We start from the raw sequence: 72,089 nt of genomic DNA, 5'->3' as shown, positions 1-72,089 counted from the left end.
ATGTGGTTATTGGTTGCAAAGAACGTTATACATAAACATATAGCTACAGGGAATATATAAGTTCTAGACAGGTAAATTAAAAAGAAAGAATATAATATGATCAATTTGGATTCACCTATACCATTTGGAGAAAAGCTACATAATATACTTAGTCAGACCACACATTCTGGCCAATAATTCTGGCACTGAGGATGGTGTCTACTTGAAAATAAATGGCCCAGAATGGTGATCCATACTCTGAGCATTTGTGGTACTAAATCAGGGTCAATAAATGAGGATTTTATTAATTCTTTCCTAGGAAGAAAAAGATCATTGTACATATGAAGAGACAAACATATTTTCCATGGAACAGGGTTTATTCTTATATATACTATCTGTTACATTTGAGAATCTACAAAATTTTCTATTAGTTATTAATTATAGCTGAAGACAATTTCTAGAGTAGGCTTGATGGTTAAAAAAATAGAAAGTAAATTTAAAAATTAAAGGCAATGTAAGAAATCTCAAGCATTTGGAGAACAAGCTGGCATTTGCCCTTAAAGTACCTTTTTTAACATATGAAGTGATTCTGAAAATACTATTGACTATTTCCTAAGTTAACAAAATACTCTCATCTTCATTTACATTGAGAGCTCCACATACTTACATAAAATAATAAATGGAATATAAATGTATCCTAAACCTCTGTTCTGTTCCACAATTAGAATGTTCCTGTAGTTAATATTAGCAAAAGGCCCATCTCCCTTCAGCTTACAATTCCCTCTATCACTGTTTTTCACACCTGCCTTCCAATTAAAATTCTGATTATCTTCCTGAGTCTCCTGAGGTCACTGTTTCTTTCTTCATAGTTGCTAGGTGAGCTCTATGCAAGTGCTTTAAAACACCAGAGCAATCCAATGATGGAGAATCTTCTCCTAGTGTGCACCATGGAAATTTAAATTTAAATCTCCACACATCACAGCTTCTAAATTTGTTAAGTCTTCTCTGTATCCACAAAACCAAGAGAGTCTGCCTACTTTTATTTCCCAAAGCAACCATGTTCAAGACCCTGGGACACACACCACAAGCTTCACAACGTTTACCGGCTCTCATCGCCTTATGTATTCTTTCTTGTGCCAGTGGTGACTTAACCATTAGTTTTGCCTCAGAAATTGTATTTCTGCTACAGATGTTGTCTTCAGTTTTTTCAAGTTTTCATAAATGTTGATTATAAAAACAATTTAAGCCTCATCAAGAAATCAAGTGTACCAGTTAGTATATTAATCTTTTGCTCCCATATAATCTCAATTTTCCAAACCACAGGTGAAGCCTTCCTAAGGTTTTGTTCATTATCAGTCAACCAGAAAGTATTGAATATGTTCTGTATACTCAGCCCTATAGAAGAAGGCATGAGAGGGAGGCAAAACATAGCCAAGATTATCAGATATGCACAAAGATGGCTTAATCCTGTTATCTGGAATTACAGAATGTCTCACTAAGATAGGTTATATAAATAATTATTTTACAACGATATTTTTCTCAAGGAAAATAAATTCTATTCCCTTCACATTAAGGGTAAATGAGTGAAGCCCTAATCGTACGCTAAATTGACTATAGCATATGCTGCAAGTGCAGAAATCTTTTGTTGTACATACATCTGACTAGGAATTGCCACACTAATCTGTCAGTTTTTACTTCACCACAGCACCTGCTGGGATGCTATTGCCCATTAAGATTGTTCTGATATTAAAGAAAGCAATGGCTCACACGCGGCCTATCTGAAGGAGAACAACGATATTCTTTCCTTTGTACCTTCCTTCTTTCCTTCTCTCTTGCCTGCATAACTGCCTTCCTTCTTCCTCTCTTTCTTTCCTTCTTTATTCCTGTATTTTCTCTTTCTCCTTCCTTTTCTTTCTTTTCTCTTTGTTTCTTTCATTTCCTGAAAACATCTTACAGTGGTGAAATGGAAAAATATACTATAATTCCTCCAATGCATCTTTTTTATAAAGTACTTGTCCCTAACTATCTTTCCTCCAACAGCTTTATTTATAATTTTCCCTAATTGATGAATTTATCTTACAAGTGTAGAGGGTTGAACTATGTGCTTACAAATATGTGACACAGGAAATTCTTCAGTGATCATTATTAATGGAGATACTGCCAGTCTACATAAATGGGGGATACACAGGCACTCACATGCATGTTTAAAAAGGCAAGATATGGGGATTTCTTTCCCACAATTATATAAAGTAGCAGAGATACTAAGGGCCTTACTTTTTAAGCAGACACCTCTAGCTTGTTAATGAAGAATTATGTCTTTCCAAGGAAAGTTTATGTTTGAATAAATGGCTCTCTTCTATTTATTAAATAGCTTTGAAAATAAGGGCCTCTTTCTATTCACCATACACAATGCCTTGCAAACAGTCGACAAAAAAGATTTGTTTAATAAATTATGGTATCCCTGTACCCAGCATCATCCCAGTTTAAATTGAGCTCAAATAACACCAGACTAAATATATGCCATTGCTTTTCTCTTGATAAAAAAAAAAAATAGAGCAATACACTAATCAGAATCTCACTTTCTGCCTACTATGCAAAAGAATGGGGAATGAAGATATTAAGATCCTGTTATGGTATTTCATCAGGAATCATTACAAAATCCTTGTCATCTGAACTATTGACACATTTGAAATTGTCCAGTCAGTAGAAAGTTCAGACCATGCAAAGAAAAAACCTTTATCTTACTAATCATCTCAAATTTTCTTCCATTCCAATTCCCATTTTAAAATAAGAGTCAAGACGTAATTTATTTTAAGCAATGAGAAACTTGTGACCACCTTTAAAATGAATCCACATGTGTCAGATGACCACAAAATCAATATACAATTCCCAGTGATTTTGTTACTATGCTGTAGCATAGAAATTCTGCATTCTGTCCATCTGCTCCTTTAAGATGGAGAACACAAAGTTTAGTCTGGCTTTTCAGTTAAAAGAGAACAGATTTTTTCCTCTCCATCAAATGTGTGCTTTTTAAAAATAAAACCTGATTTACAAATATCTAAATGTATCAAATAATTGTGACAACTCTGTCTCCAAAAGAATTTTGCATTTTGTAAGAGAAGGCACCATGAATTTTTTTTTTAAACCTAGTTAGGTATCATTAATTTTACATGAATTAGATTGACAACTTTTCATTTAGATCCACTTTTCTTTAGAGATTATAATATGGCAGTTACTCATAAATGCTTTATTTCAGGTAGATTTTTACCTTAATGTACATTCTCACATGAAAATATTGTTAATAATCAGGTACTAAATCTGGTCAGATTCCAATTTCCATTAAGACATTTAAGAGAACAATCCCACTGATGCTTCTAAGAGAGCTTAATATTCTTTCTTAAGAGAGTTAAAGATAGAAAACATGCAACATATTCTGGAGTTTTTTGTTGAGCCCAGGTAAATGCATTTGAAGAAAAAAATAAAAAACAGAATTTCCAGTTTTAAATTTTAGTTTTAAGAGCTGAGTACACAGTTAGATGTACTTCTCATTAAACAACTGAGATAAGAATCCATCGTGAAGTCAGTGAAGGGAGAGAAAAACTCTGTGATTTTCACATCCTTCCTATTCTCTTAAAAAATTATGAAGCATTTTAATATAACTACAATTTATTATATACACAGACACAGATGCACATATATATGCATGTAAGTGAGTGTGCTGTAATGTGTAAGTGTACATATGTATGATGTAATGTACCTGTTTGATATGTTTCATTTCAGTGAAAGACATTACAGTTTTGGGGACTATATGAATGGAAAATATTAGTTAATATAGAAAACACAGAAAAATAATGCACTGTCATAAAATAGAGTTCGTCATGTTTACTGATCATTTGTACAGGTCTCTGCCTTCAAACTTGGCAGATAAAATTCTTTGAGAGCTTGTCACACAATAGACACTCAATTATGTTTTTTTTTAATAATGATAAATTTCAAACTGATGTGTGTTTTTTTTTTTGTTTTTTATTTTTGCGGTACGCGGGCCTCTCACTGTTGTGGCCTCTCCCGTTGCGGAGCACAGGCTCCGGACGCGCAGGCTCAGCGGCCATGGCTCACGGGCCCAGCCGCTCCGCGGCATGTGGGATCTTCCCGGACCGGGGCACGAACCCGTGTCCCCTGCATCGGCAGGCGGACTCTCAACCACTGCGCCACCAGGGAAGCCCGAAACTGATGTTTTTAATTGACTTATATTATTAAAACTTAAATATTTCAAAAGTGACTTTGAATGAATATCTTATGGCCCAGATTACACTTATTTTTACCTGGAGGTTTAAAAAGTTTTGCTTTCTCTAGGATTTTATGTACTTGTAAAATCTTTTGTGCATTTGTTTGATGTCATGTCAGATCACTGGCTAGATAAAACCTATGGCTTTCAATGCTGACAATAAATTAGCAGATCTTAGTAACTTTTATGCATGAATAACTGCAATAACATAGTCAAAGTAAATAAAAGATTGTACTTTTTAAGAAAAACCTTAAAATTTTATATAAGAATGCAATTTTCTAGTTAAAATGGACCTCAGTATTTATGCTAGTTTTAGGCTTTTTACACAAACATACAAAGTTTTAGTTTTATATATTTATATGGAACTTTTCATGAGGCCAGTAAAGAACCCACCATCACTTTTCCCTATCATGTTTTCTCTCCCACAGAATGATGATTTTCAATTCTTTAAAGTTACACCTACTAAAAAATGGAGATTTTTAAAATACAAGAGACATGATACATCATCAGCTTTTGTATATTGTTTCTTAATAGCAATGAACAAAAAACTCACCTAATATTTTTAATTTTCTTTAAATTGCCCAGTTATTCTGAACACTTCCTTTCCAGTATTTTTTGAAAATTAAGACTGCACTTCAAAATCATGAAACTCTAAAGCACTTATGCATTTTATTCAAATGGGAGGTAATTACATATATGTATGTGTGTATATATGATTCTTTGCTGTTATGAAATGTCTGGTGCTGGAAATTCTTAACAGAGCTGCCTGTAAGTCAATTAAATCCTCTACACGGCGCCACCTCAGCTTTTCCCCCAATCCCAATAGAGATTTTCTAAAAAAAACAAAAAACTAATAACATCTACAATGAACAGCATTCCTGTAGCCTGTAGGTCTAGGCTGCTACTTTAGTTTTCCCCTGACAATAATGGAGGGCCTTATTATTTTGTTTCCCCTGGGCATTTATGAGGCATGATGAGGAAAAGGGTTATCTCTTCTCTGGAAAAGAGCACAGTTTTCAAATCTCTTTGGCCATATAAACGTCTTAATGGGCATTACATTAGAAAGGCATCCTGTGCTATTATGTTACTTCTTCCCAATTAGAATCTCTATTTTAATGTGATTGCCAAAAAATTTAGTGCCTGTCATTTGATGAGACTGAGAGTAGGATTTGCTAGACAACAGTTAATAAAAACTGTGAGGCAAATGCTGCATGAGTACACTGGCTGCCAGTGGGTAGAAATGAATGGGCAGTAATGGAAATTAATGGATGGGGAAAATCTACTTCAATTTCCTTGGAAAATGTACTGTAACTGCAATGCATTAATAAATCAAACTTATTTCTATTGTTTAAAAAGTGAATAATATATTTTGATTTAACAGGATAACACCTCCTCCTAAACTGCATAACCATATTAGCTATTACCCTTTTGGATATATTTAAACTATATGTTTTGCTTTGGTAAATCATCTTTTATGATGCTTGGCACTAAATCGAAACAACCTGTCAACAACTAAGAAAAAAAGTTATTACAACGTCATCTTCCAATTTATTGCTTTAAATAATAAAAACTGTTTTAAATAAATCAGTTTCTTTCAACATCTATTTTTAAAAATTTCTCCTCCATTTAAATCCCACATTAGGTTCTGACCTTTTGTTGATGCTAATTCAGATACATGACTTAAATTTCTGATAATCAAAGGGAGACATAAGACACTTGAACTTAAAAGACAATATAGGTTTATATGGACTCAATATTTGACAAATATATTTATTTAGCACAAATACATTCAAAATTATTTCAAATCTTTAATGTGCTTCCTCTAACATTTTCTTTTGGAGAAAATCTAGTTAAATCTATCATCTCACCTGAATACTACAATTACTTTTAGCTACTTAAATTAAATCCATCCCCCACACAGTGCAGGTAAACTCCCAACATAATATTTAGTTAAAAATTTGGTGCCAGCCAAGTTTTTTAAAGGAAGATGTCTGCTGATGATATTCTGGAAAACTGGAATAGGTCCACTAATCATGAAGAGTCCAAAATGCAGAAAAGGAAATGTGCATGTATAGAGCTATTATGATGTCAAACAAATTATTGACCCTCAACTAAGTGCAAAATGATAAGAGAGTGTAAAGGGCTGGAATGGAGATACCTTCTTCTCCTCCTAGTATTGCAATTAAAGGGGTTGATGTTGGGTAAGTCATTTCACCCCCTGGGCTTTTTCCTCTTTAGCAAAAGGAGATAACTTGCATCATTTCTAAGGTCTTTTCTAGCTCTAGAAATTTGATGAGTCCATATTATTGCAGTTGGTTTTTCTGCTCATTTATCTCACAGTAGGCTAAAATTATGGAGTGAAAAAATCGAAGGCTAAACTTAGCATGGCGATAATAGCAATGCATGGAGCCCATGAGTAATGATTACACCTCTCAATGAAATCATTAAGGAACTCCCTGGGGGACAACTTCCTACCTAGGAAACTGAAGAGTTCTAAAAGGAGGGATTCGCTTAGAGATTTAAAATAAAAATAAAATAACATTAATACTACTAAGAAATTCTTCTGAATAAGTGAACACGGAGTTCTAGAAAGAATGATGGCAAAGTTTATCAAAAAGGTTGTCCCTACCCATTCTCTTTCACCGTTTCTCTGCACAAGGCTTCTGTGCATATTCTTTTCATTCTGTATATGATCCAGTCAAAAGAATGAGATCCACATTTCAAAGTTTCACATAATGCCTGAAACAATTCGTTATAAACTGATATACTTAGTGACAATGCTGAAACCTTTTTACCCATCTTTTCCACTCTTCTCAAACCTGCTATACCCAGTCCACTCACTTATTTGCAGTCATTATTCACTGAGAAAATGGAAGTGACCTATCTGCCTTCTGACCACCAATTCCACAACCCTACTCCCATCCGTACCCCTGCTCTCTACATTCCCTCCTGTTATGGTGGAATTTTATTTATTATTTTTTTTTTTGTGGTACACGGGCCTCTCATTGTTGCGGCCTCTCCCGTTGCGGAGCACAGGCTCCAGACGTGCAGGCTCAGCGGCCATGGCTCACGGCCCCAGCCGCTCCACGGCATGTGGGATCCTCCTGGACCGGGGCACGGACCCGTGTCCCCTTGCATCGGCAGGCGGACTCTCAACCACTGCGCCACCAGGGAAGCCCAACACATTCTTTACATTCAACATTTCTTGTTTCTTCAGTAACTAATCGTATATCAAGATTTTATAGTCTCATACTACAAAGCTACAGTAATCAAGACAATATGGTACTGGCACAAAAACAGAAATATAGATCAATGGAACAGGATAGAAAGCCCAGAGATAAACCCACGCACCTATGGTCAACTAATCTATGACAAAGGAGGCAAGGATATACAACGGAAAAAAGACAGTCTCTTCAATAAGTGGTTCTGGGAAAACTGGACAGCTACATGTAAAAGAATGAAATTGGAACACTCCCTAACACCATACACAAAAATAAATTCAAAATGGATTCGAGACCTAAATGTAAGACCAAACACTATAAAACTCTTAGAAGAAAACATAGGAAGAACACTCTTTGACATTAATCACAGCAAGATCTTTTTTGATCCACCTCCTAGAATAATGGAAATAGAAACAAAAATAAACAAATGGGACCTAATGAAATTCAAAAGCTTTTGCAAAGCAAACTGCAAACAAGACGAAAAAACAACCCTCAGAATGGAATAAAATATCTGCAAACGAATCAACGGACAAAGGATTAATCTCCAAAATATATAAACAGCTCATGCAGCTCAATATTAAAAAAAAACAAACAACCCAATCCAAAATTGGGCAGAATACCTAAACAGACATTTCTCCAAAGAAGACATACAGATGGCCAAGAAGCACATGAAAAGCTGCTCAACATCACTAATTATTAGGAAAATGCAAATCTAAACTACAATGAGGTATCATCTCACACCAGTTAGAATGGGCATCATCAGAAAATCTACAAACAAATGCTGGAGAGGGTGTGTAGAAAAGGGAACCCTCTTGCAGTGTTGGTGGGAATGTAAATTGATACAGCCACTATGGGGGACAGTATGGAGGTTCCTTAAGAAACTAAAAATAGAATTACCCTATGACTCAGCAATCCCACAACTGGGCATATACCCAGAGAAAACCATAGTTCTAAAAGATACATGCACCCCAATGTTCATTGCAGCACTATTTCCAATAGCCAGGTCATGGAAGCAACCTAAATGCCCATTGACAGACGAATGGATAAAGAAGATGTGGTACATATATACAATGGAATACTACTCAGCCATAAAAAGGAACGAAATTGGGTCATTTGTAGAGACATGGATGGATCTAGAGATCCATCTGTATGTTCATCTGTCACACATAGTGAAGTAAGTCAGAAAGAGAAAAACAAATATCTTATATTAATGCGTATATGTGGAACCTAGAAAAACGGTACAGATGAACCGGTTTGCAGGGCAGAAATAGAGACACAGATGTAGAGAACAAACATATGGACACCAAGGGGGGAAAGTGGCGGAGGGGGGTGGTGGTGGGATGAATTGGGAGATTGGGATTGACATGTATACACTAATATGTATAAAATGGATAACTAATAAGAACCTGCTGTATTAAAAAATAAATAAATATTTTTTTAAAGATTTTATAGTCTCTTCATCATTTTGCCTGTTTGGCTCTAAATACTTCTTAGAGCTCCTGTTAAAGAGAGTACTAAAAAAAAGACAGAATGTAATGCTCTATGTGAAGTGAAACTAACCCAAAGTAGAGCAAAACCATCATCTCCTTCAACATCTCTTTAAGTTCTGCTAACGCAGGAAAAGAATTTAAGTACAGAAGAATTTGCATTCAAGCTGTAACTATAAACAGTGTGCTGTCTTTGGTGATTTATAAGGCCTTTGAAGTTCTCCAAGTATCCTAGGGGCAATATAAGGAACAATTATCTTTCTTCATCTCTAAATAAGCAGAAAATTTTGGTTTAACTAAATCTTTATATACCACATAAGTATTATGATGTTAGCTTCATAGTTTTTGTTATTTATCTCAATCATTATTTGTGGATTTCAAGGCAGAAAAACACGGTTATTGAGGTTCTTTGGTTTCTCATATTGAACAAATTGATTAACATATGTTAACCTAGCCCTGTATACTCAAAACTATGGAATGTGATGTAAAAGTAGAAAAAGAATCAATTATGAGGTCCTTGCACCCATGAGGTAACCCATCTGGTATAGAGAGATACTATCACTCATGAGATGATTTGCAGAACATTACAGAACAGGCTGAGAAGTGCCCTCCGCTCCGAGTGATTCAGGTTACCCAAACAGAGAGTGAGGGAAAGTCGTGCAAAACTCCTTCAGTGACATTCACTCAATTATTCAAATTGCCATTTTTTCTCATGATGTGAATACAGCTTGACTATTTCAATAAAGATTGTGGTGAATAATAAGGACTTTTTGTACAAAATGCCAGACAAGAGACAGGAAATAAGCTTCTATTACATATTATTCTCATTTTGACTATGATTCACTCACATTTATCGGACATATGCCTGACAGATCTTCAGGCTTGAAGAGCAAAATAAGGCCTGCACCTGGGGATTGTGCTTTTCCAGCTTACGCAGCAGGATGTGAAGAAAAGAGGTCAGGATTTGTGCTAAAGGAACTGCAAAGAATAGCGTATTTGTCAGAATATGAGACACAGTTACATTTAAGGAAAAGTTGACCTAAAATTGCTGACCATCTTATTGTCTGTTAGTGGAGCTTTTGCTTCATTCTAAGCACTCAGACTTTATTCTTATCACAGATATCCAAGAGCTCTTCCTTTTTTGAACAAATTGGCTATTCATGTTCATGGCATTTTCTAAATCAGTCCCTTGATGTCATGCCTATGTAACTGGTCTCCCCACTTCTGTTTTTTTCCCACCTGAAATCTAACCTTCACACCGATACTGAATAATCTATCATAAATGTAACTTTAAAAGGTGATTTTCAAAGTTTTAAAACTAAAACTCCTAATAAGAAAAATATTTTGCATTATGACAAAATTTGATCACATACACACACAAATTGATGAAATTTCACAAAAATTGTATCCTTCATATATTCAATGTATTCGTATTTTCCAATGCTTTTCATTCTGTTTCATTTTATTTAATTCCACTCCACAAATACTGATTATGAGCCACTGAATTAATATCATGATCCTCCAAAGTATGGTTCCTAAATGTGGTCCAGGGGTCCCTTGGTGTACCCATGACAATCTCAGAGATCCACACGGTCAACCTTCTTTCATAATAATACTAAAACATCACTTGCCTTATTCACTCTCATTCTCTGATGAGTGTACTGTAGAATTTTCTAGAAGTTATATGATATGATGATGTCACACCCTGACAGACAGTGGAAGTTATGCTTGCGTGTTCTTTTGTTTAAATTTTTTCTCAGCTTTAACTTACAATACAGTAAATATCAATAAATAAAACCACATAAACAAAAGCTCTTTGGGTTTCTCAGTAATTTTTAAGAATTTAAAGGGATCGTGAGACCAAAAACTTTGAGAACTACTCATCTCAAGCAAGTTACAGTTTGAAAAACACTGATTTAAATTGGATAACTGCGCACAAGCGCGCACGCACATACACACACACCTCTTTCTATAACCCTCTATTGCCTGCAAAGCAAATGCAACCTGGCACCAAAGGCTTCAACAAGTTCACTATGATTCTACTGCTCCCTAAAAACAACTCTGTCTCAACCAGGAACACCATTCTAAGTCCCCTAAACATACCTTGTTCACTTCTGCCTTTGAGCCTTATTTCACATACTGTTCCTGAAATATCCTTAAGCCTATTTTTTGACGAGATAAATCCTATCTATGTGGACATCTGCAATTATTGGCTCTGCCTTATGTCCTTTTCTGTTTGTTTGCTTGTTTGTTTGTTTGTTTAGAACTGACCCTACAGGACTGCTGGGATTCATATGGGAATGCAATTATGTGACCCTAACTTTTTCCATAGACATGAATCCACACTAATCAATCAGAGTACCCCAGTCTTTAGGATAACCGTTACTGCAGTGTGCGGATTGCACCAGAAGGGCCAACCAGAGAGTTACTCAGAAAGCAACATCAATGCTAGGGGAAGAAGAAATCATGTTCTTTTCTTTGAGACTGCTCACTGTCACACAGGCAATGAGAAGACCAGCCTACTGCAGCAATGACTTAGGGCCACTATGGAAAGAACCACATTTACATTATTAAAAAAGTTTATCCAGGTCTTCCCTTGACTAGACATCTGTGTGTAATCTCGGTCCCCTGTGTGGCACTGCTCCCAGTAAGGCCTGTATCACCTCTATGCTCTGACGAAAACCTACACCATCACCTAATACCTCTCTATTCTCTTTTAAGATGCACTATATTATTTTACATTGTGATTAGTTCTTTTACGTTTTTCTTTTTTTCTTGCAAAATCAATAAATATATACAGGGGAACTGATTCTACTTCTGCATCTAAAGGGATATTTTTTTGGTCTTTCTTAGAACTCAAGGAAGACTCTAATTTTTACTGTATTCTTTAATTCATTCACTTGAAATTTTTTTTCCTTTGAGGATGATTAACAAATTGAATGCTGGCTTATCTCAACAGTTTTTTTTTTTGTTGTTGTTGTTGTTACATTTTCTTGGATTGCGGTTCCATGCACAGTTTTTCTTCATTTATGTTTTGGAGAGAAAACATTATCCTTTTTTCCCCTCCAAATGTTATCCCTTTATGATTTAAGAAGGCACACAACTTACACGTGTTAAATAAAGGTAAGTTCCATGCTATTTAAATATAAAGTTGAAATTTCTGAATTCAAATATTAGGGAACAATTAGTTAATATTCATACTAAAGAGAAAAAAATGAAAACCCATCTCTATAATGTCAGAAGACCACAGTAGTCAGGAAATGAGACCCTGTGTGAATTTCTGTAAGAGGAAGACCAAGTATACCACAAAGAGTAATCAAACCACATTTGAACGTCCTAAGTGAGCAGGCTCTGCTACACTTGCCTGAGATTCCCAATTAAGACACAGCCTAGAAGAATCCAATGATTCCATTACCTCCTTGCAGAAATTAAAAAGGATGCTACTCAAAGGTCAAACATATCTTCTCATGTTGAATTTAATTGTTCAACAGGTCATTTGAAATTTTCAAGGCATAACTTAATATTCTTAGAATTGGCACTTTTTAATTAACCAAACAGTATAACAGAATTACAAGGGTGAAAAAAAAACTTAGTTAAAGTGACATAAATAGTAATTCACGAAGCTCAATATTTCTTGGTTCATTGATCACGACAGGATACTTCATTAACATTTAAACATACCACATATAAAAAGAAGAGAAAAAACAGGGAAAGAGAGAACATTTAGAACATATTCATTACATCATCTTGGTTTGTCTTACAAATGTAATTATAGCCATATTTTGGGGTCAGGGATGATCTTTTTTTTCTTTTTAACATCCTTATTGGAGTATAATTGCTTTACAATGGTGTGTTAGTTTCTGCTTTACAACAAAATGAATCAGTTGTATATATACATATGTTCCCATATCTCTTCCCTCTTGCGTCTCCCTCCCTCCCACCCTCCCCATCCCACCCCTCCAGGCGGTCACAAAGCACCGAGCTGATCTCCCTGTGCTATGCGGCTGCTTCCCACTAGCTATCTACCTTACGTTTGGTAGTGTATATATGTCCATGCCTCTCTCTCGCTTTGTCACAGCTTACCCTTCCCCCTCCCCATAAGGGATGATCATTTTTGTTTAATCTTCCATAATGAAATAAAAATTCCTTTTCTAAACATGAAAAGCCTTAAATATCTATTCAGTCATATTTTAATATGAATATATTTCATTCAATATATGACATTATTAACATAATATACATAATTTTACATATTATATAAGATTTTCATTATCTATACTTTTCTGTGATTCATTTAAATATTTTAAAAAATATATTCATATATACAAAGACCACACATGCCCCAGTAGAAAGGAATATAATCTCAGCTACTTAAATTTTCATTCAGGAAATATTACAGGTTTAAGTTTAACATTTAAAAATGGTTTAAGTGAAACACAAGAAATAGTTAATGCTAATGCAAACTAAGGTCTCTTTTCAGCTGAAATATTACACAGCTTGAAAGTAACATGAGCCTATCCACAGCATTAAGCACACTCCTACTCTCTTCTGACCTATTTTCCAGAATGTAAGTCAGGATATGGAATTTATCTAAGTCATTTCAACCCTCTTATCTTTCAAAGCCCAAAGGTGGTGTCCATTTATTATGCTACCTTAACTCACATCACTTTATAAATCTGCTTCCTTTAAAAAAAAGTCATATCATACACCAAGAGGGCAAAAAGAGAGTGGGATGAATTGGGAGATTGGGATTTACATATATACACTAATATGTATAAAATAGATAACTAATGAGAACCTGCTGTATAGCACAGGGAACTCCACGTTGTTGTACAATAGAAACTAACACAACATTATGAAACAAGTATACCACAATAAAAATAAATAAATAAAAACTTTATGTGAAATGTATGTAAACTCCCATTTATCTCATGAGATTTCATGCATTTCTTAAGAATAAATTCTTCTGAAATGAAATACTTAAAAAAAAGTCATACCATAAATATGTAAAATACATCTGCCTTACTTAAAAAATGCTTAATCATTAAAAATGAGGCATTTCTTCTATTCTTATTTTCAGACTGTTCACAATTGTAGACTAAAAAAAAAAAATCTAAGAAAGCAAAGCTGTCTCCTCTTGGGAATCATTCTAATGTGTATTTCAGATGTTGATGATTTTGCTAAACTAACCAGGCCATCTTCCTGACTAAAACTTGGCCATCAAAAAGCAATATATCCTCCTACTCGTACTATAATGGTCTATACATGTTAATTTTTTATAACTGTTCAATTAACTGTCAATTTTTTAAGATCAGAAAAAAAATAGACATGGAAAGACTCCACTACCCAGAAGAAAACACCATTAAAATTTTAGTATATCTCCTTCTAGAGAATGCACCATGCAAATGGATAGAACATATGCATATTGTAGACAGATTTGATTTTAAATGAACAGACATTTTAAAATATTATTCCATAACCTGCCTTATTCACTGAGTAATAGTGAATTTTCATAGCATACATATTTACATGATCTGTATCGCTGTTCTTAATGTCTGTACAATATGCTATTAATGATCATACCATGATTGAGCTAAAAAACCTCTCACTGGACATCCAGTTTCTTTCCTTCTAACTTCTGATACTGTAAACAATGCTGGGATGAACATCTGATTACTATAATTTGCACATCCTTCTAATTGTTTTCAGTAAAATGCTTGGCTGGTGCAGGTTGTCAATATGTATTTGTTGCACGAATGATTGGATGGATGAATAAAGTAATAAGTGTGGGTTTCAAAAATATCAATTTAAGGGGCATGTCTGTTTGACATTCTGATTTTTGAGTCAAGTCACTTCATACATTGGTGTGCTTTTCCCTTGGAACTATGATAAAGAGAAAACATGCAAAATTGATAAATGACTTTCATCCCTGGATGCTTTCTTAACATGTGAGACCTTGTGGGACCTATCAGTGATATTCTGTGTGAGATAATGTGTCCAATCAATGTTTGGTTAGAGTAGAAAAAATAAGATTACTGTTTTTAAAAAGTGTAAATTTTGAACTCACCCTGTAATTTTCCTTTTTTTTTTCTGCATAGAGTATCTAGAATTACAACTGGAAAATATCTTTTTCAGCGTAATTCATAGGTTCCATACTTTTCTCGAGTTTTCTAAATTTGATTTAATAAGCATCTATTGATAGCATTATCACTATGGGGAATATTAAAAAGCTTGAAATAGCTAAAAATATATAACCTTATATAGTCATCAGTGTGTTATGTGGTAACAAACAAACCAAAAAATAACACCAGATTCCCTCCCCATTATGAGAAACGACTATGTGTTTCATTCTCCAGCTGAGAAAAATAGATGCAATATTTATACCAGCTGGAAGGAAGACAGAACTTCTCACCAATGGATGATATGACAGCAATTCTATCCCTATTCTCAGCACAGTATCCTCCTTGTTTAACAAATACCTTGGAAACTTGCCAGTTTTCAGGTATTCTCATCTTGGGATAGTGGCCAGTTATTCACAATGACACCAGAACAAGAGGCCAGAAGTGCAACATTAAAAGAATAAGAATTATTTTTCTTTTGATTGCTTTATCATGACAGCAGGGGATATAATGTATACTTTAAATTATAAATTATTTCATAGACTGACAAAATTTATAAAAATTAAATCGAACTTAAAACGATATACTTATTATGCACAAAATTATGGACCAAGTTGCACAGGCTTATTCCATATTTTGGTTATGTCTAGCAATGAACTTTATTCAACCCACAGAACCCCATGGATTTTCACCGAGTACACTGCATGGGATCTCACAAGGAAGGGATTCTATTGAGGTAATGAGCGGCTACTCAGTAAACAACCAATACCATCCCAGACTTGAATATACCCAATAACATTTTCCTGTATAACTTCTTTTTCAACCTTAAGTATCCATTTTCCTGAAAAGGTGGGGAGGGGGGTGGTGAAGCATAAAGACTTGTTTCAAACATCTGCTTGCCCTGATTTTAACAAAGGTTGTCCCATGATTGGGAGCCAAATATTTTGAGCAATATCCTGTTTGTTCTCTGCAAATAACACAGTAAAATTGCTAAATGTAATAAAAGAGGTAGCCAACAGCACAAGTAAGCCAAAACTCTACTTGAAGCTAATTTTGCCTATTATTCTTTTAGTCTTTCTATTGTTGGTATGGTTTTGCTAGAGCTGAAGTTCTTCAAGTTAGGAATAATCCAGCTAAATTTCTGAAATGCTGTCACAATTTGTTGAAGAGCTTTGTTCTTTACTTTTCATCTTTTAAATAAGTGACAGATATTAATTGATTAGGAATAGTGGTGGTAATTATAATGGTAATGAACATCATTGTAAGATGTTAAGGATTTAATAATACCAACTTTATTATAAAGCAAATTTAGAAGATGGAAGTAAATAAATGCATGTAAGAATGTATTTTCTCTATTCAGTCAAGAAGATCCATAGATGCTAACATAATATGTGAAATATCACAATGGTGTTTTACACTAAAATTGCTACATGAGAAAAGTGACATTTATTAAACCTATTGTCCCAGAGAGCTTCTCTGCATTTTGCTATAAATATACTTATTTTAACTGAGACCATATTTCATGCACATTTGTTCTGTAGGTTTGTATCCAGAAAGATTACCTGTAGTAGAATTATTTCTATATAAATCTCAACGTTTCCTGCTGTCCTGTTTAACAAATTGCCTAAATACTTGTTTTTTCTTCTAGGTACAGACACCTAACGTGGTAACAAACTACATGAATGTAGTTTTCAAATGTAAGGTCCAAGTCTTTCTCTAGAGGTAGAAAACACCAGAAAGGCAAACCAGATTCTGAAATAAAATGTTTATTTCCCCAAATTATAAGAAACCTACCCAATTTATTCATTGTGGAAAATAGCCTCTTCAGTCATTTGTATTGTCTGTTGTGTTTTTTTAAATTATTGGTTCTATTTTTGTCATGAACACATTGATCATGAACTGATTCAAAAGTTCTTAACCAAAAGAACAGTCCGCAAAATAAATCTTTGGGTTACAATGCCTTTGCCAGCTTTTAGCTCAGAAATTAGAAAAGGAAATGACAACCACCAACAAAGGAATTCCAGAGTTCAGTATGGATTTTCTCCTAGTGATAGACATTTTTGTAAGCCCAGAGCCTAATAATTATTTGGAAGAGTAAGAGGTGCCTTGAAAAGAATTGATACAGATTCTTTTAATCCTGGAATCTCAAAGAACATTTGCACTTCCCTCATTCATCTTGGTTGTTTATAGAATCAACTCCAATTTCATCCTGCATGGGGAGAGGAGGAAAACATATAAACCTTGAAATAACAACTATCAAACAGGCAAAAAAGCCATGGAAAAAAAAACATACAGATTTATCCTATAGTTTAGCCTGCTGACTTCCAAGTTGAAAGTTTGAATGTGTTTTCTAACAATGATTAGCTGAAAATCACTTCTTTACAGTGATTTTTTTATTCAGTTACAAAAGAATTTCTAAAAAACAAATCAAGTTTATTTATTAGGCTCTAGGAATAAATTACTTTAGGCAACTCTGCTACCCTTAGTTTTATTAATGAAAAGCCTATCTTAAAGAAGCAAGTCATGCACTGAAACCATTCTGTTTTTGCACTTCATCAATAGTTAATTTGGACTTCACAGCAGAATGTTCACTGGATATCTGCTTTGAACCTGGGCTGTCAAAGGAATAATTCTAACCTGTCATCAAAAGAGGTCTTTGATATTATTAATATTGACACTGCATTATATATAGGAGGTACTTCATATATAGTAGTTAATGGACAGTAATTAAAATTTACCCCAATTTCACCTTCTGGAACCAACTAAGAGCATTCTTAATTTTCAGAGACTGAAAATTTCTGTGTTTTTTTTTTAAAGGAACTACTTCCAAAACGACAATTATGAAGGTCAGGAGGGAAACACAAAACTATAAAGAAAATCTGAATGTTCTTTTTTAAAACTGGAGTTAGAAATAAATTATAAATTGGGCAACAATAATCAGCAGTTAGAGACTGCTGACAGGTGAAAATATTTGCCAGTTTTATAATAGTAGTTCATTTAATGCATTTGAAAAACATAAAACGTGGGCTATATTCATTATTAAAATGCTTTTGATTCCAATGATAGATGTACAGAAAACAGTCATGGCTACTGTTCACATTTAAATTAAGTTTTATGGAACCACTGTCCTGGGCTTTGGCCCATCCAAAGATCCTTCTATTCAAATTGGCATATTAACATATGGGGATGACAGATCTCTAATGCAGAATGCCATTGGAAAAGTGCAAAAAGGCCCACAGTCAAGTGTCTTCTCTATTACCAAAAGGCCCACAGTCAAGTGTCTTCTCTATTTATTGTTCTTCTAAATACTCAACATATAAACTAATAGTCAATATCACCAACATACATGACAAGCATTTTCAAACACAAGGTTAAGCAGAAAACTAAAAATCGCTACACATTTGAATAATATCACCGTTATAAAAGAGAAGTACCAATCTCAACTAAAAGAATAATTCACATTGGATAAAGTAGAAGATATAAAAATAAATATAACTAATAAATACAAGTATAAATTTGAAGAAACTAAGGTCTTACTACCATTGAAAAGAAAAAAAAACTGGAGATATTGAAAAATAAGTATAATACTTTTAAAATAAAAACTTAATAGTAATAAATTGGACACACTACAGCTCAGACTAGTAAACTAGAAGACTGAGCCAAGGAGTACCTCCAGAAAGTAATGCAAAAGATCAGAGGTGAAATGTATGAATGGAGAAAAGTTTGACAAGGAGGTTAGCTAAGTAAGTCCTCAAGTGCATCTAGTTAAATTTCTAGGTAGCACAGACAGAGTAGGTATGACAAAATAAGATTTCCCAAACTGAGTACATACATGTTTGATTTACAGGTTTATCAAGTGCTGATAAACATGAACAGAGAAAGACTTATACTTAGATACCTTGATAAAATTTTAGAACATTTAAAAGGATTAAAATAATGTGTTTTTAAAAATAAAATAATTTTGAAGCTTTCTGATGAAAATCCAAAAAGCTTACAGACAGAGGTAGTAAAAGTTATCCATATTAGAAGGAAAACCAGACTGGTATCTCATCTTCCACACTTCCAAGACTTCTCATCTTCCACACCAGCTAACAGAAGACCATGGGTGAGACGGCCTCAAATATCTGATTTTGAATCTAGCATCTTGTACCCAAGCAATATAATATTCAAGCAGGATGTAAACTACAACTTTTTTTAAATCTGCAAGCATTCAGAAATTTTAATATCAACAAAACCAGTCTGAAAGTAATAAAGCTGTACTCCAGTAATGAAGTAAAAAGGATCCAAAGAAGGGGGAAATACAGAGTACAAGATATCAATCCAAGAAAAAGAAGGAGCTGGGCACGAACAAGCAGATAGAAAATGTTAGCCAAAAATATGAAAGAATTGAGACATGGGAGGCTGGGCAGAGTAAGAAGTACAATCCAAAGTCATAAAGAAAAATATTGAAGTGTTTGTCCATATAAAATCAGAATAAAAATTACAACTTCTAAAAGAGGAAAGAAAGCATAAAGTTTTAAAAGCCAGTGTGAAGTCTGGTAAACGTATCTGCTCCATATATAACTGACAGAATATCAATACGCAGAGTATACGAAATATTTTACAACTCCAAAAGAAAAAGGAACAAAGATATAAGCAGGAAAATCACAAAGAAAAAAAAAAGAAGCAAAAATCGTCAATAAATATGTAAAGACACTCTACCTCACTAGTGAGCAGGGAAATAGAAATTGAAACAGCAACATACTTTTCTCTTCATCAGACTGAAACAAGCAAAACATGGTAATATTCTGCCTTGGTAAAGTGCTCAAAACAAAAACTTTATATATGTGTTGATACAAGTAAAAATTGGGAGAGTCTGTTCTGTAGTAACCTGGTAGTAATTAGCTCTCCGCAAATTTATTCTTTCAAATCTATCACAGTTTTCATGCACATATGAATAAATATGCATCAACGTGTTAGTGAAATATGGAAAAAATATATACAGGACGTCCACTGCAACACTGTTCTTAGCAGTTAAAAAAAAAAAAAGAGCCTAAACCTTGACCAATAATGAACTAGTAAAACATGTTCTATACTAGGCAACACTAGTATGTAGGTATTTCCTTAAAAATTGAGGTAGAGTCATCAAATTTCAAAAACATAAGAAATGGGAAAAAGCAACCCACAGAAAAATGTTTGTTACGGTAATCCTATTTGTTTAAAACAACAGATATAGAAATATATACATGTACATTAAAAACTGGACTCCAAAATCTTTATAATGTTTAGCTTTGTAGAGAGTAATGAGAAAAGGACAGGAGTGGTGGAAGTTTTTTCCCCATCACAATGTTATTAACCTTTCACAATGTAAACGTACTTATATACAATTTACTACCAAACATGAAGGATTTTCTATTTAAGTCATTAGTATATTCACACAGAAAAAAATAAAAAGAATTTTAAAAATTACACCCCACAAATTTTGGTGATTTTTAAGCCATGGTCCTCATTTTCTTCTTCCAAATATTCTCTCCCGTATTACATGGAGATAGTTTCAGGTTAATGTATATATAACTTGTGAAATGTGTGCTCTTTTCCCCACATGATGGAAGTGGAATTCATGGTGACATGCTTTGACCAGTCAATTTTTCCAGAAGATCCTGTTATAAACTTAGAACAAAATAATGAACAAATGAATTACCCCACTTGAGTATGTCTTACGTTTATCTTAGGAAACCAGAAACTGATGGAGGGAAAGGCCCAAGTCCAGTCATCATGACCACTGAAGTACCTCCCCACTCGACATTCAATCTGTGCGACTAAAGGCAGCTTCTGAGAGAGGATCCATATGTCTTGAGTTATTCTGGAACATACGCTTTTTGTTTGGTTGGAAGGGCTTGTCAATTAATCAATAATAATATAGGATCTGGGAATTTCTTTGGGGATTAATGGATAGCTAAGTAGAGCTGTTCAAGACAAAGACCAAATCCCAAGTGGTCCCTGTCCAGTTTGTGGCAGTCACAGAAAAGAAGCAATACAAAATATACACTAACTTTTTTGGATTTCAATGTTTCCTTAGTAAGTATCTTTTGCAAGCAATCAAAATAGACTGATTTTTGAGGCCAAGCTCACTACATATTTCTATTCAGTTCAGAAAATCCATAGGTCTAAATTTGAGTACCTGCTATTGAAATCATCACGTACTACTCAGGTCTATCCAGGGAACTGGGATAGTTCTCATGTAACAGGGCTTTATGGGATATGTATTCTTCGATAACGGTCAGTGATATCTCTAATATTCAGTTGGTTAAAAATAAGCCAGGCCTAATTTATCACAAGAGTGTCATCTATTCCTTACATGTAGCCTGCAACATCAATAGATATTTCCGTGGCACTCCAAAATCAGCCTAATTCCTGATCATTCTCTTTTATGATGTTGGCCCCCATTTAATAACTCATCTGGTAAAGTACCAGCTTGAAATAATGTTTCTTTTGACAGAAACTGTTTGTATTAATTTCCTCCCCAAAGGTACACTTGAGGTGAACAATACGGTCCCATGGCTCTCGCTACTATGACAAAGTGGCTAATCAAACAAAGATGCCGAGTCAAAAGGAAAGGACCTTTTGGAAGATGAAATGTCAGGGCACGTTCACTTTAGACCAAACCAAGAAGAGGTTAACAGCTTCACATCCCCTTCCCTGCTTAATTTCTTATCATTCTTATGGTATATAAACCAATACAATCATGCCTTGTGTTGAGATACAATTCATTGAGATACCTGGGATAATTCATTAAGTAGCAGCGTATTTTACCATAAAGGTCCATGCAGAGCTTCTGAGCACAAGCTTTAGCAGCAGCTATACCCGATATGAAAATTATTTTGCCCCCATTTACTGGCTGTGTGAGGTTGCCTAAATTATGTATCCTGCCTAAAACCTCAGTTTTCCCTTCTGCAAGTGGGAATAACAACAGTATCTACTCCATTAGGTTGTTGTGAGGATTAAATTAGATTATCAATGTAAATTCTTCTCACAATGGCTGGTATATAGTAAGCACTCAACACATACATATCATTTCCATTAATATTTCTGTCACCCCAGTTTCCTATCTTTTGCTCTTCTTTATGATATCCTCCTACCTCCTCATCTTTCAATTTTTTATCTTATTTTTCTGCCTTTCCCACCTTTTTTTCCCTTTCTCTTTCCCTGATTTTTCATACTTTTAATACACAGGAGCTCAGGTCCTCAAAGGGATTCATTTTTTTATTCAATGTTTTTAAGATATTATAAAATTATATCTAACTTTTCCTAATTGGAGAGATTGTCAGTAAATATTAAGCATCTTAGTAACAGAATATTTTGAAATTTATGAAGTTTCAATTTCAATGGACCCAGGAAGTTACTGCTGACAAAAGAAAGAAGGTTTTGTTCTTAGATAAGCATGCAATATATGCATTCACTTTATTATTATGATTACATTCAATATTTGAGTATTTGAATGCTATTGCTCAAGTTATTTTTGAGGTATAATTTACATACAGCAAAATGACCCTTTTTAGGTATACAGTTCTATGCATCTTGAAAAATGCTTACAATTGTGTTAACTACCAGTGCAAGCAAGATATAATTTCCACTCCTGCCCACCAGCCAGGTACCTGCCAATCAGCAATTATTTTGTCCTACAGTTTTGTCTTGTCCAGAATATCATATAAATGGAATGATACAGTCTGCAGACTTTTGAGTTGCCTTCTTTCACTTAGCATAAAGCATGCCAGAATCATCCATGTTGCTACATGTGTTATTATTTTGTTCTTTTTACTGCTGAATGTATGAAATGTATAGATGTACCCCCACTCGTTTGTCCACTCATCAATTGATGAACATTTGGGTTGTTTCTAGATTTTAGCGATTATAAATAAAGTCACTACAAACATCTAGTGTAAGTTTTAATTTTTTGTAGCAGAGGTAGGAGGGGGACATGTTTTCATTTGTCTTCACTAAATATCTAGGATTAGGAATGTTTGTTAGTATGTTTAACTTTATTAGAAACTGCCAGTGTGTTTCCAAAGCAACTTTATCATTCCTCATTCCTACCAGTAAGGCATAGAAGTTTCAGTTGCTCCACATCCTTGACAGCACTTGATATTGGCAGGGTTTTTTTTTTAATAATTTTAGCCACTGTAATAAAAATGGTGCACTGTCTGTGTCTTTAATTTTTATTTTCTAATTTTCTGATGGTATTGAGCATTCATATATCTTCTTTAAAGAATTGTTCACTCAAATATTTTGATCACTTTTGGATTGCATACTTTGTCTTATTATTATTGAGTTACAAGCGTTCTACATATGTTCGGGATATACATCCATTATTAGATATAAGTTTGCAAATATTTTTTCTACTTTTTTATTTATTAATTATGCCTTTTGACATCTACTGCAAAAATTAATTTTTAGGAAGGTAAAAACTTTTATTTAAATTATTATTTCACAACAAAATTTCCCCATATAAATGCCAATGAAAATTCATGGCCATGTGGTTTACAATGCATTTAGCTCTTCTTGCAATCACTTTCAAAATCTAGTTTCAAAAAATATGCATATTTAACAGTTCAAATGCTCTGATGAATTCTCTGCCCCTTACTTTACCCTCTAAGGGAAAATACTTCCTTAAATATTGTTTGCTTTGCAGAGTACAGAGGGGAATCTGAGTGAGTGACTTACAGTTTTTGATTCTGTTATCAAATAGAGATATAGACGTCAACTTCGCTAACCTCTTCCCTCCATTCTTACTATTTTTCCAATTTGGATTTGGACCAACACTCATCTCTGGATCCTATTAAATAATGTGATTTCTACTCTCCCAACTCAATAAGCCAACATCTTGCTAACTTTCTTTTTCTCCCACCAGCTCTTCCCGAGACCACATGCTCACATGTTGGCAAGGTGATAAAACTGTCATAAAGAATAAGCTTTCTCAGGCTAACACTTCAACGTTTCCCAAATCCTTGCCTCTTTCTCTGGAATAAGTATAAATGGAGATAGCGATAATATTAGGGAAAATACACACTTTGGGAAATCCAATAGAACTGGGTCTCTGTTCTGGATCTATCAATATGCATTTGTTTATTGACTCTTTCCTTCATGTATTTATTCATTCATTCAGCAAATTACTTTTGACCATCTGCTATATGTACCATACTAGAAACTGGAAATAAAGTAGTGGATGAGACATAGTTTTTTCCCTCAAGTAAGCGGCAGATTGTCTGTTGTCCTGAGTAAGCTATAAGCTTTTCTGTGCTTCATTTTTTTCCACTCTAAAATGTGGAAAGAAATTCTTAGCTCACACACTTCCTGAACATGATGATTAAGTAAAACATACAAAGAAATACACAAATATCTGTATTTTAAAACACTTAGGTAAATGGGATATTATTTTTGACCTTCCCTCCTCCACTTTCTACAAAGGTAACCTCTTAAATAACTTGTCCGTAAGGGTGAAAAGTCTCACTGACATGGATGCCTGTGAGAATGGAGAGCTGACTGCAACCGGAAGTCTAGGCAAATTGGCTTTCTGCTGTATGTTATTGATAAGCTATTTAAAAACAATGGTATTATTATAATAGCTTCTGAATAAACCTTCAGCAGAGAAGGCTGCCTTTCAAAATATCTTCACTTATATACTAATGCTTTGCCTGTTTTCTCTAGTTCCTGTTCATCCATACATCTCCTTGGTAAGTGGGCTTTGCGCATGTCAATGAAATCTCTGCACTTCAAAAAGAAAGACTTGAAAAACAGAACCAGAAAATAGTTTGACATTAACTCCACACTAAATTTCCAGAAAACAGATTCTCTAATGTCTTAGGAATGTGATTCAAGGGGCATATTCTTCTGAGATAAAAACAGCGTTTACAATATAAAGTATTATAAAACACCAATGCAATACAAGCTTCTAATTGTTAATTCTATTCTCAGAACATCAGTTTCAATAAAAGATCCCTTTAGAAATGCTTTCCCATCTGGTGGCTGCTTTGGAATTTCTGCCATTATTTTCCAAGCATTTTATCTACTTTTATTTACATCATAAATGGCTAAAAAGATGAATTCGTATCAAGAGTGTTCATGTGTAAATTTCTCAGCCTAAATGCCTAAAACTTAGTCCAAAGGAAAGTGAATGAAACTTCAAAAGCCACCCAGTTTCTCTCCATCTTCATAAGGATCTGTCACCAAATCAATCGAGAGAGCGAGTGAGAGCAAGAGAGAGAGGATGAATAAACCTGACTGCTATTTCTATTCGCAAAGGTCTCCTCAACAAGATGGTCACCTTTTATTCTGTACACTTTTATCATAACTTGGTCAACATCTGAATCCAATCCTTCAACCAAATAATGACCATTGAGTACCCAATGTGAGCAGGTACCCATGGCAGATGCAGATACCCATCAATATGAACATTTTCTTTTATATAACACATACACACACACACACACACACATTCTCCAAATATTAACTAGTGTTAGTAAGTTTATTGATAGCTAAAATTACATGTGATCTCTTATTCCTAAACCAACTAATAAAGTGGATATGAACACTATTTGCATTTTATGGAAAACCAACTGAGGCATATGGAAGTTATATACCTTGTCCAAGGTCACCCAGATAGCCAGGAATAGAAAAGATTTAAAAGCAAACATTCTGCCTTCAAAGATTTCTTTAGTTATACATGCCAGGACTTTAAAAGGTTAACTCCCTCATCATTTAGCACACAGTAGGCATATAATAGAAAATGTCAACTGGCAGATCAGTGAATCCAAGAGTCCCAAAATAGGTGTAGTGCTTATAAAAAGCATAGCTCATTGTAGTCAGAACACTAGCAATTATGAAAATAAACTATTGGCTAGACCTGAAAGAAACCAGGGGCCGCATGAGGATTAAGGAGAAGGTATAATGAAAATCAAGAAACTGGCTTATTATTTCTTAATAAAGAAATTCAATATACTTCGTATCTCCTTCAATTCTTTTTGTGTTTGGCGTACTCATCTAGGAACAACTAAGACTGTTTTCTTACTATAGCTTTCCTTTTTCACATGGCCTAGAAATTATTCATGTTTCTTTAGGAGCATGGGGTCAGAATGTTTTATGGGGATGATTATAAAATAGATGGACTATTATAAAAGGCAGATGGGTCAATATAACATATGGGTTAAATGCAACTAAATACCTTTGGAAGTTACTGACAAGCTTATAGGTACAGCAATATGAAATAAAATTTACCAAGTGCATGATTTTACGGAAGAAGTAAATTTTCTTATTGCCAAAAGCTACATAAACTAAGCCTTCTCTAATGATTTGTAAAATAACCCACACAGGGACTTCCCTGGTTGTCCACTGGTTAAGAATCTGCCTTCCAATGCAGGGGACGTGGGTTTGATCCCTGGTCAGGGAACTAGGATCTCACATGCTGTGGGGCAACTAAGCCCACGAGCGACAACTACAGAGAAGCCTGTGCGCCACAACTACTGAGCCCACACACTCTGGAGCCTGTGCACCACAACTAGAGAAGCCCGCGTGCCTCAATGAGGACCCAGTGCAGCCAAATTTTTTTTTTTTTTTAAGTATTAAAAAATAAATAAATAAAATAACACAGGACAGTCAAATACAGAGGACATATAACGAACAGGTAAAAAAGGCATCAAGGAACAGGAAAATATTTGAAATACACATATATTAGAAATGAGTGCCTTTAAGTTAGGGAAAGTAAATGCTGGTTATAGAAGAAAATAGCTACATATTAATGGTTTATAAGGGAATTAATCATAGACTATTTAGGTTGGAAGGCACCATAAAGAAAGGAGAGCCTCATTCCTTCGTTTAACTAAATGAGAATGGAAGCCCAAATAATGCATGCTATATGTATATTTATATGGTTAGTCTCGGCTTTTCCCAACACACATTGCCCCCAAGATTTTTCATCACATAAAAATATATACTACTAACTTGCCTCTTTATCTTCTATTTGAGGTCCCCTTTGATCCTTAGATATGTTTTTTATACTTTTATTAAGTCAGCCCTTCATACCTTCCTTTCATTAGTTAGTGGCCGAATCTTTGTTTCAATGTAATGTTATTCTACTAATTAAGGCTTATTTCTCCAACCTGTCATGATTCTTTTGAATTCTCAGACTGTCATCTAAATTCTTTGTCAGCCCCACTGTATAAGATGCCAGCACACCCACAGCTCATGCTAGAGTATTGTTCATTCCTGGTAAAATTACCATGTAAGTGGAATGCCAGGACAATTTTAGATTCCACATAACAAAGTGTGCTCCAGACCATCTTACAATCTACAATAGGCTCCTCAACACATTATTAACAAAGGATTTTTCACAAAAAATAATTATATAGAGGATGTCCTTCTCTGGTCTCTGAGCCATTCATTGGCAAGAAGAAAGGTTTATGATTATGTTGAAGAGGGGAACCCCAAGCACCCTGCAAATTTTTGTCATTTAAATGGTATATATTTTAACCTTCAACACCTTTCTATTTTCCTACCTTCACTACTTATAACTCATCTTTCCAGAAAACCCGTTTCGATTCCCAAAATACACACTAACAATATCTAAAAAAAGAGTTTAGATTTTGTTTACCATGTTCTTTGTCTGTGCCAGATGCAGTAGAAAGCATTTCATGTTCATCGTTTACTGCCTCTTTTCAAGATAGGGACTGTCACTGTCTTTATGCACAGGTGAGAAGACTGAGACTCAAAGAGGTTAAATAACCTGATCACTGTCTGAGAGCTGAACCCAGGCAGTCTCATTTTAGAGCTTGCCCTCTTATACTAAGTTTCACTAATAAATACTCAATACTCCATTTAATGAACTACATTGAGGCTAAACGTCAGTTGTATCTCACCTTCTGTTCTTCAAGGAATAGACTCATTAGAAGAAAAAACATACAGTCATATCTTGTTTTACTGCTTTTTGCTTTATAGCACTTTGCAGATATTGCTTCTTCTCTTTTCTTTTTTTTTTTTTCTTTTTTTTACAAATTGTAGGTTTGTGGCAATCCTGCGTCGAGCAAGTATATCAGTGCTATTTTTCCAACAGCATTTGCTCACTTCATATCTCTGTATCATATTTTGGTAATTCTCACAATATTTAAAACTTTTTCATTATTATTGTATTTGTTATGGTGATCTGTGATCAGTTATCTTTCATGTTACAACTGCAAAAAGATTATGACTTGCTGAAGGCTTAGATGATGGTTAGCATTTTTAGCAACAAATTATTTTTAAATTAAGGTATGTACATTGTTTCTTAAACATAATGCTATTACACACTTATCAGACTACAGCATAGTGTAAACATAACTTTTATATGCACTGGGAAACTAGAAAATTCATGTGATTTGTTTTGTTGTGATATTCACTTTATTGCAGTGGTCTGGAATCAAACCTGCAATATCTCTGACTTAAATATGGAGAAAAAAGTACACTCGAGTTTCCCAACTATATTTGAACACCTAGTCAACAAGCATTCAGGTTGGCACAGATCCCTACATTATATGAGTTTATCAAGGTTTTCCTTTCCAAGGGAGAGGGACATAGCCAAAGAGGTAGAGCAGAAAGTGTAAGCCAAAGACCTAACTACTCTAACAAACCTCATCATATTCAGAGAAATGATTTCTAAACTGTGTCTTCCATAAGGAGAATTACTAATCTAGATGCAGTTCACTACTGGAGAATGCATTAGCTCTGTGCCATGCATCCAGAAAATGCTCAATAAATATTAGCAGATACTTACCAAAGCTAGAGAGAACATAAATTACACATGTAATACACACATCTGAGTTTTTTAAAAGCATACATCCAAAACAGGGTTTTAAATGATATACAAGAAAAACAACTGCAAAATTAACTCTGTAAAAACTACAGCAAGCACAGGATACAAAATAACCTGAACCTTACTTGGTAATCAAACATGAACAGTGATGTGGTTATATTGGGCTTTTTATTCTTTTCTTCAAAATTCATTCTCAGTATGATTTTCAGTTTTAAATATTAAAGTCACTCAAGCTTGAAGAAAAATGTTTTCATTCAGTTTAAGAGAAACAGAGTAATAATCTTGAATATAAATGATCATTTTAGAAAAGAAATACACTGCTATGAGCATTTACACTGAGGCCTACACTATCAATCAATATGTCACTTACTATCAATTTGGGGGAGAGCTGCATTGCTTTAAGGGCTGACAAAAGGGCCTAAACAGGGATATAATAAATTGTCAAGCTGAAAGGGATCTTAGTGGTCACTGAGTCCCATCTTCTAGTTTTCCAGATAAGGACACTGAGGCACAGAGAGGAATAATTATTACCCTAATGTCACACCATGAATTAGGGGAAGAGAAAGGATAACAGCTCAGAGGGGCTTACACCTCAGAGACCACATTTGAACGTGGGCGAATCTTAGAAGGTATCACTGGATTTTAAATAAATGCTGCACCCCTTCTAGTAGTTTATCTTTCAGTTAAGGATAAATGCAACTGCAGACAGGTCCTGGCTTTATGTGGAGTAGGGCAGCTCTGAGATTCACAGCAATAACTCCTGTATGACTCAGAAAAGGCCTCAGCTGCTTCAAAGCCTTGCATGCTTTCATCTCCACACTGTCATCCTGGTCCACTCTCTCACAGTAGGAAAAGACCTCAGAGGTAATAACTTTTAGCTTTATAAAAATTTCAGATGATTTTAGCAGATAAACATTTAAATAGGTTATATTCTTCAAAGACCATACACTGGTGAATAAGGCAGTTATTATAGAGGAGGAGTGTCTTGGGTATGTGGAATGTGTAAGACTCATAATGAATAGTGAGCAGATTCTACAAGGAGATATATTAGTATAAATACTGAGGTTCCATGACTAAAATGAAGACAGAGAAAATAAAACAATCACTTCTCTGGAAAGATGACAAATGGGCAGTATGTGGGAGACAAGTGGAGGTAAATTTTTTTTTTAATCCCTGGTTTTTGTGGCACAATGCTACAAATGTGTGTGTGCGCTCTGCTTAAAGAATACAAACTTAAAAAAAAAAAAAAAAAAGAATACAAACTTAGAGGAAACTATCATCTCACATCTTCCAGGAAGAGACTGGACAGAAATTTCTGAGCTGGGATGAGGTAAGAGAAGGTGGGCTGGTTATCCTTGCCAAACAAGCTGAATCATTTTGATTAAGCTAGCACAAGACTAGCTTAAGCCAGCTTAAATCCTGTGCGTATGTAACATCTGTGTTTGCATGTACATATGTATTTATTTTTCACGTATTTAATTAGTGTAGAGGTAGCAGTCATAATGGAAAGGAGCCCTGGAATAAAAAACAGAAAACCTGAGTTCACATCCCAGGTATGCATTTACCTAGTTTCTGGCCTTCATCAAATCAATAGCTTCAGGATTCTAGGGCTAGAAAAACAAAATCACAGAAATCACCTAGGGCAACCTCCTTATCTCAAAGTTGGGGAAACTGTGCTTAAGATTTGTTCTGAAACAGAGATCTTGGTAACTAACTGGCTGAGTAAGGGCTCGGTCAGCAAACACTCTAACCTCCCTCTATATTACCTTCAACTACTTGCGCAAGCTGGAAAGAAAAACAACTACCATTCCCTTGAAATTAGGATTTTTCACATGACCAGGGTTTTACCAATCTCACAAAAGTAGGGAGTAAGCATCATGAATGGGCCAGTAGAGAGGTGGAGTTTCTGTCTCTGTTCTAATTACCCACTCTTTAGGAAAACGAGTTGATGAGGACTTTTCTTTCGTTTTTACTTATCATAGAATTTTAAAAGTTGCAATAAAACATTTTAAATATATGATTAAGTTTGTACACTGTGCATAGAAATATGCCACGATTCCTTCAAATACACATTTTTTAAAAATTGTGTTTATTCAGTTTTGTGACCAACTTTTTCTCCAAGGAAATATCTCTAAGTTTTAAACATATAAAGGGGAAAACCTTTTAATGTAGACAATTTTAATTTCGAACAACCTGAGCAATATTTCTGAGAGCCAAGATATAACAAACACACTTTCTTAAGTAAAATGTGGATTGCTTACATTATATGTGTTTCTAGTTTAAAGTGCCATGAAGATTTCTGAATTTTCATAAGAAATCAAAAAGGAGTTTCAGAGGAAATGTACTCTCCAGAAAAGCCAAGGCTGGTCTGGAAATAGAAGCAGGGTCACCATCAGTAGCAACCAGAGGAAGACAGACCGCATGCTTATGTCTACACCAAGGAATCCTTCCAATTTGTTGAAAGCATGTTACTGCATCCCTTCCTTATTTAATCCTGCTTATTAACTGTAACATAAACATTTTAAATGGGGTATTTGGTCCAAAAACCTCAATAAGTTTATTAGACACAGACAATGCTGATATGTATTAAACTGTTACTCAACAATACACACACACACACACACACACACACACACACACACACACACACAGAGAGAGAGAGAGAGAAAACACTAAGGTCAGATATATTTCAGCTATGTTTGAATGAATGTTCTCATTCCAAAATTAAGACCACCTGTGCCAACTAGAATGTCGCTGCAAAGAGGTTGTTGAAATAGAGGAGCCATTTCTCATGTAGCATCCAAAGAAAATCTTCCATATTCAAACTGCCTTTTACATTAATGAACATGCTAAAAGGATTTGCATTTGTTCATTCACAAGTCATATTTTTAATACTTCAAAGGTAATGGATTGAATTCACCCCTTAACATGTTTGATTCTAACCAGATTTTCAAAAAGGAGCTTTTGCTGGACACAACTTAGATAAATGCTATCAAGTACATGATTGCACGAGGATATGCATGTGTAGTGTTTAGAATGTGCCTGGCACATATTTAAACGCTCCATTAAAAAAAACCATTAATGTTATGATGAGAAAATAAAGCTTCAGCAAAGTGGTATTGATAACAGAAAAACATTTTTAATGTCCTGCAGGTAAATTAGTAGCATTTCAAAGTATTTTACAAAATTCTGTACACTACACACACCTACCACAATAACGTTAATCCCTTCAAAACAATAACTTTGATTTGTACACATAGTGCAGTATCAATTCAATAAATATTTGTAAAATTAATTAAGAAGGGAACGAAGTAAATGCAGTTAGCCAATTGTTAGAAACTACAGTTCTTGGATCATATTTAGTAGTCAAAAAGTGAATACAAAAATATGTTTGGACTAGTAATGATAGCAAGGTCTTCCCAGAAAATTAAAACTAAAATTGACTAAGATACCTAGTAACTTATTGGAAAATATTCTGTAGAAAAGGCTTACAGGGGCTTCCCTGGTGGCGCAGTGGTTGAGAGTCCGCCTGCCGATGCAGGGGACACGGGTTCGTGCCCCGGTCCGGGAGGATCCCACATGCCGTGGAGCGGCTGGGCCCGTGACCCATGGCCGCTGAGACTGCGCGTCCGGAGCTTGTGCTCCGCAATGGGAGAGGCCACAACAGTGAGAGGCCCGCGTACCACAAAAAAACAAAAACAAAAACAAAAACAAAACAGAGGCTTACACTGACAGCTTAACTGTTGTAGCAAAGTATGTGTTCAAATGCTTTAAACTGAAGAAGACTAAAACATTCCTCCAGCATGCCTGCAGACCCCCATCACTGGTATTACTCCTTTGTGCAATTTGCTAGCATGGTATCTAAGAGTTGACAGAGGAAGACAAACACCATATTAGCTAGATAATTCATTAATCCATGTTACTTTATCTTTTTTGGTCCACTATAATCACTCTCACTTATTTATTTATTCAATAAATATTTACTGAATCCCTATTATGTGCAATAAACAGTAGATATTCAACATTAGGCTTAACAGATATGACCCTTACCTTCTCCGAGCTTATTTTACAATGAAAGACCATTGGGAGTGAGGAGGTTTGTGCGGGGCTGAAGGAGTAGACTGGAGTAACAGAGAAAAGAAGCCATGCTTATGGCACATCTCCTACATGACAAGCACAGGGCTCGGCACTCCTTCCCCACTGTTCCTCCAGGAAAGGACCCCTCCAGTCATCCAGACACTCAGGTCAGTCTTTTTGGAGTCATCTCTGATTCTTCTCTTTCACTCCCACCCTACTATACAAACCATCAGCAAATTCTGTCAGCTCTGCTTTCAGAAAAATGTACTAACATAAACCAGTTCTTCCCACCTCCTCCACTACCACTCCAGCCTATCGTCACATCTGCCAGTAGAATGGTCCCTCTACTCCCTCTCCTGTGCACCTACAATCTATTCTCTCTAGAGTGTTGAAACAGAAACAGTATCGTTCCCTTTTTCAAATACTTCAATGGGGTCTTATTGAATTTAGAATAAAATTTCAAGTGGATGTTGTCCGTCAAATTCTGTGTAATCTGGATTCCAGTTATCACATCAAACTGTCTCTCTACCTCCTCTTTGCCCACTCTGTTCAATCGCTCTGGCCTCCGTGCTCTCCCCTGAGCGTTCAAGCACACTCCCACCGCAGGCCAGAGCATTTTACCTCAGAATTGCATGTTTATGTTCACTCAAATGTCACCTTCTCAGAAGGCCTGATGTGATCAACCTACCTAAAATAATAATGCCCCTTATGCATTTTCTATGCCCCTATCCTGCTTTAATTTTCTTCGTAGCACTAGCCATTTTCGGGCATCATACTACATTATATAATACCTCTATAGATTTATTTATCACCTGCCTCATCACCTGAAAATATCCAAAAGAGCAGGGTTTTGTCTTTACATGGCTCAGCATCTACATGGGTACTCAGCATACAGCAAGAGCTAAGAAAACATTTTTTGAAAGAATGAATTATTTCATTCAATCCCTACATTCTCTGAAGTTGCTAACATTATTACTACTTTATAGACAAAAAGAGTAAGGTGCAAAGGGATAATGCAACCATTTTTGGAAGCAGATAAAAGGATCCAGGAAATGGGGCTCTGTGGTGGAGGACTAGATGCCTAGTACAGGATTGAAACAATGAGGAAAGAAGTAGAAATAAAGGAGATTAGGTGTTTTGTTTGTTAATTTCCTAATTTATTTGATATTAATACTACAAATAAATACTTTGGGAAAAAATTGTACTTTAATTCTACAAACTCAATGTGCTTTGCTAATTTCAAGTCAAAAATTACAGACTAAAAACAATGGTCATTATTTACAAAAGATGAGAAATGATCAAAACAATACAGTGGTCACTACTTAATTACTCCTCTATTCTTCTGTTTCCATACCAGACACATGCCTCGCTTCTGATACATGTTAGACCGGGCACAAATTATAATTTGAAAGCAGAGTATAAAGCAACAGAGTGGAACTTGCAGGGATGCCAGAGCTTACAGCCCAAAGAACATTGGAAAATGTGATGAGGGCTAAAGAGGATTATAATGTCTTTCCCGATTTGGTGGATGAATAGGTTTTGTGTTTTGTTTTAGCATATCTTCAGGGCTGAATGAATGCTTTGTGTACTAAACAGAGTAAAGCTTGAATCAAGTTTACTGCCTCCATATGGTTCCAACCACATATGCACAATGGTAGATTCACTGAAAACAAAAAGGATAAGTCGTTTTCCTAGAAAAGGCCATTGTGTTGCTAAAACTTTAATAAGCAAGAGTTCAAATGCAAGCCGGAGCAAAAAATCAAACTTAGAACATCATTCTGTTGGTGGCTTTCCAAAACAGCAATTTGCTAAAAGAGCATATGCAAGTCTTTTATCTGCAAACTTAATTTCATTATTGTATTATACTATACTTAAAATAAAAAAAAAAAAACAGACCAACACATTTATTATGTAATGAATGGATCACTTAGGCTTTGATCTCTTACACCAGTTTTATCAAGCTCCCCTAAAGGGAGACCAATTAGGAGTACTTTTTTTTTTCTTCTTTAGGAGTATCTTTTTTTTCTTCTTTTCAAATAGTACTCTCAGACTGAACATTTGAATTTCATTTTATCAAAATTTAGGCATGGCACACATTATTTAAAAAATAAACTCTCTCCCAATCATGCTATTAATATGGGCAGCATTCTTGATTTGAAAAAATAAAATGCTATATTTAATGACATTTCCTAAAGCTGACACAATACACTAAAAAAACTCTTTTATGACACAATCAGAAGCATTATTAAACTGTAGTGTTTCTAGGAAAGTACTCTTTCAATCAATTGACATGAATTCCTAAAAAACAGAATCTTACTCCATATTGTGAGGGTTTTGATTTATTTGCTATGGTATACCATTCTTTTGTGTTCCAAAATACAAAGAAGCTTCTATAATGATGAATTTGGTAAAATGACTTTCCCTAAGAAAAACAATTTATTTTCCAGTGCATACAAAGAGCTTTGTTATGAATCTGAAAGCCTCTTCCATGTACCTAAGAAGGAAATTACCCGATCAGACCAGATAGGGATAAGAATTCTCTTTAAATGTAACCAAAAAACAACAAAAGGACACACATCATCAGAAATATTACATCACGTGTACAGGATGATGGAATACAATTTTTGAAGTGTTATTTTCTTTGCTACCTGAAAATGGAAGATGGAAATTGTGCTGGGCCTGTATTCTAGCTCTGGCTATGAAACTAGTTTTGTCACTTGGAAAATTCTCCAAGTTCTCTTTGTCTCAGTTTGTTCATCTCTAAAAAAGTTGTAGTATATCTCTTCATGGTCTCTTCTAACTCCAAAATTCTACAGATTCTATAACTTGGACATTTTCAAATATATTTTCATTTCTTAGTAAATTCTTGATTTTGTGACAAATTAATAACGAGTTCACGCATTCATATATGACTCCTCCAGTTGAAGAAACTGGCGAATTTAATGAACTTAAAAAAGGAGGAAGAGAAGAGGTTTTACTTATAACTATCCAGGACTATCCCTAAATTCTACTCACTTGAACTTCTCTTATATGCAGCGATCATAAGGTAAAACAACATACAAGTACAGTTGACTCCTGAACAACATGGGTTTGAACTGCGTGGGCTCACCTATATGTGGATTTTTTTCAATAGTAAATACTACAGTACTACACTATCCACAGGTGGTTGAATCCACGGATGCAGAACAGTGGATACAGAGGACCTTACGTACAGAGGGCTCACTATAAGTTGTACTCTAATTTTCAACTGTGCAGAGGGTTAGAACACCAATCTTCATCATCCAAGGGTCAACTGTATAGAGGGTCTTGAAGGAACTACGCATTTCTGAAAAACTGATTTACCAAAGTGAAATTACTGACATGAGCTAATGGGCCAAGCTAAGACATACCACTGAAGTAATGTGAGATCTTTGTTTAACAGCTTTACTTTTATTAGTTAACCTGTAGCACATTACAAACTAAAATAAAGATTATATACCATTGAGAGCACTGTTTCAAGGTCAGTTTCACATATGATTCTAATCACTAAATACTCCAGAATGAGAAGAGAATACAGATGAATTATGGTAGCTTATTAAAACTTTTCTTGAAATTTACTTCCCAAAACTTAGTATCACATTTAATCATCAAAATATTCTATTTAAATTGATTTATTTGGTTATAGTCTACCTCCACACAGGATTTTGGGTGGCTATACGAGACATGGAAGAAATTCTAATTCAAAAAATCTATCTGTGCAAAAGAGAACCAGATAAACTAGATGTATTACAATTAAGTAGTTATTTGCCTTTACCCTAGATGGACTCTCATTTCTTGGTTTTTAAAGAAAACTTGAAAAAAGCTCAGCCATATCTCCCGGTTTCTGGAGGTGAAGCAGGGAAGCCCTAGCTCAGAGCCTGGCTACCTCTCCCGTGGATGGTGGAACTGATATCAGGGAAACTGCTGCTCATACACCCACCATGAGCAAAGTCCTACATAGGTTAAAAAGGACAGCATAAATAAACAGATTCTGGGTGAAAAAACAAAGGAAATATGCAAAGCCCAAAAGAGACACAGCAGCCACTAAATAAATGTTTGCTGTCAATACAGGTTATTTCTGACTTTGGAGGCTCCTCATTCCCTTCTCTCTCCCTTTTGACAATGTTTTGCATTTTCTTTGGGCATTTCACTGACCTAGATGATATTTTATAACATGGCAAAATATACATATTTTAAAACTTATGAACATTTTAGAATATCAAGTTTCATGAAAGTAACTTTAAAGTACATGATTTTATAAATAAACATTTATTAAAAAGGGATTTGGGGGCTTCCCTGGTGGCACAGTGGTTGAGAGTCCGCCTACCTATGCAGGAGACACGGGTTCGTGCCCCGGTCCGGGAGGATCCCACATTCCGCAGAGCGGCTGGGCCCGTAAGCCATGGCCGCTGAGCCTGCGCATCCTGAGCCTGTCCTCCGCAACAGGAGAGGCCACAACAGTGAGAGGCCCGCTTACCGCAAAAAAAAAAAAAAAAAAAAAAAAAAAAAACAAGGGATTTGGGAGTACAGTATGTTGCTGTTTATTTTTTTTCTTCACCTATGAATTTTTATGTGAATGTATTATTTTGAAATGAGAGGAATATCAGTAACTGGGAGAATCACTTCTTTACTCATCTAGAGAAACACTTTTCTTGTGCCAAGATAACTGGAAGTTTGGATTACAATGAAAAGTGTGCTTGGTAAGCATGGAAACAAATCAAAGGAAGGGGGCAAGTCCTGAGGGATATTAATTTTAGACTGGTGAAACTTAATGGATAAATCTTGTCCCACAAGAGAGAACATAATGAACAGTCTCTAGAATATTCATGCCTGCCTAAATCTAGCTGTTTGCAAAAATTAGCCAAAATTTTATTGTGATATTTTCATTTATGTCACTCCTGGCTTCCTTCAATTACTCTCTTAACTGGATCTACAACCTACATCTTCCTCTGAATTTCACTCTTGATAAATCCTTCTCTTTCATTCCATATCCTCTTCATCCTAACTTGACAATTAGTTTACCCTTACTCTAATCACTCAGTTTTATGCCTCCTTTTATTTCCTAAGAACAAATCTACACTTTTCATTGGGTTTCTACTCACTGTGGAAGCTAACGGTCTTCAAAACACGTCTAATTCTATTGGCAGTCATAGATCTTTCTTACAAGACCCTGACTTTTCTTTGTATCATGTGGGTCTACAGTTATTTATTTCCAATTTTGCTTTCCATCCAAGATCTACGTAGTCACAGTGGTCTTTCTAAAATCATAATCTTATATTACTACCTGTTCTTATGACTCCTCCACAAACTCAAAAGATAAATTCATGCCCCTTACAAGACTTACAAAGCTTAGTCTGCAGCTTGTATTTAGCCACCTTTACCATTTTTTTTCTGAGCACCACAAATTCTAAACTCTTCAATGAGGCACAGTCTCGTTTTGCATACTCTTTTCTCTTCTCCTTCCTGTTCCCTTAGCTGACTCTTATTCACGTCTCACGCTAGCTGTCTTATTCTCTGGAAAGGTCTCTCTGCCTCCTCAGTCTGAGTTGCATGTACTCTATCATTAGTGGACATTCTTCATTATAGTTGACCTTCTACATGTCTATATTCACTCATAGATTATAAACCCCACAAGAGTAGTGACCAGGCCTGTCTGATCACAAATATATCCCTAATATCTAAGCTCAGTGCCTCTAAATACTACTTTACATGTCATAAATGTTTTAAAATTTCTCTCTGATACATTATCACCTTAGATACTATAATCAGCTGAAGTTATTGATCCATTTTTACTTCAGAATTTCATTTTGTAACATAGTATCTTTTCTTTCTTATGTAATTGGATATATTTTCGGATCATTATCAAAAGATTAGGAAAAATTAGAACTATTTTGATTTCTGAACTATTTCTGGAATCCATGGTTAGTAGTCAGAGAAAAAAATTATTGCCCAAAGAAAAATTGATGACATACCTATTTGGGGGTTCTGAAATCTAAGGAGGGCCAAAAATGTGCATATTGTACTACAATTTTGGATTTACAGAAGGTTTGGTGATATAAGAGGAGAACTAGAAATATACTTCCTTTATGAGTCATTTATGAAATCAACCCCAATGTCAAATTAAGTTACCTGGAAATGTTTAAGGATTTAAGAAAAGTCTGCGTAATATGTACTTAACACTATACAATTAAGAATGTACTTTTCCTTTGTGTTTTATGTATTATTTCTCTTTTTTAAAAATGATGTTTCTGGGGCTTCCCTGGTGGCGCAGTGGTTGAGAGTCCGCCTGCCGATGCAGGGGACACAGGTTCGTGCCCTGGTCCGGGAGGATCCCACATGCCGCCGAGTGGCTGGGCCCATGAGCCATGGCCACTGAGCCTGCGCGTCCGGAGCCTGTGCTCTGCAACGGGAGAGGCCACAACAGTGAGAGGCCCATGTACAGAAAAAAAAAAAAAAAATTATGTTTCTGAAACTACTGTCAATACATTTTTGAAAAGGAGAAAAGAGTAATATTGGTTAAATAAACATTTTCATGGGACACATTTTTACATGAATATTCATTTCTTAAGCCGGGTAAATTCTGAGTTAAAATATCACCAAAAATATATTTAGCTAAAATGTGGACAAATCCACAGAATTATGGTTTGCAGAGAATAGTATAGAATTCTATGAGATACTTCCTTCTTTTCAATAACTGTCATCTTAGTAGATATATTGTTTGAATGTTCTATGATGAAAAATAAGGTAAAATATAATGAAAAAAATCAAAAGGTGATATAGCCCTAAGAGAAGAAGAAACAGTAAAAAAGAAAAATGACTCTTTTACAGGGTGGAAGGAAAAGACATAAAACCAGAAACACACTAATGATCAGATGACAAAAATAATAGTAGAAAACAAGGAACCTTCTATGTATTGAGGTTTGCCTACAGTCTTCCTGTAAAGTCTCTGGAAACCATATTTAGAGGTTTCTTGTTGTCATTACTAGTAATATATCATTCAGTTGGGAAATACATTCACCTATACATAAAAGAGATGAGGTAAAAAGAAAAATACAAAAGTCAAATTAAAGCAAACTTGACTCCAAATCAAAGAAATACTCTCAAAGCTTGACACTAGTTCAAATGCTAGTATGTTTTCTAAAAATAGGTTGACTCTTGATCGTTTGTATCTATGACTCCAGAGAGTCTACACAAGATATTTTATTTTTTTCTATTTTAATTAATTTTTATTGGAATATGGTTGCTTCACAATGTTGTGTTAGCCTCCACTGCACAACAAAATGTATCAGCCATACACATATAGATATCCCCTCCCTTTTGGACTTCCCTCCCATTTAGGTCACCACAGTGCACTAGGTGAGTTCCCTGTGCTATAGGGCATGTTCGCATCAGTTGTCCATTTTATACATAGTATCAATAATGGATATGTGTCAATCCTGTCTCCCAATTCCTCCCATCCCCCTTTCTTCCCCCTTGGTATCCATACATTTGTCCTCTACGTCTGTGTCTCTATTTATGCTTTGCAACTAAGATCATCTGTATCATTTTTCTAGATTCCACATACATGCATTATTATACCATATTTGCTTTTCTCTTTCTGACTTACTCCACTCTATGACACCCTCTAGGTCCATCCACGTCTGACAGTGAGGACACAGGGGAAAGCCTGGGGTGTAGAGGAAATAAAGCCTGTGTTCAAATTCTCTCCTTACTACACAGATTCTCTGGACCTTAGTTTTCCTAAACGTAAAATGAAGATAGTTAAACAAATCTGGTTTGTGGTGGTAAGAATTAAACGAGATAACATGTAAATTTGATAATACCAGTATGTAGTAGACAATCAGTAAACATCAATCCCTTCCTTCTTTTGCACATTACTACTTAGGGCATTTTAAAAACATACTATTAATTTTACTTCACATAATATATAATTTTAATTATGTATAAAAGATTCTCAGTAAATACGAAAAGCCATCAACATAATGATAATTTCCTAACTTAAAATATTTTCTATTTATAAATGGTCATAGACACAAAACATTTTGTTAGACTTTTTTTTTAAGCTTGTACAAAGATATTTATATTTTTCAGGAGATTGCCTTTAATTTAGTGATAATATTAGTATTATTTGCTGGGGTAAATCACATTATTGATTTAACTTTGGTGTGTCTATATATGTATTTTTTAAACTGGAAAAATCATACGTATACAGTTAAGGAAACCAAGGTCCAATAAGGTATAGCTAATTTGTGGAAAAGCAAAAGACACAACCCATAAACTAATTATTCTACTGAATACCTTTAGTTCTCATAAAAATCATGAGTTGGTAAATAATCTGGATAGTCTGAATAAATTCTTGTCACTTAATTTCAATCTTGCCCTGAGTAATTTCAAGGATCTGACCCATGAAAGCAAGATCCTAGTTAGAAATTATGGCCAATGGCAAGATCTAAGCCTTCCCTCTCCAGCTTTTAGCATTTTCTATAGAAATCCAGTCCTGCAAGTATCTGAATTTCATGTGTGGTTGGCTCACACCAGCTAAATTTTTGAGGAAGAGGTAAAAGAGCCATTTGGGGTTAGATATGAAAAACTTTATGCAACAAATGCATATTTGGAAACCGCAAAACGAGCATGCAAATCAATTTATACGCATGGGTGAATGAATATAGATGAGCTATTTTCAAAGTATAGCCATCCTGGTGTAGCATATCTGTACAAAAGGAACGGGAGGGAGGTGAATTACTCAGCTTAGTCACCCATTTACAATTTTCAGTGGAAAATTGCATTGTCAGTTTCCATTATGCCTGCACAAATTTGGACAAATTAAAGAGTCAACTAAGTAATTATTGATAACATACATGTGTATGAAGTAAAGCAGGAAAGCCTTGCCAGTCATTTGGAACTTCTCAGAAGTTTCTAGGATCTCCATTAGGAAGAATGGTAATACATGTGACTCTGAAACCAATCTGAGACACAGCACTGGCCTATTCAGCCATCTCTCCAACTTGGTATTGGAGATGTGTGAGAACAGGGGAAGATGTCGTAAATGGAGCATTACGAGAAATCACTCTGCTGAACAGAAATAGTACATCTGCTCCCAGTCCCTGCACTTTATCAGGATCCCTTTGCTAATTACCAGGAGAATTAGCATTCAACCTGACAAATGGGTCTAAGTAAAAAAAAAAAATAATCCTTGGAATTACACAGGATTTAAATTCTATAATTCTCTCTTTCATGATATTCTTTCAGAATATATCCTGTGAGATTAGTGCGATGTTCTGTTCTGACAATATGAACATTCTGTTTTTATTTCTATAACAGAATGTTCAACCTAGAATGACAATACAAATCCTTGGGAAGTCATATAAGAGTCTGATCTTCTGAAATGGACTATTAGTTTGACATTTCAAAATCTGATTGAAAATCCCTCAATATGGAGTCACCAACTTCTTTTATTAATCTGGTCTTGTACTTGCAAACATATTTATCTTGCAAACAATTTAAATAGATCTTCTTTACTCCCTCCATAAAAGCAGTACAACACCTGATCTTTATAAATTATTTACATTTTTTATATAAATAAGTATACATACAATCATATTTTTGTGTATATATTATGTGTGTGTATGTACATACATGTATTTGCAATTTGATTATGTTTACTAAACAAAATATTTTTAACATGTTTTCATTCCCATTTAAATAGATACACCTCATTCATGTTATGTTGTGAGGTGCTATATATGGGTCTACCATGGTTTATTTAGCCAATTACTTGCTAATACTTGAGTTGATTCCATTTACTTGATTTCACCATTACAGACAATAGGTAATGTGTATCAGTGACAATGTATCTATGAATCAAGTGAACTTAGTCATTGAAGGTACATGATTAGTCCCTTTATTTTCTGACTTCTAGTAGCACTAAATATTCATCTCTGTGACAGTATTTAATGCATTATATTGAAATCATTTATGCATGTATCTGCCAGCCTACTCCACTAGAACATGACTTGTTCCCCCTTTCAATTCTTAGACCAGTGGTGACCAAACACAGTGTCTCACCAAAAAAAAAAAAAAAAAAAAAAAAGTCAAGTTTCCTGGTTTTCCTTGTCATCAAACAAGGAAAAAACAAACTCAGTATTCGTTAATCCAATGCTTTTTCTACACATCCTCTGTAACTTTCTAAAGACTTACTATAAACTGTTTCCTTTTAATATAAAAGAATCTAATGATTAGAGTAATTTGAAATTATGGTGACTTAATTGAGAGTGTGAAACAATCCATTAAGTGCAATTTTGAAAAGGATTTATGTTTCTCACTGTTCATAGGCATACTGCATTTTTCAAAAAGGCTCATTTTTACAACTGAGGATATCATTAATAATATCACTAATGGCACACATGTGTACCCTATTATAGATCTTCATATACTACGATTAATAGTGAGATTTATTCACAGTTTTGATCCCTGATTTTTTTCTACTTGTATTTAGGTCTCAACACTTTTCATTTGTGCTGCCTAACTTCAAAATTGCTGAGAACACAAAGGTGAATTAACATCTCTGAGATGTTAAGAGCTAACATCTCGTCTTGTGTAGGACAGCTTCTTAGTGAGTGGTTTTGGAATTATGAATGAATTCATGAATGGACAAAAACATAGGGGTCAAAGATAAAGCTAGATTTCTGGTTTGTGTAACTGGCTGTACGAAGAAACCATGGACATTACAGAGTACCCATAAAAAAGTGTTCTTAATGTTGTGAATGGTTGTTGCTTTGGTTTTATTTTCTTTGTTTTGTTTTTAGCTCAAAAACTATTTTTCGCCCTTTCATCTCATCCTTCTCCAGGAAGAATTCACACAAGTGCTAAAACCCCTTTTATCCAAAGCTGTATTTCCCAGAGGAAGAGCAATGACCCAGAATATAAAAGGCTTGATATGGGAGTGATACCACTCAAATGTGCTGCAGTGAGGTGGCAGGGCAGAAATATCACACCTGGTGGATGTGGATTCAGTACCAGCAGGATACCCTGGAGATGGCAGCATGAACAAGTCCAAGGTACGTTGAGATACAGGCAGCAGCTGTAACTCGAGCTCAACCACGTTGAAGGAAACATGAAACTGGGGCAATCCACCAGGTAAAGAGGACTACAAGGGCAGCTGGCTCAGGGCAAACAGAAGCATATGCGCAGAGAGCCCGCCCAGAGTGGATTCCAGGGACACCTGTATGCAGCACAGCAAGTTAAGGCAACTGGGGAAGTAATTTATGCTCTGTAGCAGTTGGTGCCATATTTTACTCAAATGAATGTGTGAATTTTAACTTCAGACACTCTTAAAATAGATTCTCTGTTTTTTTGTTGTTTTTTTTTTTCTTTTTTTGGCAGGGGGTAGTTTGGGGGAGCTTTTTTTAGGGGTGGGTGTTGTCTTGGGCTATTTCTATCTCATACTTGGAAGATTCGTATGTTAAAAGTTTTCCCAAAAGTACAATTATTTACATAACTATGAGCTGAAAATGTATTTTGAAGGTCATTTAGTCCAGGCCTCTGATCAGAAGAAGGGACATCTTAAACAATTTAAGAGCAGCAGTTGTCTGTCTAAGCTATTGTTAAGGATCTCCAGGAATAGAAATTTGCCCACCACTTCCGCTGGCCTGTTCTCACAGTTATACTAGAATTACAAGCAAATGTTGTTTACTCTTTCCTTGGGCCTACCTCAACACAATCTGGTTCAAATCCATTTCCATTGGTTAGCGCTCTGTGGACCAGGCAACCACTGTTCATTTTTCTTAGTCCAAATTCTTTTTTCTGTTTGTCAGCTCATATTTTTCTGGCCTACTTTTCTGGCTTAAAAATGCAATGCTATCAAGACTCTTCCCTTTACACAATCCTGGACTGCCAGATCTACAGACACTAATGACAGAGACCTTTTTTTTTAACCACCAGGTAACAACAACCTACCAAGGATTTTATGAAGCCCTTGCCAATGCCATGTCCAAGGTATAAAAGGAAATTAGCAAGTCAGACAGAAGGGAGAGGAACGGTTAGGGAGTCCATGAAAGTGCAACAATGCTAACGAACATATCAAGAGGACTGCAATACATTTTGGGAACTAACCTTTGGGAGAGTATTAGTGAATCGGAGCAATAGTGAGTAAAATAAATAAAGCAGGCAGCTACTAGGAGAAGGAGGCTGAATGTCAGACCAGTTTCACAGAAGGGAGATCTGAAATGTTTTAGTTCAGTGAAAACAGTACTCTTTCTCTTAGGCAGATTAAGATAACTCAAGGAGATACTGACGATATGAATTTTATTTGCACTGAGGACATAACAAGAATAAATTAATGTCAGCAGAGAAAGGATTTTCATTAAATTTAAGGAAGAAATTCTGCCCAGAAATAGTTATTAAACACTTAAATGGAATACTAAGAGAGGGGGAGAAAAATAAATATGAAATTGTATTAGCTTATACAGGCATCTTTTAAACACAGGGGAGATTCTTACACGTGAAAGAGTGTACAGAGGATACACAGTCATTATTTTAATATTAAAAAAGAAGGAATTACAAGTTCAGGGCATAGCCTCAGGAGTCATGCAGGCTTGGTTAGAATACCAGCTTTGCAAATTCCTAGTGGGCCTCAGTTTTCACATCTTTAAAATGGAGAAAATAGCACCTACCTTATAGGTTTGTGGGGACAATTAAATGAATTAATATGTGTAAAGAACTTAAAATAGTGTCTGACACAGAGTATGAGTTATGTACAATTTTGCTATTGTTGTTGTTCTTATTGGTATTAGTAGGAAGAAGCCCAATGACACATTGCCAAAGACAAAGAATGATTATAGTTTCTACGACTGAATTGTAGACAATAATATGTTTATCCTTGTCTTTTTCTTCCCCCTATGCTTGCCTTCAGCTCAATACCAGGACTAGAAGCCAAGAAATGTATATTCTTGTTCTCTCCTCCACTAACCAGATATGCAATTTTTTGTATTTTAAGTCACCAGCTCTCAATGTTCTGGTTGTTTCAAATTCTGTTAGTTCTCCACTCTCTCTCAACTAACCTTTTTTTCCAACACTCCTTTTTCCCCAATCATCTTCTTTTTTCCTATCTCCTGTTCCTCTTTCTCAGTCTTCTGTCTCATTTTCTCAATTATCACACATCCCAAGCTTCACAGCTTCCCTGAGGCCTCATCATCCTTCCATCCTTCATCTCTTATGGGCAGAAGACACGCCAAGATTATACATCTGGCCCCAAAAATCTATATTGCCTCTGTTTCAGGATGAAACACATTTTCTGTGTCATGCAAACAGGGACTTTGTCCAGGATGAATAATGTCCTGAGTCTGGGGGAGGGAGAGGCACCCATCACTTTTCTTTATTTCCAGTGACCTCTGGGAAAGGGGACAGCTCTCGCTAACAGTCAGAGAGGGTCACCATCCCCAGATGAAGAATTATTCTAATTCATGAAGCTCTACCTCTGCCTGTACTTTGATGAAGGAAGTCAAGGTAGAGAGCTGAAGAAGAAGAAACAGTGGATACAATTCATGGAAAAAAAAAAAAAAAAAACTTTAAATGTTATTTGAGTCAAAAAAATATAAATTGTGGTAGAAAAAAATCATATTGTTTTAACTCAACCATTCTAATCTGAACAAAGGTGTAAAAGGCCAGAGGAAGAGAGAATTAATGATGCATATACCAAAAAAATTCCCATATAATGATAGAAACTGACCAACGAGGCATGTTCTGAAACTTATAAATGCCTCATTTAAATATTAAAAACAAGATTTTGTATAGATTCCCTACCTACTCTGGTAAAAGAGGTTTGGGGGCTATTACTGACTTTTTAAAAAACTGGCTGGCAGTTTCAAAATATTCCTGTGGTGGTCTTAGCTTATACTGAACTCACTGGGAGCTCAGTAAGTTTAACCTCCTGGTTTTCTTATGTATGAAAGTTTTAAAGAAGTCATTATTAATATTAGCTTAACTTTTTTCACCTTTTTGAACATAACTGTGGCTCATTCCAAAAGATAGTTAAATAATAACTATTATTATTTTATAATAATAAAGTTTCATCAAAGTAACTTACTCTTGGTAACTGTCAGAGAAATCTTAGAGCAAGACAATACATTTAGTCTTTCATACAACCCCCAGGTACAGTTGGGATGTTGTTAATCAATAGTATGAAAATGCTACTTTGCAAAAACCTCAAAATCTCTTAACACTATGCCTGATCACAGAAAGTCATTTGTCATACTTTAAGGATACATTTTTTTGGTTTCTAAGGTCTTGTATAGAAAAAATACATATATAGGCTATTTTAAACCATAAAGACATTTTAATGATATGTTTAACCGATATATATTTTTGAGGATTTTAATATGATTTCTAAGACTTTTAAATAATATCCTTCTCTGTTTATATTATGTAATTTTCTTGTACACGTCATGTTTTTGTGTATATCTCTGTTTATATGCATATACACAGACATACATTTATGTATCAAAAACAAATTTCTCATTATTTTAAAATCTCAATACTTTATTTAACAGAAAGTTGGCCCAATTTTTAAAATAGGGGTTCATAAATGTATCCTCCTACACATGTAATTGTGCATTTGGGTCATGAAATGCAATATATAACTTCCTATTTTTACAATGTTTTCAACTGGATAAATTAAACATTTAGTACCTTAAACATCACATATAGTAACTTTAAATAAATAACTACATTATTTGCAGAAGAAAATCAATTTTGCACTCAAGACGAAGAGCTTAAGCTGGAAGGTAGTGTCTTCCATACGGCAGCTATAGTTATATGCTGCCATGCCAGCTACTTCCCTAAGGAGACTCCAGGCATGCTTAATTATAGAGAGACATCATTACTTAGAAGAAAAACCTGAGTCTTTAATTTCCTTGCCTCTGCTGGACTGGGGCGGTTCATTCTGCTGAATCCAGCAACGTCTGAGTAACACCTAAGCTTAGCTGGTTCCACATACAAGGCCAGGTATTGTGAGGTCACAAACCACAGTAACTCCTAAGCTGTGATCAGTGCTGCTTCTGTTATGGATTGCCATCCATACAGAATTCATTATGTCTATAATTAAACACAGAAAGCCCCTCCTGATGTTAGGATGCTAGTGAGGCAACTGTTCTCTTGGCAGCACCTCTTGTAACTTTTAGACCACCAGATCCCTCCTGGGAACCGACCTGAGAAAATGCTATTTGAAGTAGCACTTGTTCCCATCATGTGGCATCAATGTATTTCTGATTACAGTCCAGATAGTTTTGAGCACAAGTAACTAGACAAGAGTCCAGATCAGCACTTCATCTTACCAGGTCAGTCTTACTTCCCTCCCACTTCTTTCCAATAATAGTTTCTCATATATACCAGAAATAGCATAGATAATATATCTTTCTAACTCTAAGAAGTACTCCCAAGTTCAAATTTAGGCAATGTGTTGGGAAGCCAAACTCACTTGTGCAAAAAGAGACACTATTTTCTCATTATGTAATTTCAGTTAAGTATGCCCAGCGTACCATCATCTATATCTTCAGCAGAACCATGTTCTGACTCAGCAACTCTCACAAAGGGTCTGCTTAGGGAACCGGCCTAGGTCTTTACATTTGTGCTGAATCACCATGGACTTTGATATTTTCAATAATTTTATCTCCTAGAATCTGAAATAGATGAAAATTGTGTTGCTTGTTTTCTGAAAACTAAATATTTTCATTCAAAAGATCAAGAATTAGTTGTAATATTCTTTAGATGCAATATACCGGGGCTTTACTTCTGGTTACATTAGAGTAGAATCAACCTATTAAGCAGAATATGAATAGAAGGCCAACAAAAGAAGCAAATAAGCAAGCATTATAGAAACAAAGTGTGATGAATCCTGACAAGCTAATCCATTTCTTTACTATCACGACATTAGGAAATGGCACTGAATGTAAGGGTCTGCCACAATCCTCAATTCTGAAGGCGTTATAATAAATCGGCCATTCAAATTAGCACCAAGTTAACAACTAGTGAATACATTTTCAGCAGCCATTACCTGCCTGTTAAAACACACAGGTTTTGTCATATAATGGACAGCGTTGCCTGCTGGGGCAACAGACACACCTGGGCTCAAATTTCATCTCTGCCATCGAGCTATGGAACTTTTGGCAAGTTAGCTTTTCTAATACATACATAGTTTTAACATTTGTAAAAGGGGAATTTTATAAAACCTATCAAGTACGATGTTGCAGGAATAAGTGAGGTAAAACAGATAAAGTATACTATGTATACTTTGTATACAATGCCTTTCACTCAGTAAACACTAAATAGTAAGTATAATAAATGTGATTCTAAACAGAATGATGTTAAATTGTATTCACATTCAAGAAGTGCTTATGGCACCGTTAAAGTAGGGGTGCCTAGTGCATCTTTTGAAACAATTTGATGCCTAATATTTTGGGGGGGAAATCATGTATATTTGTAGATTTAGACAGTATAGTTGGGCTAGTGATTTTTTTTTTCCAATATCCAATCACTCATTGAAATATTTGAGCTTTTACAACTTACTGATTACTAATTACCTAAAATACCAGCAGTTGAGTTGTTCTAATTAGAAAACATACATTGCTTGAATGTATTGGTAAGACTTTCACTCAACAGATGAAAATGTAAAATAAGAACCTACGTTTTATCTTCATTATAAAAGCACAAGAAATTGGAAACAAGTTCAAAGGTTGTAAGGTATTTAAAACAATACTCCCTCTCCTTTCTCTTAGATGTATTCATATATAAATACACTTGCTCCCTGGAACGGTCATTGGATTTATGTTACAAATATTTGACTCTTTTGCTAAGATTTGTAAATATGGATTTACATTAAGGACCCCTTTGTAAGTAATTTTTTATACGTTTTCAGTGCATTAGTATTCATTGAGCAACATTCCTTTCACAATCTGAAGGATTTTTTTTTTTTCAGGTAGAGCTTATATACAGTAAAGTACATAAATCTTAAGTGTATAATACATGCATCTTTACAAATATATATGCCCATGTAACTACACCCAGATCATGCCAAAGGCTCCACTGTGTCCTCTTCTAATCAACACTACTAAAAGGTAACTTCTATTCTGACCTCTATCACCACAGATTAGTTGTGTCTGTTTTGAACTTCATATAAATAGAATCATGCAATACGTACTCATACAGCTGCTACCTTAAATTACTAATTTCATTTGTTTAGATTTCACACAGGAGGAACAAGGGGACCACTGCCCTCTTTATTCAGCTTGTCTATATGATGTGTCAATAGGTACTAAGAGAACCCCACCAAATCTTACACCTACTATTGAGTGTTAATGATCTAAAATTCATCTAAAATGACCTCAAAGTAGATTTACAGAACCAAGTTTAACATTTTCACTATTAACATTCACAAATCCTAGAGCCACTATGCTGCTGCCATTAGATATTTCTTCTAAATTTTCAAGCTTTTCTGAGAGTTCACATGTATCAGCTACTCACAAACACTCTTTGAGGTAGGTTAGCAGGGGTTCACAATCAGAAGTAGTCTGATTAGGTGTTTCTCAATTTGCAATCTTGGAAATTGAAATTAGGACATTAGCAGCTTTACTCTACTTTTAAAAGCAACTTAGAGGCAATGCCACACCTGGAATTTAGTTCTTCAGACCCCATGCCACATTCTGTTTACACACATTGTGGAAACAATAACACTGTAGGAAAAGAATCTGAGAGAGCATTGTACCCATTCGCATATTCAAGTGGGAATACATGGACTCCATGCTTAAGAGAGAAAACCAAAAAGCCGTGCAATTTCTGAAGAGCTCTAAAGCAACTAACAAAAAAACCTTTTTTTCCCAAAACTTAATTCAGACATTTTAAGACTTACTACTCAGCAAGGACCACACACACTTACCTATTCCTGCACTTCCAAGTAATAGAAAGGGACTGAGCCATAAAATTATAGAGAAGTACACAAGGAAAAAGTATAAGGGTTTTGCATAATACTGTGATGCATAATGAACTAAAATCTTTTGGAATGCAAAAATGATTTATTCTGAATTACGTTAAATTTACTTGTGCAATGTTTTGAAAGTACAGTGTGCGTGCGTAACAACTTCTAATAATAGGTTTATTATCTCCATAATAAAATAAAACCTGAATATCTTAATAAGGCCTAATTTTCAGTGTATATTTATAGGAGTTAACCCTACGAACGGTGTAGCCACCAACTGCTCACTGAGAAAGGGATATGGAATGTGGTTCCTGTTTTCAGAAACCAGTGTGGCTCAGGGTCCTAATACTCAGAATGCAGCTAAGAATAACAGAAATATTATATAGTACCTCTCCTTTTTGCAGTCTATCAGGGATTCCTTAAATGACCATTTAATTATCATACTTCATTTAATGCTATCCAAAACTGGAACATGATGTTACTAGCATATATGATTTTACACTAAAAATATAATCTGTTTATAACTGTAAGAAATCTTTCTTGAGCTTTTTAAAGCTCAAGTATCCTAGCTTCTCTGCAACATACATGTAAATAACTTTAACTTATCAAAAAGCCTCAAAGACAAAATATAAATAGGATAGATCCATGAGATATCTATACCTATACATTAGGATAAATATAGTAAAAATCACTAAGTATAGGATTGGGATGGATAAAGGTATTAGTTTATATGGAAAGTGACAGTTTTTACAAATGCCTTTGTGTTAAAGGCTCACTTAATCATAGTAAAAATTATCAAGTAGAATATGATGTTTTAAATATTTTGAATCACAACCAGACATGGTTAACATTAGAGCACAGCTGTGTGAAACAGAAATAGAGGCTCAGTGTGTTTACTCTTTGCTTTTCTTTATAAGCTGAAACTTTTGGGCTAATCAAGCAAGGCTCATTATTACATTAGCATTCCTTTTAAATGAAAAAGAAAATGTTCCATATTTGAATTTTGCTTGACAGTAGCCCTAAAGAAAATAGTATCAGTAGAAGTAGTGGTGCTGATGGTAGTGGTGATAATAGTAACAAAAATAGCAAGTGGGTACTTCAGAATATTTACTATGTGCCAGACACTGTTCTAAGAGCTTTACATGAAGTCACCTGCTTAATTTTGATAAGAGCCCTGTGAAGTAAGTACTATTATTATACCATTTTCACAGATGACAATATTGAGGAATAAAATTTGAGTGTGCCCACTTAAACCAGGCAGCATGGTCCCACAGTCTACATAATTCAAATGCATCTCAGAATAGTTAAAATCACACATTCAACCTCATCTGTGGCATTTTAGAATGGTAACTCAGTTTTGATTATTAGTTTATAATCAAGATAAGCTTATTGTGATAGATCATTGTTATGCTTTAAGAGCTTCCCAGAACATTTTATCTAAATCAAAATTATGAATTTATCAATTCCACTCAAAGCTTTCTCAGCACAGGTGATCCACCTTTTTCTCAGATGGTAGGCTTCAAACAAAACTGGCAAAATCTCTGAATCATTTTTGTCTAGTACCTACCTATATGGTAACTACTTACAATTTTTTAACCTTATGAAAATTATAAGTATCTATGTAGTATTTCCCTTTATTGTAGCTGTTAAAATATTGAAAGCCTAGAATCAATCAATCAATATATACTGTCAGAAGGAAGGCATGTTGAGCGAGGTACTTGGGGGTATAATAAAGTATGGCACTGCCCATGTGCTCCAGGAGCCTACAGATTCGATGGGGATATCTGAGAGAAACCACGTGATAATCCACATAAAGGGTTCAGACAATGCATTTTACAAGTAGAGCCACAGTGTTCCAAACAACAAGTGGCCTTAGAGTTCTATACATAACCAAGCTCACAAAGATTCTAACTTCCTTAGAGAAAGAATCTTTTCCTCTATGTCCCCTGGTTCAGTCTACAGTTTACAGTGTGTGCTTAACAAATGTTGTTGACTGACAGAAAATCATGCTTCCTCTTTATCTCTAGGCCCCTATCAATCTGGTCTCTACACTGTAGTCAGTGACATTTGTGAAATGTAAATTTGATAATGATACCCTCCTCCTTACCTTCCACACTAAACTCCCTCCATTGCTTTTTCATCATTTTACATTTCATCATTTTACAATAAAGATTAAAATCCTTGACATGGGCTAGAAGGCCCTACATGACCTGGCACTACTCCTCTCTCTAAGAGCTCCATACTCAAGGGCCTTCCCTCCGTTGTTTGAATGTGCCATGCCATCTCCTGCCCCAGGCTTCTGACCTAATATTTCTCCTCTGCCTTTACCTGGCTAATTCCTTCTCAACTCTCAGATTTTAGTTTAAATATCACCCCTAAGGAACAATTTTTTTTTAATTAGGTCTGTTCACACTACTTTAAAGTTCTCAAAGTACCATATACCTGTCCTTCAAAATACATACCATCATTTAAAGTTTTCATTTATTTATTTTTTAATTACTGTGCCTCTGCAAAGAAATGTGAGGCTTCTACCTTCCTATTAAGGTAGGAACTATTTCTGAGAGCTTACTCACAATTGTATTGCTTGGGCCTATGATTCAGGCACATACAAAGCACTTAGTCAGTATTTGTTGAAAAAAGAAAGGAATGAATGAATAAATGAGTGAGTGAATATGGCTGTCCGTCTGGCCACATCAGTAAAGTCATAGAAAGCAGAGGCTTTATTAAATGATATCTATCACACTGTCATGTTTAGTGATATTAAGCAATCAGCCATCATAAGCCATATGTGTTTCTGGCTACTTAAATAAAGGAATAAAATTGATACTCAGAGTCTAGTATGAAATTTTCATATAAGGGACCCTAAAATGCATAAAACCTGGACCTGGAAATCGTAAAACATATAACTTAAATTCTCACTGATCAGCGTTTTATTCTCATTTTTAACTGGGCAGCCATAGAATTCACTAATTCTTTTAAGCTGCTAAGAAATTATTAGTCTCCTTAAGTAGAAACTTATTAAATAATAATGGTCCCAGGGCACTTAGATGGGTATGATTCACTGAAAAAGCTATGCGCCCTATAAGCATCCATCATTCGGGAATGGTGACATTCTTGTATAGTGACGTCTGAGGCTGACTCTCAGGGACAAAACACGTAAGTTAGTTCTGTTCCATCAGCCATATATATATATTTTTTTCTTTTGAATAATCCCTGAATCTGAAAAAATATCAAACCTAATAAACTGGAAATCTTATTCAGCAGACATGATAAGTACAGGGCTTGAGAATAAGGGTGTTGGCGCTCTTACCCAGGCTCTGTTACTAAACTGATCATGACACATAACTGTCCTTGTGTTCTCTTTACATCACCACATAAATAAATAAATAAAACTTGCTAGGCCTGCCTGAACAAATAGAGCAAGGATGAACATGAGCTCATTAAATGAAAATATTCTAGAAATCCATAGATGTATAAGTTGTTTAAAGACATTCTAGAAAAAAAGAATATTCTTATTTTATTTTTAATAATTCTTACTGTATTTTGAATACAAAGGCAACTAAAATAATATTAGACTTTTTCATTAAGTTAAAAAAAAATTATAGTTGGGACCAGATATAATTTGAATATTGTTTAATGTTTGCTGTTAATTTTTTTCCAAATTTTCCCTAATGAGTATGGATTTATTTGTTTTTAAATTATTATTATTTCTTTAATGTGGCAATCAGTGCAAATACTGGCTACAGGCAGGGCTTTGTTTATACTTCATCTGAATAGAAATCATCTATCCATAGCCATCAATACATGATTGGTGTTGGGAGAGGCAGCCATTCTCAATTAATTATTTAATAGTCACTTGACACACATGAACAGGGAAAATAAGCAAAATGGAGCCAATCCTTCTGGGGAGACCACTCTGCCTTTATCACTCCATCTCCCATTTCTGTGATAATCAAAGGAACCCAGCCTTTTGTTTTCCTTTCATGACTAGTGGTGATCTTTGCACTCCGTTTTCATTTCAAATTTTCAAAATGAATCAATGCTCCAGAACTATCCTGATGGATTTTCTTTTCTGGGTTGAATTACCTTATGCATCAGGTAGTATACTGTTCAATTATATATCTAATTCCAAATTCTTCATCTCGTGGAAAGAGCTATCCACTTGCAAAATGCATTTCAGAGCTATCTAATTCTGCTTCTCTTCAAAATATTACTTCTGCCATGCTTTCTCCACTCTTAACTGTTCCTGATTATGCACATCCCTGGATTCCTACGTTAAAAATGCACAAAAAAATAAAAATTTTCATTTAAAACACCCTCCCACACAGAACAAGCTGTCATTGTGTCATATTTGTTTCCTAATTTAAGGAAGGAAGTTACATCTCATGTGTTCTTCGTTAAATTGCCGGCTCTGTATTTTAAAGTGGCACTGGGATACTTAGAGCAATCTGTCCCATAAAATAATGTCCATTTTTTTAATAATGTCCATTTTTAATTCATTTCTATTTATCAGTGCAGAGGTATGCAACTTCAAATTATACTATAGCAAACCATCAAATACAGCTATCTTATTCATGGTTTACAATTAAGTTAGATTTGGTAGAGAAAAAGTATGTACTGTTTTATTCTTGGAAAACATAACTATAAAGCCTGATGCTAAATCCATGGAAATTTACTGATCAACCTGAAGTGCAGTATAGGCCATGGAATACACAGTCTTCTATAATTACTTAAGACAAGATACATGAAAACAAAAACCTTCGTGAAGGCAGAAAGCAATGAAATAATGTTTTACTTTTTTTCCATTAGCCCATGAAGGCTACAGAACTCTCCTAATGACCAGATTTTTTTTTCTTCCTAACTCCCTTTGCTGTTTAAACAATTACAAATTTTATCAAGTCTTCATTTCTCTTAAAGTCAGGTAAGAGAGGACTGCCAAGTCCAATAAGATTTGCAAGGGCTAGTTCCCCTTAGCAGTGTCAGCAAAAAAAAAAAAAAAAAACAACAGAAGACATACAATAAAATACAACCATACATAGAGCTTTTGTCACTACAGCTTTCAAAATCAGATTTAACAATTCACCTTTTAAAAAAATCAGCCATAAATGCCATTTATCCGTGTGTTGATTGCTTTGATTTGACCCATAAGCTATCTACTTTAAACCTTGACATCCCAGCCACAGATTCATCCATATTTCTTCTTTTTCATATCACTTGGATTTTGTTCATAGGCTTTCCTGTGTCTATACAACATTTCTCCTTGGTCACTGTCGTGTAGCAACATTGGAGAAACACAGTAACGACTGAATTTTATGTATAAAGGGGAGAAAATAAAACTTATAGAGATATGAGTTTTTTAAATTCCACAGTTTCAATTCCTAAGAACAACAGGAATTACAGCTTGGCCTCCACTACTCAGGTAAATATCATTAGCTGAATATCCTTGGAAAATCTCTTGCAATCCTTCATCTGCAACCCCTGTTTATTAGCCTGAAGAAGCTTCCCAGTCCAGCAACATCTAAATTTCTGTACTATTTATCCTCCCAAGTCATCTGCTAATTGAAAAATATGCTATTTAATCTCTAACGTTTCTAAACACGAGCTGACCCCTCTCCCATTTCACGAAACCACAGAAATAATATAATTTTATTAAACTGACAAATGTTGGACTTGGACATAACCAAAGAAACTAACATTAATTCCAAGAACCCTCTTCCTTCTTTTCAAGGAAATCCTCACAAGCCCTCTCCCGCCCCACCACCTTTTCCCACAACCAGGAGCAGGTCGTATCACTTTTCTTGTAAAAAGCACAGCTGTGCTTATGAATCCTGTCTCCCTTGTCCTTTACCAATGAGTAACTACGTGGGGATGTTCAACCATGGTGAATCTCTCCTGGCTTCATTTTTCACCAAACGTGTGCCCCATCTTCTAGATGCTTATCTGCATCATACGGGGAAAATAGGTGTATTACAGACTTAGTGGTGGTAGAGGAAAAGCACAGCGTACGTTCGGGTGTGCCCCAGCTTGATGAAGATAGGGAGCGGCTGGGCAAAGAACCAGAGGAATGAAGAGGAGAGGTCATTCTCCCTGCCCCTTGAAAGGAAGTAGGGTTGGTAGAACGGGCTCCCGGGAGGAACTGAACCTGGAAATGGGGGCTGCTCAACCATGACGAGGATACCAAGGGAGGGGCTGTGAGAGGTGATAAGGCAGAAACACCCGAAACAGGTCTTCACCGGGACCCTATCTGAAACACGCTCCAGAGAAGGAAGCCCCCATGCACGGGCCCGGGCCTACCTCGCCCTGCCTCCCCGCGCCCTGCCCAGGCCGAGGCCCCCGGGGCTCAGACGTCGTCGGGCCTTACCTTGGCTGCAGTCTTTGCCGCGGAAGCCGGTTCGCGAGCAGTCACACACCGCCTGGTCGTCCACTACGGAGCACACGCCTCCGTTGAGGCACACCCCGCCCTCGCCCTCCTCGCCAGCCTCGCACGGGCTCCCGCCGCCGCTGTTAGGCGGCTCGTCGTCCAGCTTCACCTCGCCGCTGTCCACCGGCAGGGCCTGCGAGGAGTTGACCCGCACGTCGCGAATCCACCCTTTGAAGGGCTCTCGCTCCCGCACGGAGGCCAGCGTGAGCTTGAGCGCCGCGGCGCGCAGTTCCGGGGGCAGCCCCCCGACAAAGAGGCCGCTGAACACCGTCATGTCCCGGCGCTTGGACTTGACCTCCACCCACTTGGCCTCCACCTGGTCGATGAAGAGCGTGGTGTTGCGGAACTGACGTCGGATACGCACGCTGTGCCACGCGCCGTCGTTAACCGGGGTGTCGGCCAGGAGCGTGGCGGGCTCGGCGCAAAAGATGGAGAAGCTGAGCTGCAGGCGGCCGCCGCGCGTCAGGATGAGCTCCAGGAAGTCGCAAAAGCCCTCATCGTCGAAGTAGAGCACTAGGCCCCGGGCGCTGCGCGTCTTGAGCTGGAAGCTCATCTCGCTCTCGCAGCAGGCGTTCCACTTGGGGAAGCGCGTCCACTGGCCCTCAGCGCCCGGGAACTCCAGCCCGCTGCCGAGCTCTGCCCAGCAGCCCAGGAGCAGCAGCGAGAGGCACACGAGAAAGCAGCCCCCGCGCTGGAGAAGCGCCGTCCCCATGCTCGGAGCTGGGGTGCGGCGGGGGGGTGCCGGGGCCGACAGGGTCAAAATGGTCCTGGACACCGTGATGCAGAAATAGGGATCCGGAAATAAGTCGGGTAAGGGGAGGGGCAGGAGTGGGAGGGATGCACCCTCCTTTATCTAGCTCTTTTTTTCTTCTTCTTCTTCCAGCAACCCCTCCCTCTCTCCCTATAGTCCCCTCCCAACTGGAAAACGTAGACCCCAGTAGTACAGGGCAGCCACAGAACTTCCAGACCAAAGGGAGGATACACTTTGGAAGCAACGCTCTGGAAAAGGTGTCAACAGAACGTCAAGGGCAATCACGCATCCATTTATCGGTGGTGTCAACAGATGCTTCACTCTTCAAATACCATCATCTGCCAGGTACCATCAGTGGTACCAGGCAAAAGGGAAGCAGTTCGAGTCACACTTTCCAGGCAATTACAAGAAGCCAGCAATGAACCAGGGTCCTTGAATGCTTGGTAATGCCTCAAGTGTTTCTCCTCCAGATGTAGTGTCCCAAACCAGAAGGGAGAAAGGGGCCCCTTGCCTCTTTAAGGCACCACTTATCAACCCCAGAGGAGCTTCAAAGGCCTGCTTCTTCTGTCATATCATGGACTTCCAGTACCACTGTAGCCAAAGCAGAATTCCTTGCACACGGCGGCCTCACAGGCTGGGTTTTACTTCTCTTTGTCCCTCCCCAACAGTAGGGTTCAAACACAGATGCTGTAAAATAGCCAGAAGCTGTTAGATGTGGAAATCACAACAGCTCCTCTTCTTTCCTCTCCGCCTCTGCAAGGCCAAGCTAAGATGCCAGCATATCAATTGGTTGTGTGTCGGTGATGCATTTTGATTTTATTTTGTCTTTTTATAAGGACCCAGAAATCTGCAGAGAATGAAAATAAAAATTAAGTTCTAAAGTCTGTTAGAGTATCATATAATCATTATTCAGCCCAGAAACCAGGTATATAACTAGTGCTGTTAGGAAGTCAGAGTTAACCTTATTGGAAGGAGCTTATTTGTCCTGATCTACAAGTAAGAACTAATGTCTCGTAATAATTAATATCACACTCTTACAATCAGCCATTACACCCTTGTAGTTTATTATAACTGTTAATAGGTAACCCTCCCAGGTTTGTATAGAGATTCGGTTAATGTTGTCTTTTACTATATCTGAGAAACTTTAATTTTTAAAATATAGGAGAAGGAGAGGGAAAAAAAGGCTCTGTTAGGGATTTCTGCTTGTATTGTGCACTGGTTACATGGACAATAAAAATACAACCTATTTAAATCTCAGTTAATAGCTGATTTTACAACAGGCAGAGCACATCAAAATGTTGACTGGAAGCTGCCAGCATGGATTTGTATAGCATTTCTACCATTTTATTTTTCTCAGAGAGAGAAGGAATATTGATAGTTTCTTGGGCATCTCTCTTAAATTTCAACCAAGTATTTTCTTCCTTTTTATTAAAGGAATAATCCGTTATAGGAGAAAACTTCCCACTGGAGTCAGATGTCTATTTTTAGCAGCATTTGTGTCTCAGCTGCCATAATATTAACTCCTCTAAAGATGGGTGAAGTATTTAATATTTTGCCTAACAGTGTAGTGATCTTAACTCCTCTTCAAGTCCTTTCTGGCTGTCAGCTCTTAGAATTTGTGTGGTTAAAACAGCAGCTGGCATGTGTGTCACCTTAGCTGCTGTGGTTCCAGGATGCTCGAATTTAAAATCATATCTTTGAATTACTCACGGTACTATTAAATCACCTCTCTTTATTCAACTCTAACCTGACAGGTTCTTGTAATGGTATAGAAATCATAAATAGTGAATTGTTTTTAAGGCTTTTTTTTTTTTTTTACCAAAAAATTACTCTCACATTTTGACAAAAAACAATCACAAATGTGTCATCTGGTCATGTCAAGAAAACACATGTATTTCCCTCACCACTTCCCACTATCTCCTCCCACCACATACACACACACACACACACACACACACACACACGCACGCACACACAAACCAATTTATTGCCTAGACACAGAAGCTCACTATCCAATTAACACTTTTTTTTTCCTACAAGCTGAAACTAGCAGTAATTTATGGCACTGCATTGTGCTGCCGCTCCTCCATGGAGGGAGCTGAGAGCATTTCTCTTCAGTACAGAGCAATCCCTACAGGTGTCAGCTGAGAGCCACCAAGCTAGGGGATCCCACTTCAAGTTCCTCCCCAGATGAAATTGATGACTGGTTCTCTCTCTTTCAACACACACACAACACACTACACACACACACTGCCCACTAGCAAAGGGAAATAAAGATCTCAGTTGCTTATTTATTATGGCTGATACAGTCCACACCATCAGCAATCAGCAGCCATATCTTGTCTTCTCCCATGCTAAGCCCAAAAAAAGTGCTCTTAAAAATCATTCTAAGATAGCATACTATTCAATATGCTTTCATTTTTTAACTGGACTCAGACATCTGAAATTTTCAGTCATTGTGAAATAAATCTGGAATTTCAAGATCAAGAGTAGTGTTTTGAAACCATCCACAAGCTCGTGTGTTAGAAAACCATTTTTTTTTTTGTAAGTCAGTTGGAGCCAATTATTTTATTAACTTATAGTACATAGATCACAAAACCTTTCATTACACCTCTCTCCTGCCCTCCTCCACTGATGCATACCTAGACAATTTTTTATGGAATGTAAGAGAAGGGGAAAAACATATATATTCTTACCACAGCGGAGGTCAACTGACTCTCCCAGTTCTTAGAGGAAGCTCATTGTGTGTGACAGAGTATCTGTATTTATATGGAGAAAAAGATTCTCTCTAGGTGCCCAGAAAACCTAGTGAGTTCACAAATTAGAGGATAAAATAAAAGGATCTGAAAAACAACCTCACTGCAGCCAAAGGAAGAAGCACTCTAATTCAGAAGCAGACTAACAGCCTCATTAATCTTTTCTTTCATTTCTAGAATCAAATTCATTCCCAAGCCACTGGAAGGATCGATATAGTATGGTCATCAGCTGCAGTTGCATTTATTTTAATATGTTTACGGTAACACACACCACACACACGCACACCTTTCCATGCACCTTTCAATAAACCATAGTAAAGAACCTGAAATCTTTGAATTTTTAGAAGTGCCTATCTTTTCCCCCTGGCTTTTGCAAAGTCCCTCAATACCAATGCACACCCAAAATTCTCCCTGGCTTTCCCGCCCAGTCTCTAAGCTCCATCTCTAATACCAGTGCAGTGTCTTAGAGCCTGGAGTCAACTGCACAAATTCAGGCTAGGCACAGCATGGAGCTGATGGGGAAAGGAAAGAAAGATGTAGCTGTAGATGTATCTTATTGCTTTGGTTTCTAACTTGCCCATTTTCTTTTTTTGCTAATAAATCACTGCATTCAGTCTTTAAGTTACTACCCCAGTTCCACTGTCTCATCTTCTTACCATCTATTTAAAAAGCTTCATGCAAAACAACCAAGATCTATACTCCTCCACCCTCCCACCACCCATCCTTCCCTGTGCATTTGTGGCGGATGCTGGCTCGGTTACAATGGGGAAAGATATCCTTCTCGAGCTAGCCTCGCCCCATCCCCTCCCCCCAACACAAATTGAGCTTCTTTACCTGCCCGGTTATTCCCCCTTAGCTCGAGCCAGAGCTTGAGGCATGCATCGGTCAAAGCGAATTTCCTGAGGTCTGTGCAGAAGGCGACTGCTGCTGCCTTTTCAGAGGCGTCAGGCTTGAGCGTCTATCTCCAGGAGTGCGGGAGGGAAGAACAGGCAAAGGAGGGGAGTAGAAGGGGGAGGAGAGGGAAAGAGCTGGGAAGGAGGAGGCGGTCGTGGAGCCCGAGAAGGCTGGGTTACGTGACGCCGGGTGCTGTCCTTCCGAAAGAGAAGGGCGGAGCTGAGCTCTCCGCAGTACCATGGAGAGCGGCGGGCCGTCCTCAGACTGGGATACTGGTGGGCGCAGCCCTGGGGCGCAGCCCCTCCCGGTCGGGATGCTTCGCAGCGAGGTGTGCTTCTGCCTTTGCTTCGTCCCCTTGCTGTGGGAGCCCGCTCCTGGGGGCGGGGACCTAACGCAAGTGCTTCTAACTTGTCACCACCCACCCTCCCCCACGGGGTGGTGGTTGGGGGAGAGAGAGAGAGAGAGAGAGGAACCAGAGAGCCACGTAGCCTACTGAGCATGCCCAGGACCCTGCTAGACCCACGGAAAGCTGTGTGGAGATTCCACTTCTCCGGGGTTTAGTCGTGATTGGGAGAGGGTATCTGAGAGTGTTCCAGGGCCAAAAGGAAGGGGCCAAGGAGTCGGTGATTAAGATGAGCTCTGGCTTTACTTGCGCACTTAGATCTCCTGCTTGGAACCCTTGAAAAGCTACAGCTCTTCGCGGAATGCAGGGACAGGCAAGATTCACACAGTCGCTGGCATTCCCCCAGATCCACCGTCCCTGCCCCACCCCTTACTGTGGCCCTGGGCTGAGTGATCACTTCAGATTTTCACGATCTGCCTAAGCTGTGCCGAAAAGATGTGAAAGGGACCCATCTGTGCTCTTCCCTGGCCATGGGCATCCTGAGCTGAACCAACTTCTGTAGCTGTTTAACTCTTCCCTCTGTCTCCTTCTTTTTGGTAAAGCCTGGAGGAAGTGAAACTTGATGCAAGGCTCTAACCATATCACTGGGCATGCCTAGTAGGCATTGCTGAGTTTGATGACAAAGGAGTTAAATCTAAGGGAGCTTGCAGAATAGGTGGTAGAGAGGTCTGAAGTGTGTGGCTAAATTATAGTTTGAGTCCTATGGACATTTAAATTCCTAACCCTATTACATTCCTAGCCTGGGTTAGTTTTAGAGCAGAAAAAGCAGACATATTGATCTCAACATCACAAAACTAATAGCTTCAGCCTCAAATGCTATAAGGTAAGACTATCTTCTGCCTCTAGGCCCTATAAGGCAAAATGGTAAAAACTAGACAAATTCAGGAGTACTGAAATAATAATATACATTCCAAATGCAATATTCATTTCCTGCCAAAGAAACCAGAACTCATTCCTTTTGATAAACCTATTTCTACTTTCACTACTTTTGTAAAAGAGTCTAAATAACTTGGAGACAGGAACAAGTTTTATTATTTTTATTGGCTTCAGAAAGACACTGTGGTCAAGTAATTAAACATGTGGGAACTAGAATCAGGTTGTCTGGGCTTGAATTTCATCTCTGCCATTTATCAGCTATGACCTTGGGTAAGATGCTTAACCTTACAATGCCTCAGTCACCTCATCTGTTAAATTGGATATATTAGCAGCTCCCAATTCATCTGTTTGTTGTTGTGGAGATTAAATTAATAAACGGACATAAAATATTTTAGAATTGAGTGACTACTAGCTTATTTCTATTAATTCCAAGCCCATTCTGTTCTGTTTGACCCAATGGAAGTCACTTCTCTGAAATCCAGATTCCCTGACTGTGAAGTAGGGGTACTGGTGAGTACCAACTTATTTTACAGGATTACTTTGGGGATGTAATGAAATAATAACCATTAACGTTTTAAAAAACAAAAATGAAATTTTAAATAATGTAAAGCTAAGTCTCAGAAAAATACCTTATCTAAGGTTAACCAGTCATTACGTGAATTTGGATCACAAGAATACTCTACTTAATTCAGGGCCTTTATAAATTTTTCCTACTATTTGCCAACAGGTTCTAGAGCAAATAGCAGATAAGGTATGCCCCCATGTGTCTATTATAGAGGTAAAGCTTACTGAAAAGTAAGTAGAAGGGACAGTGAATTTTTAAGAATTGAATGTAGAAATGTTCCATGATGCCCTTAATATCTGTGTGTACATTCATCAGTGAATCTTATGGTGATAGCAGAAGATTTCTAGAGGCTCTCTTAAGAGTCAAACCCTGTCTTTTTTTTTTTTTTTTTTTTTTTTTTTTTGCGGTACGCGGGCCTCTCACTGTTGTGGTCTCTCCCATTGCGGAGCACAGGCTCCAGACGCGCCAGCTCAGCGGCCGTGGCTCACAGGCCCAGCCGCTCCGTGGCATGTGGGATCTTCCCGGACCGGGGCACGAACCCGTGTCCCCTGCATCGGCAGGCGGACTCTCAACCACTGCACCACCAGAGAAGCCCTCAAACCCTGCCTTTTACCTGGACTCTTAAAACCCATTGATTGCCACCAGTGTATATGACCTGATTAACTATTTAGTTTCTTTAATTTTACGTTTGTGAATTTGGATCTTCAGTTGGGCCACAACGTTTCCATTGGATCATGGTTTTTCTTGGGGTGTCTTCTGTGGGTTTCTAATTCAAAGACATGTTACAATTCTTATTCTTCATGCATAAGTTTTAAAACAAAAAGTCCTCCGTGCCCACCCCTTACTCTCACACACACACACACACACACACACACACACACACACACAAATCTAAACTGAGGGACTAGATTATATGTTGCAGTAATCCCCTTTGCAGTTATCAGGTTTAAAGTAACTACTGTATCTAGTCTAAGAAACATGGACAGATATAGATCTCTTTATTTCAGTAAATATGCAGAGGGAAAACTATCAATATGTGTTTAGAATGGAAAAAATATCACAACATAATTTAGTGACAAAAGCTCTTTATTTTAAAGTATGACTTGCTGTGCTGTTTCTAAACAAATTGTTTCAACTCTCTGAGCACTAGTTTCCTCATCAGTAAAATGAGGATAAGGGCACCTCACTTTATAAGATCTGGTGAGGATAATGCCAATATCTAATTTTGAGTGTCTGCTCCATGTTAAGCAGTGCTCCAGTGCTTTACTTACATTAACTTAGTTTATCCCTCACAGGAACCCTATAAAATAGAGTCTAGGATTTCACTCATTTTACCAATGAGAAAAGTGAAGCACAGAGAGGTTAACCAAGACAGTCAAGGTCACACCTAGCAATATAAGAGCAAGGAAGGATTCAGACTCAAGACTGTGATCTTAAACACCTGCTACACTGTCTCTCATCAAATGATCAAATATGCCTAGCACACTTCTTGGCACAATGCAGATGCTAATAAATGTTAATTCCCCTTTTAAGAGTTTCATCAAGAGGAATTCAGGAAACTAAACAGTCAACTTTGGAATGTGGTAATGTCTTTCCCTAATGACAAATACTATATGAAATATCTTAATGAAAACCGGTGAGGTGTTCTTAATATTACTATCATTATTTTTGTTTGTGGGTAAGATGTGAAAGGATTCCTACTGATATGAATTTGAGGCAATTTAACACTTGTCAGAAGAATCTAGTATTTTTTTTTTTTTTTTAGGAAGTGGAAACTAGGATTAATTCCTCTGCAAGGGACCTTAGGGCATCTACCAATTTTCGGCTACAGTAGTGTGTGAAGAATTATAACTCCTGTCCCTTGCTACTACTCAGAACAAATGAGATAATTGTGAAATCAAGGTGTTTATGATTATGTCTGATTGGGAGAATTTCTTACAACCCAAATATGGAAACATAAATAATATCTCATGCCATAAACTGGTTAACTTTTTGCAACAATGAAAATGGAAATGCATGATCATCATAAACAAATACATTTCCATAGGGTATTAAATATTAATGAGCATTCTAACTTGGAAACTTGCTCTACACTAAAAATAAATGAAACTAAGTGATAAGATTTTTTTGACTGAGAAATGAATACAGAGACACTCTGTGTTTATTACTGCAATCATAGCTTGTGCTTTAAAATTAGGAAATCAGTGTAAACACCTACTTTCTCAATTAACATTAGGCAAAGTGGAGGCTTTGAGATACCCATGAATTCCAAGACTGATATCAATTTGGAAGGGAGTTTTAACTTTACAGATATGTGATTGAGAAGAAATGCATGGTAATAATGAAGGAATATATGAGTTGATATGTATTAAATAGTTTTCCACTAAAGATGGTAGATAATTTAAAAGAGCAAGAAGATTTATCATTTTGAGGGATTTTCTATTTGCTGTGATTCAAGTGATCAAAATGAAGCCATTTTTTCTACTGAAATATGGTATCACTAGGGAGAGATTAAATTACATGATATTCTCAACTAAATTTCAGATTAATAGTGAATTCCTCTAACCAATTACAGTATCACTGTTGCATAACTGGAATGCTATTGTTTAGTTTACAACTTATTTATTTTAATAATATATACAATCCTTGTAACTTGGTTTGTGGTTAAATGTCTCTAGCTGGTTTCCTTTGTATGAACCGATATGAGTTTCTCATGAACAAAAGTTGATGAATAGTTCTTGAACATGCTGCTATGTAAACCTCATTTTCAACACAGCAACTAGAGGAATTTTTAAATGCAAGGAAATGCAATAAGTCTGGGTCTTTGGACTCAGCTATAGACTGGAACAAACATACTGGAACTTTCATGTAGAAAAATCCCAATAATTTCTCATGAAGTTTACTAAGTTACTTTCAGGAGAAATAAGCAAACTCAGCATGTTAAATACTTTTGTACTACTTGAAAAAATCTTCGGCATAGTAAAATTAGGCTACTTTCACATGAGTATATAATTTTTCAGTAATCAGAAGATAGACTGTGAATTTTTTAATGCTACAAATTATTTGAATAATGATAATTATTAAGGTATCAAGCTACAGTAGAGAAAGCACATGGATAGGTACTTGAGAATAGTAGTTAAGTTCGAATCAGTGCACCTGCTAGAGAGGTTTCAATGTGCGACCACTGCAGTGTGTTTGATGAGCAGTGTTCTTAAATCTAGGGCACCACTAACACCTGTGTATGTTCTGTCATGCCTACCCCCAAACTTCCTTCACCCCACAATAATGAAAAATCTTTCTGGAGAAGAATAGCAGCTACTAAACTAAGTTTGTGAGAAGCCCCTGCCTGGGGTGTTATTTCACTCACTGATTAGTTACATATTTGAGCCTGTCTTTGTTATCCCCTGTAGGAACTTAGTTCTCCTCCTGTCACCGAACTTTGTCTCTTTATTGCCCCTGCACCTACCCCCACCCCCACTTACAGTCAATCCCTTCCATTCCCAGCTGCTAGACTTCAGGAAAGGAATTTTCTCATTCATCAGAATCTAGCTTTACGCATATTTTCATTGGGTCCCTGCATCCAATTTGTTTAATTTAACCAATCCAGTTTAATTTCCCTTACTGTGGCTTTTGAGGGAAGAGCAAGAGTTGTGCTGGAGTTATAGATGCCAGTGAGATTCAAGCCTTATTGTACCTTTGCTTCATTTCAGCTTATTTCTGCCCCCGGAAATCTGTGGAATCAATTCTTTGTGCTGGCATATTGAAATATTTTGTAGTTAGCTTTTAAGGCACATCCTGTGTGAATTGTTTGTTTGTTGTTCGTTTGTTTCCCATCCTATCACAAACTACTGCCCCTCCCTCCATTTCTATATATAGTTTTGTGTTTTTTGTTTAGACTTTTGAAGCTACTTGTGAAGCAGAATTAACAAGAGTTTTATTTTTATAAGAGCTTTTCTCTTGCTGAAAGAAAAATAACAGTAAAATGGAGATGAACTAAAGCCTAAATTATTTGCACTTGATCTAGACAACCCATTGAATGAGACTATAGTACCATACTAGGCAATTAAATTTTCTGTAAATCAAGGAGAGCAGATGAAAATGACTAAGCAAGTCCAGCATGTGACATACATGAGTGAGGTAAACGGAAGTGGGGAAACAATGAGAATGGGTTGGCACTGTGGCCAAATAAAAATTGCATACTTTTCCAAAAAGGGCATCTACTCCCCAGCCCTAGCAGATTGTGGACAGGTGGGTCCAATGTTGCCAGATTATATGATTTTTCAGAAGCACCTGGAAATCTGGAATTTTATATAAAAGCTATTGATTTATAAAATCATATATCATTAAAAAATAATGATAACCTCCACAACAACAAAACTGTACAGGACAAAACAGACTTCTTTGCTGCTTGGAAATGGCACATGGGCTGCCAATTTGTCACCTTCACATTTATGTTCACACATACACATGCAAACTCACACTTATGCATTATTTTTGTCTGAGTTCAATATTTCAAAAGATGTGTTTATATGTTCTAAATCCAGCTAAGAATATAAAGTGAATAGATATAATCAAAATTAAAGTTTTATCTATTGGAATCAAGAAGATGATTTTCTAAGTAGCTTGGTATATGGGAAGAAACACTGGATTCTGAGTTACATATGTTTCCTAGTTCTAGCTTTGTTATTAGCTTTGTTTAATGCCCTAAGCAAATCTCTTAGCTTCTCTAGTTTAATGCCTGCTTGATATGTTGTGGGCTGAATTGCATCCCCCAAAACGATATGTTGAAGTTCTCACCCCAGTATCTGTGAATGTGACCTTATCTGGAAATAAGGTCTTTGTAGATGTAATCAAGTTAAGATGAAGTCATACTGGATTAGGGTGGGCCTCAATCCAAAGATTAGTGCCCTTATAAGGAGAGAAAGATTTGAAGATGGAGGAAATACAAGGAATAGAGCCATACAGACAAAGAAATCACAGTGATGCAGCTATGAGCCAAGGAACGCCAAAGAATGCCAGCAACCACCAGAAGCTCTGAGAGAGGTATGGAATAGAATCTTCCTCAGAGTCTCAAGAAAGGACCAACGATGTTCACATTTTGATTTCAGATTTTTAGCCTCCTGAATTGTAAGAAAATAAGTTTGTGTTGTTTTAAACCATCTAGTTTGTGGTAATTTGTTATGATGGCCCTAGGAAACTAATACAGTATATACATAATAGAGAGGTTGGGAAAATATACATATGGAGAAAACTAGTATAAGAGGCAGTATGCTAGATGATTTTACATATGTATTACTTTAACCCATATAACGACCTTGAGAAGTAGACATTCCTTCCTTCATTCATTCATTCCCCTTTCTTGTTCTTTTCCTCTCTCACTTTCTCACTCTTGTTCCTGCTCTCACTTTCTCTCTCTCTCTCTCTCTCCCCCTTTCTCTGTCTGTCTGTCTTTCAACAAGATATGGCTTAGAGATTCTAATTAACCTGTGCCCAAACTCATAGACTGCTTCTGGATGGAATGACAACCAGATGTGTCTATGACTAAAACGCACATTCTTGTTCACTGTACCCTTCTGTTACAGTACTTTTCAAAGACAGAAAGCTATAAAATATAATACAAAATTATTATTCTGGAGTTTTCTTTAATTTTTAAGAGATTGAAAAAAGGAAGAGAAAAAAATACCACAATAGAGAAAGCAAGAATACCTCTCCCAAATGCATACATCTCAATACATTTTAGGTAAACACAGGTCTTGAATAGGCTATCAGGATAAGAAAAAGGAATACTGTAGTTTTCTAGTCATTTCATACCAGCAGTAATTTTAAATGAAACTTTTTTATTGTAGTATGGAGTAATACAATATAGAAAACCTAAGTCTAGAGCTTGATGAATTTCAAAAGAAAGTGAACACACCCATGTGATTTTCATCAAGATAAATAATAGAATATGACACTCATATTCCTTTCAGCCATTTCCTATCCCTTCCTCCATACATGTAACAACATCTGTATTTCTAACCCCCAGACTAATTTTGGCTATTTTCCAGTGTGTATCTATACTGTAATTCAACATATTCCCCTTTGCATCATATTATGCTTGTGAGATCCATTCACGTTGATGCATGCAGTGGTAATTTGCTCATTTTTTAATGCTTTATTCTGTTTTATAAATATATTAATATTTATTTATGTATCCGATTGTTGATAAACATTTGGATTACTTTCAATATCTAACACTTACAAACAATATGTTATAAACATTCTTATAGTTATTTGGTGCAAATATATACACAATTCCATTGAGTCCACACCCAAGTTTGCATTGCTGGGTCATGAGTTACCTTTAGTAGTTGTTGCCAAAAAGATTTCCAAAGTTGTAATAATTTATACTCTGAAAAGTAGCATGTGAGAGTTTCTCACTTTCTGGCCAACAAATACTTATCAATCATCTTAATTTTAGATATTTTAGTTGATATTACTGCTCATTGTGGTTTTATTTTTTATTTTCCAGATGACTAATGATGCTGAGCACCTACTCATCAATTTATTGGACGTTAGGATATCCTCTTGGAAAGTAGCCTATTCAAGTATTTTGCCCATTTTTCTATTTGATTACCTGTTTTTAAATTTAATTGTAGGAATTTATATATATTCTGCATATGGTTTATTTTAAATCTATGCATATTAAAATACCTTACCCTCTCAGGGTAAGCTTGACTTTGTGTCTATTTCATGTTTGTTTGTTTTTTTGATAAGCAGGAAACTTAAAACTTTTCAATATTTTCCATTTTGGTTGTTTCATGTGTCCTATTTCAGAAAAAAAAATCTATGCTAAATCATTATGTTACCTTGTAGTAATGTACTTTATGCTTCAAAAAAATATGTCTTTCACATTTAGATCAACATTACATCAGGGTTTAATTTTTTTTCTTGATAAGAATATCCAGTTAACTCAAAACTGTATATTGAAAAGACCATAATTTCTTCATTGTTGTAATTGTTGTAATTTTGTTTGGTAATACTTTATATAGGGTTTCTACAGCTAAATTCATGAAGAAGAATGGCCTGTAATTTGGGAACAAGGTAGGTAATGCTGTCCTTATAAAACAAAATGAGAAGTGTTCTCAGTTTTCCCTATTTTCTTGAAGGATTTATGTAATACTGGTATTGTTCTTCATTAAATGCTTGGTAGAATATTCACTAATGAGGTCATTATATATTTATATATGATCCTTACAGATGCTCCATTTTCCCTGGTATTAGTAAGTCTTATTCTTCTCTCTTTTTAACTTCATTACTCATCATAGGGAACTATCAACTTTAATCATCTTTCCTAAGAATCAATTGTTTATCTTTATTTACTTTTTATTGTATATTTGTTTTCCATATAATTGACTTCTGCTTTTAAAAATTATTTTTCTCTTATTTTCTTTTTGTTTAATGCACTCATTTTCTAATTTCTGGCTAAATTCTTAAGATGGATACTCATAACCTTAATTGTCACTCTTTCTTCTTTTTCAATATCTTCTTTGAAGATTATACATTGTCTTCTTAACATGACTTTAGCTGCACCCCACAAGTCCTGATATGTGGGATTTTCATTATGATTCAGGTGAAAATATTTTTTTCATTTATAACTGAGATTTCTTTTTTGATCCATAGATACTTAGATGCTTAGTATGACAACTTTCAAACATTGGAGGATTTTTTTCCTAATATTATGCATTCAGAATTCATGTTCTTTATGATATCAATCCTTTGAACTTCGTTGAAACTTACCTTAAGGTCTTGTATATATTAATTTTTTAGGCTTGAAAAGAATGTTTGCTCCACAATTTTTGTGCATGAGTATTCTATGTCTGTTGGTTAAATCAAGTTTATTTACTGTGTAATTCATATATTATATATTCTTTATGTTCTGTAAATTTTTCTTTATGCATTTTGTTATAAATAAGCAAATATAATTTTTATATATTTTAATATATTTTGTCATATATGTATAATTTGTTGAATAAAAATATAATTGTTATATATTCTTGGTAGAGGAATGCTTTAATCAGTATGCTATATCCTCTAGTATTGCTGCTGGCCTTAAAGTTTATTTTGTCAGATATCAGTGTAGCTAACCCACTTTTCTTTGTACTAGTTTTTGTAAGGTATATATTTTTTATTTTCACTTTAACTTTTCTGTATGTTTATATTTAAAATGCTTCTCTATATATTACATTTGGTTGAGTTTTAAAACTCTATATGACAATCTTTGTTTTTACTTGGAGTTCTTTGTCTATTTATACTTAAAATAATTGCTGATATAGTTGGATATATACTATCTTACTATTTATTTTGTAATTGTCCTACCTAGTCGATGTTTCCTTTTCCCCTCCTTTTTTGAATTATATTGGATTAGTCAATTACTTGTATTATTTAACTTTTTTCCTCTAGCAGCTTTTAGTGGT

General features: G+C 36.0%; 1 protein-coding gene across 1 annotated transcript; it reads right to left on the bottom strand.

Moving 5' to 3' along the window:
- Window positions 1-57,257: 57,257 nt before the first annotated feature.
- Window positions 57,258-61,855, bottom strand: LOC101337118 (neurexin-1). Its single transcript, XM_033838190.2, has 2 exons — window positions 61,730-61,855; window positions 57,258-58,986 (listed from the first exon to the last, which is right to left on the bottom strand). The coding sequence occupies exon 2, from the start codon at window positions 58,098-58,100 to the stop codon at window positions 57,258-57,260; it is 843 nt and encodes a 280-aa protein (XP_033694081.1). The 5' UTR covers window positions 58,101-58,986; window positions 61,730-61,855.
- Between the last annotated feature and the right edge of the window lie 10,234 nt (window positions 61,856-72,089).

Source organism: Tursiops truncatus, chromosome 14 (assembly GCF_011762595.2).
Source record: "Tursiops truncatus isolate mTurTru1 chromosome 14, mTurTru1.mat.Y, whole genome shotgun sequence".
Classification (NCBI taxonomy): domain Eukaryota; kingdom Metazoa; phylum Chordata; class Mammalia; order Artiodactyla; family Delphinidae; genus Tursiops; species Tursiops truncatus.
The sequence above is the reverse complement of the archived record's forward strand: the minus strand, read 5'-3'. Positions and strand labels throughout refer to the sequence as shown.

What these genes read in the sequence shown, in the direction of transcription:
- LOC101337118 (XM_033838190.2), bottom strand. Translation starts at nt 58,100, where the DNA reads ATGGGGACGGCGCTTCTCCAGCGCGGGGGCTGCTTTCTCGTGTGCCTC.